The 72,089-nt window shown below is 35.5% G+C and overlaps 1 protein-coding gene across 1 annotated transcript; it reads right to left on the bottom strand.

Annotated features, from left to right (window-relative positions):
• Positions 1 to 14,879: 14,879 nt before the first annotated feature.
• Positions 14,880 to 61,520, bottom strand: LOC145668354 (prion-like-(Q/N-rich) domain-bearing protein 25). Its single transcript, XM_081736116.1, has 8 exons — positions 61,265 to 61,520; positions 46,812 to 46,934; positions 37,242 to 37,403; positions 29,748 to 29,888; positions 28,355 to 28,474; positions 22,264 to 22,401; positions 18,913 to 19,047; positions 14,880 to 17,094 (listed from the first exon to the last, which is right to left on the bottom strand). Exons 1-8 carry the CDS (start codon positions 61,362 to 61,364, stop codon positions 17,006 to 17,008), a joined length of 1,008 nt encoding a protein of 335 aa, XP_081592242.1. The 5' UTR covers positions 61,365 to 61,520; the 3' UTR covers positions 14,880 to 17,005.
• Between the last annotated feature and the right edge of the window lie 10,569 nt (positions 61,521 to 72,089).

Raw genomic sequence — 72,089 nt, 5'->3', positions numbered from 1 at the left:
GACAATTTACACCCTAGATTTAAGCCAATAAATGCAATATATTAGTCCACTTTCCAGATCCTTGATTCAACTAAAGTTATTCCCTCTGCAATCGTGCTGTGCTACTGCAAAAAATCCCTCTAAAACATTATTGCCAGTATACACAAAACCGAACATAATTTTGTTTTTTGCTTATATTTTTATTATTTTATTATATTTTTTGGAAATATCTCCTTAGATGGATTGCTTTCTATTATCTCCACATGCTAATAACTGAATTTTACCCATAAACATAAGGAAAATGGAATAATTGCGAAAAATCGTGAGTTACAGTATACGCGCAATATTTTTTGCGCATGGGAGTACGTATAGATATACATGAGGGCTTCGTCTGAAAAATGTAACAACTCACCCCCACCATTTCCCCCTTTCAAAACATTCAACTCAATATTTTAAAACATTCGACTCTTTACCTATGAAGTTCTTCGAGAAAAATTATTTTAAAAAATAGGTTTTAGATATCGCTTTAACATAGAATAACATATAATGTCCAAAATTGTACCGCTGGTGCGCCATGGTTAAAATTGCCTGCAAACCCGCACCGCACCTAAACGGGGACAATTGGTTATTATTTTGTATATTTATAGTGAATGAATGAGACATCACACTCAAGAGACCCCAAAATACAGAAAATCGTCACCGGTACGGCTAACAATTCTTAAAACATCATAATAATTGAACTTTCGTAAAATACCCATTTTTGGGTAGGTAAATTCAAAAGGGGTAAATACCCATTTTTTATTTACCTACCCACTGGGTATTTACCCGACCCACATCTCTAGGAATGACCCGTATGTTACATAAGTGTCGTGAAAAGGGTCATAGTCTTTCTTGTGTAACTTCTACTATAATAAAAAAAAAAGATCTTAAAAAGACTAAAGCCGATCAAGTCATCTCACTCACCTTTTCTGCTCTTAGGAGTAGACAAAATCTGTAAATAGGTTTAGACAAAAATTTTAATAGGACATTCTCTTATAAGGGTTGCGCTTTCTTCTAGTGTTGTAAATAGAAAAAAAACGTTCGTATTTTTTCAGAAATGTACGTTTTTTATGAAAAAAAACATTGCCTCTCGTTTTTTTTCTAAATTTCGTTTTTTTTTTTCAAATAGTCATTTCTAATGCATCTTACGTCTATTTAAGTATTAAATATTCTTATGTAGGTATAATCACCGTAAAATGCAACATAAATTAAACGCTAGATACTGATACGCTACAAATATTTTACAATTTACATAAATGCCATACCTATTAACAATTCGGGTTTCAGCAGTTTTCATCAATATCAACTAAGAAATAAAAGTAGAAATGAAATTTTGTTTTTTCGTGAAAGCAGGCCTTTAATAAGTACGAAAATAATGTCACGAACAGTATAAAATTCAAATAACTTGTCTAATACTAATTTGCCTAATAGTATTTTTCTAAATGTCATATATAAATAATTTGTCGACTAGATATATATGATATGCAGAGCCGGCTCTACCATATATACAACACGTGCATTTGCGTGGAGCGGCAAGTTTGGATGGTCCGATAAAATCTGTCATAAGTATATTATTTAAATTAAATATTTCTTGTTGGAAACAGACTTCATGATGATGGTAGTTACATTTACTAAGCTGACCTATTTGAATACTACATTCATAAATTATGTTTAGGTTGCATTATGTTTAAATTATGTTTAAGGCCACATGGACAATATTAAAGCAAATGGTCGAATAAATCCGAGCACAAATTGCTTGATTGTTGCCAAATGCAAGAATTCAGTTCTCGAATAGTAGTGGATATCTGTTCCATTTAGTAAGTTATCACAGTTTTGATATGACAACTAGTCTTGTTTTTGTCAGAAACAAGTTCCTTATCATTGGAGATAGAAACAAGTTTTTTTTTAAAAAAAAAAAAAAGTTAACAGATATTGAAGAGAAATCAAGAAATAAAGATAAAAGAACTAGTTGCACTGGAATTGCAAACTGATACATTGAGATTGAAGGTCGATAGTGAATTCTATAAAAAGGATTACCATTTTTCCTCTGCAAGTGTGTTTGCTTTATCTTTCATTAACGTAATAGATTAATATTAAAAAAAGACACAACGGGATTGCATTTTTAGTAAGTATTTAAGCCTTTCTGAGTGCAACTGCACTTACCCTCACCTTTGTTGTTCATGCTGGAGTAGCATACTTAAAATGATGACTTTTAAGATTTGTTCTTTCTGGAGAAAGGGGGAGGCGGCAAATTATGCCATTGCATGGGGAAACAAATTGACTAGGACCGGCCCGGATGACATGTATATAAAAGACATGAATATAGGATGACACAATGTGAAGTAATGCAGGGTGTTTCAAAATTAATATTAGGGTTTTGAAACTTTGTAGTATCTATTACAATTAACTTACAATTATAAATATTATATCAAATGAAAGAGCAACTCAAACAGTTTTGTACGCACGCATGTACATGCATTGTTTCTTCTGTCTGCCGTTAGAAAGAGCATGCAGCAAAGACGTAGACTACAAAGTTTTTTTGTGTTTTAATAAAGACTGAATCTGTACAGTGCAACGGTCTGTGTGAAGAATATTGAGGAGACGCTTGCAACTACGTCCTTATCCTTTGAAGTTGCTACAGGTCTAAAGCCTACAGACTACGGTTTACGTGCCAATTTCGCAAGTGAAATATTGCTGCATAACAATGAAGATTTTCTGGATCGTGTCGTCTTCAGTGATAAATTGACATTTCACCTAAGAGCTAATGTGAACACTCATAATGTTTGTATCTGGCCGTCAGCAAATCCTCAGGAGATGGTACACTTGAAACGAGACTCCCCTAAATTGAATGTGTTTTGTGCCATATGGCGGAAAATGTTTTGGGCCTTTCTCGCCTATCGACTAGATGTGTGCCGTGTGACAAATGAATCTCACATTGAACACTTGTAGCAAAGACTGTTTGAGGTGCTCTTTTACTTGATGTATTGCTTATAATTATACGTAAAATGTAATAAGTACTACGAAGACTTAAAACCCCAAAATTCATTTTGAAACACCCTGCATTTCTCACCAACAGTGTTGGAACTAAGATGTAAAAAGGAGAGAAAATTTTCCTTATAAAGTTATTGTTTACAACAATGATATTATTATTAGTCGAGACTATAACTACAACACGAGTTAGTTATCAAATGTATACTCGGTGGCCTAGGTAGCCAAAGTGGCACACACGGATGTGTCATACGTTTAATCCGCTCCTGTGTGGACACTAATTAATATATCGGTATATTATTCGTGCAAAATATAGTTGGACTATAGTTTATCATATTTTTTTTTCTTCTGGGGTCGAATTTCCTTCTCAAATTTCACCCCAGTCAAAAATTCGAGAATTTTCTAATTTCGAATTTCCTTTACTTCTTTTTTCCCTGTAGTTTCCTTCGTTGTAGAAAGACCTCCTTATACTTGCCAGGTAGATACCTCGGATGGATACCTAACTGTTGACATCAATTGGACGGGCCTGCGCGCAGTGTTGCCAATAAGGGAAATTAAAGTTTCCTAAATTTGGGGAAAAAATTAGAAATTTTTGTTTATAAATCCGTACCTATACGTCCGAGTGCAAGTCAACTTACGCCAATCGAACATTTGTCCTTACTTAACAAACGCAAGTACAGATCGTTACAATGGGGTAATTAGGGAACGCACGAAAAATTCATATTTAGGTTCTAACCCTTGGTTTTTCTAGTTTTTCCCTACTTTTCTGTTTACAGTAATATATTTTTGGTAATTATAAGTTTTGTTCCTTAAATATCGTCATAATACTTGTAGTATATATTAGTGGTGTACCATTATTTAATTTAAGATAGTTTGTGTCTGTCTGGTAGCAGTGTTACCAGCTACAGAAAATTTTAATTCCAGATTTTAGGGGGAAATTTTGGAAAAAATATCTGTTTTGTCTCTATTATTTCCCTCTTGTTGGCTATATTGGACCAAACGTACCAGTATCTGGAAGTCTCGTCTTTGCTCTACACAACGCACTATAGAAAGTTTCAATAGGATAATTAGGGGAAGTACAGTAGACCTTGTTCTCTAATTGGGAAGATAACTGTGATTTTTTTAAAGGTAGAATGAGATATTTTTTATTGACATGCTTACTTTATTAGATATCGTCACTATACTTGCAGGATATATTAGAGGGATACCAAAGCTTATTTTAAGATAGTTTGTGTGTAACTGATACTAGTGTTGCCAACTACAGAAAATTTTAATTCCAGATTTTAGGACAAATTTTGGAAAAAATCCCTTTTTTATTTCTATTATTTCCTTCTTGTTGGCTACATTCGAACACACATACCAGTGTCTCACAGCCTCATCCTTATCGTACACAGCGCACCATAAAAAGTTTCACTAGAATAATTAGGGAAAGTACAGTTGATGTTTATAATAAACCATGTTCTGTAAATGGTAAGAAAAGGGTGAATTTCTGAGGTAGAATGAGATTTTTTTTAAATTTCATGCTTACTTTGTTATATATCGCCATGATACTTGTAGGATATATTTTTGGAGTACTTAGGGCTATTTTCAGATAGTTTTCGTCTGTCTGGTGGCAGTGTTTCCAGCCAAAACAATTAATTCCCGCTTTTAGGTGAAATATTCGGAAAATTTCCATTTTCCCTTTCTATTATTACCCTCTTACTGGCTACATTGAAACAAACGTACCACTACCTGAAAGCTTCCTCTTTGCCCTACAGAACGCACCATAAAAAGTTTCAATAGGCTAATTAGAGAAGTGTAGCCCCGGCATATTTGATTTTTGCTTGTGAGGTGTAAAAAGTGTCAAAATTTCACGTGTACGACAGAATTTTTTCTTTTCCTCTTTGGATGGAAGCAAGCGACTTCAGGATTTCACTGTACACCAAAGATTTTTTTAGGCGACTTGAACCCATATAGCAGCAGTGGTACTAGATACAAAAAAATTTGAAATTCGGTTACGGAATTTTTTAAAAATTTTTACCCCTACATTTCCCTCAGTAATTTCCCATCCATTGGCAACACTGCAATGCAACTTACACCAAAAGATAGCCACATCAATTTTCTAAAAAACAAGGCCCTAACCATATCAATCAAATGGATGGTTTTTGAGCAATAAGTCACTAACTGGAAATGTAGGAAAATGCCAAAAATGACCTTGGGCCGAAAGGAATAATCACACAATTTTGCTAGTATATAGGTGCAAAGAAACAAAAGATTTGTAAGTTACGAGGGCTTCGACTCAAGTTCTGTTGATTATTTCAATAATCTGCGACGTAAATCAATAAATAATAGTTGCCAGAAAAAAAACAGACATTTGAAAAAAAACATGAAAAAGAACGATGTTTTTTATTGAAAAAAACTTCACAGAAAAAAAAACGTTTTTTTACAACACTACTTTCTTCGTATAAAATATTTGATATTCTTATACCAAAAACTGCAAACAGAATTCCAATATATTGTACCGTTTTACGAGTTACGTATGGTTAAATATCTGACCTTTGACCTCGAGGTGACCTCTTTTTTAATTCATAGTGTTCAATGCCCTATTGCTAAATGTGATAACACTGTTTTAATATCTTATTCCGTTCACGAGATATATACGGTTAAATATTTGATCTTTGACCTCGACATTAAAAGTTGTACTCAATAAAAGGGTGTACCCCACATAAACTGTAAGTCCTAGGTGAAAATGAATATCATATTCGTAATTAGCATGTTCGAAAACCCCTATGTACCGAGTTTCATCTAAATCGGCTAAAATTGACATAAAAGGGCGTATCCCACATAAAATATAAGATCTAGGTCAAAAAATATTATATTCGTAATCAGCATGTTCAAAAACCTCTAGATACCGATTTTTATGCAAATTGGTTAAAATTGTTATAAAATGTCGTATCCCACATAAACTAATATAATATTAATATTCAGCATGCTTGAAAACGTATGTAAAATGAGGATTGCAAAAATAAAAGAAGGTTTGTGCTTCTATGTTAAATAGGGGATGAAAACAGTAGTTGTAGGCTTTGGTAATAGTGGTTGAAAAAAGGCCATAGTCTTTTAAAATATCTGCTATGTTAATTAGGGGTTGGAATATGTGTTCATAATCCTATTTTCTTCTATGGGTTAAAAACAGTGCTTGTAGATTTTGATAATAGGGTTTGAAAAGAAGGTCATAGCTTTTCTCACATAGAGGTTGTAAAATAAGTCATAAAAGAGAACGAGTACACCCCTAAAAAATGTGTCATAAATAGTTTACTATACCTAGTAAAATCTCTGGTATGTTAAATAGAGGTTGGAAAATATGTTAATAGTCTTACGTATTTTGTGCCATGTTACATAGGGGTGGATGAAAGATGTCATAAAAGATAATGAGTACACCCCTGTTATTGGTTCATACTGTTATGTGTTCTCTGCTGTGCTAAATGTGGGTTGAGAAATAGGCCATACTCTTTTATCAGCTCTGTATGTTTAAAAAAATCTTGTAGCCTTTTTTGTATAATCTCTGTTGTTATATAAGGGTTGATAAATAAACCATACTCTTTTATGTTACATAGGAGTGTTGCGTTCGTAGTCTCTGTGTAATCTCTGATTGGAATATGTGTTCATAGTCTTATGTAATTTTGCTATGTTATATAGGGGTTGGAAAAGAGAACGAATACACTCTTATACGCTAAATAGAGGTTTACTGTGTTCGTATTCTTCAATCTCTGCTATGTTAAATAGGGGTTGGAAAATATGTTCATAATCGTAATTTCTGCTATATCAGTGATTGAAAAATAAGCCATACTCTTTTATTAGCTCTGCTATGTTAAAGAAGGGTTGAAAAAAGAGGTCAGAAAAAAGAACGAGTACACCCCTATTATTCTCTGTTATGTTAGTAGCCTTTCTGCTATGTTACATAAGGGCGAAAAAATGTGTCATACTCTTTTATCAACTCTGCTATGTTAAATACATTGCTTGTAGGGGCCTTTCTTGTGTAATCTCTGCTATGTTATATACGGGTTAAAAATGGTCATAAAAGGGAACAAGTATACCCTCATACTCTTTTTTTGGCATTGAAAAAGGGGTCAAAAAGACTACAAAAACTTTCCAGATCTGGTTACAAAAATCACTAAAAATTTGATAAAATGTGTCCCAGAACGTACATTTTTATACTACTTGCTGGGGTGGCACACTGCTGGTCCTATTCTATTTATTATTGTATTATTTTGGTCTCCTCCGGGTGCACTCTCAGAGCTCCGGGGGACAGTGCCCACAAAAGACATGTCTGAAAGAAACACTGGTAAGGGTAATGTTAGTAGTTAATAAGTTATACCTAAATGTTAGAAGTAGCAGTGGTAATATCATGCAGAAATATTCAGTTTCAAATTTGTCCCCAAGTAAACAAATTGAACCGTCTTTGTGCTCACATTTATTTTAATTGGCTAACCTAGTAATGGTGTAGGCCTACTGCTTTTTAATGAAATGATAGTAGTTGTAATGACCATGACATCTTGCTGAAATATATATTTAAAAAAAAAAAAAAATTTAAATCTTAAACTTGAGATAGCCTAAGTAGATGAATGAAAACGAAAGATCCTTTCAATGTGGATAAATCATTAGCATGTAAAGGTAATACTCATGAACTGTGAACATATTTTTTTCCTACAGTAAACGGGAACATCTAATACACTGTATTAGCAAAGCGAAACAGCGATTTCATAATTGGCTATATAGACTATCATAGATTCATAGTGAAGGATTGATTGGTACACCACATGTCTTCAACATAGCTTAACGTACGACATTAAAATAAAAGCTGCAACAGAGGATAGCAATTTAGTTTACTTTCTTATAAACCATTGTATTGATTGAATGTGTCAATGGCGGCTTCAGACTAACAATCTCATGTGAAGATCCAATGGTACCGATTTCTGTATAACTTTATTGGGATGAAGCAGCCAGGTTTGGCAGATATTGATTAACAAGACATCAATGACGGTTTTAATACAAATACGTAGGCTTAAGTAAACTTCAGGTGGAAGCGGATTACCAGCGCCCATGTAAAGATCTCTCATTATGTATATAGGTGTACACAGATTTGATACAGTAATTTATCTACTTTTTGTACTTAAGCATCCTTATGTAGGGTTCATGTCCGCAAAATAGAATTTTGATATTTGTAAGATATTTTTATTGGAAGATACGAGTTGAATAGGGTCTACATATAAGGGCTCAGTGTCAAAGCGCTCACCTCGGGTGTATGAAATCCTTTGTTCGACTTCAGGTCATGCTAAATGAACTTTTTGGTGAACTAACACCGTGTGTATGGGTTTTCTCGAATTTTCTCGTTTCTACTCACTTTATTCATTCCACCATTCCATTCGTTGTGATCATCACTATTTTCCTTAACTTTAGTATACACTTATGGGACGTTAAATTGGAAATTTCATTTCATTTCATTTCATAGAAAGCAAAACAAGTAACAGACAGGGAAAATACATATCTTTTCAACGAAATGTTTACACGAGTTTCTTGGTAATTCCTTAATGACATCATAGCTAACACGTAGTGAAGGGATTGACTGGCGTGAAACACAACTGGATTTCGAAAAGTCCAAGTCAGGAAGAATACAAAACAAATGCAAGGAACTCCCTCGTGTCTCTACGATTAGTCTAAACCTGTCCCTTTGATGTCGGAAACCCATTGGTTCGGATAACAAGTTAAGCTGCATGTCTATTGTACGTCTTACATAGCATCGGTATTGAACGGAACCGTTAAACTTTAATCAACCAACCAACCAACTAAAAACAAGTACCAAAACCCCCAAATTCCGACTGTCGCTGAAACATTATTTGTTTGTCTGGAAAGACGTCTAGGAACTAGAAAGAGAAAATTAGATTGATAGCTAAATGAGGAACAACAGAATTTGAGAAGGAAAGCCTGTAAAGGGGAGTGGAATACAATACTCATGACCCAGTTTCAACAAAGTCTCCTGCAATGGAAACTCCGATGCCCTGCAAAAATGAAAAATGAAATTAAATCTTTGAGTTTTACGTCCCACGGTTATGCCGGTTAGGCTAAAGGAGACGATGATGATGATGAGAAATGAATGAAATGGTGGAATGAAGAAAGTGGGAGGAAACGGGAGAACCCCGAGAAAACCCACGCACACGGTGTTTGTCCACCACAAAGTTCACTTGGCGGGGGCTGGGATCGAACCCGGAACCCCAAACACCAGAAGTGAACGCTCTACCACTGAGCCACCGCGGCCCCGATGCCCTGCAAGTCAGTAGAGGTGGCCTGCAGATCGAACACAACCGATGGTGGAAACATGGCATTTCCTCAGTAAGTGGCACATTCAAAGTCGGTTCAATATAAAACAAACCGCTGTACTGTAAAATGAACGTGTAATGTAAGGCAGTAAGTCAAAATGGCCACGCACGATTGACGTTTGAAGAGTGTAAAAGTTTTTTAAAGTGATATTTCAAATTTGAGGGTCTTGCTTACGTCACATGTTCATTTTTCAGTCATGTAAGTAACGACATTTGCTGAAATAAGACTATACTCTACACTGCTACATTAATTCGATCCAACTTCAGAAATTGTCCAAAGATATCACCTTGTGTAGTCATTTTTTTTCGAGGACTGTATATTAACTTATCAAATTAAACACTTTTATTGAATATAATATTCACTAAGAGAATTATGAGCACTGTAGCTTAGTAGCAGAAAGCCCACCTCCGCAAAGAAGAATCTCTGGTTCAGTCTAAAGCCAATTGTGTTTGTGATGGAAAACATTGTATAGGAGTACATGTTCTCTCCGGTACTACTGGTCTGGTCTCTTAACAACAAAAAAGGCTCGGATCGTGACAAATCGGACACAAGTATGAAACTTGGCAGATTCAAAGTACTTTGATATTCAATTCGTTTTAGGGTCGGATGCCAAAATTTTCTGGCCGTCATTTTGAAATATGCTGCCATATTGGAGTTTTTTAATGTTCTCTTAAAAGATCATTAACTCGGTAACCAATGATGCGATTTTGATTATCTTTTTTTAAATTGTAAGTTAATACCGAACGTAATCGATTATAACAGTAGTAAAGATAAGCAAATATAATAAAAACGAGAAATTAGAAATATTTAAGATTTTATAAAACATATGAATTTTCCTCCAAAATCGTCAATTTTATGAAAACATGAACCCCATAACGTTTGAAAGAGCATAAAAAGAGCTTTAATTTGATGTACCTAGGTATAATACGTTAAAATTCGATGAGAAATAGTGGAAATTAATTAATTTAAGAAATCTGTACAATAGAATACAAGGAGTATGCAGGGAGTCAACTTTACGAAACTTAGCGTTGTGTAATTACAAGCATGCTCGGAATCCGGCAAATTAATATTAATTTTTTCTCCACTTTTGTGAATTGTTATTCAAATCAATATTATTTACATTACATTGCAACTGTTAGTAAATGAATATTATATTGTTCACATAAATTATATTATATAAGGCAGTAAAAAGCCACATTATAAATACATCTTTGCATTTATAAACTTAACTTCTTCAACCATAATAAATAGCTACTGAGAAACTGAATATTCCAAAACAAAATGCTAACAAAGTGCCAAAAATTGATAACACAGACCTATTCCACAAAGTAAGAACACTTCTTAGCCACATTGCTGTTCATCACAGGAGTCTCGGCAGCAGCAAAGATGTGTAGGCTGAACACTGTTTGTTGAACATACAGACTGTTTTGAGCAAAGAGAAAAAGTTTTGCAGCCACACTTAAGGGTTTTCACTACAGTGGAATTAAACTACCGCATTAATTTTAGAGTTTTTCTGTAATATCCTCAAAAGAAATAAAAATACTCGAAAAGCAGAAACGTAGTGAACTAGATTTTGCATGTAATGCCGTTATCACAAATCATCTATCTGCTTTCGATTTGCAACTGTAGAAAGATTTAGCATTTTTTTGCGGGTTCCGTAAATAGCGGGACACCAAAAGCGGATAGGTGAATTGTGGTAAAAGTATCACATGCAAAATCGTATTGTCTAGTTCACTACGTTTCTGCTTTTCGAATATCTTTATTTGTTTTGAAGATATTACAGAAAAACTCTAAAACTAGCGGTAGTTTAATTTTGCTTTAGTGAAGACCCTTAAGCAATTCTCTTGAGCTTTTAGAAACTTCTGGTTGGGGTCATCCATAAAGGCTTCCAAGAGCCGCCTTCTTTCACCCAGCCGAAGTTTTGTGGACTTGGAGCCTTATCTTTGACCTGAGGGAATTAGCCCAAATATGATTTTCATGAGAAAAAAATGTCTTGCAGATCACCCTCACGGACTTGGCATGATATGTGCAGCCGACTGAACAAACTGTAATCATTATTCATCTATCTTTTGTTCATATGATCTCCTACCCTACCAAAAAACGAAAAATTATTACTCATTGTAGGAAAATAAACTGACTTGCTTCGTTTTACAAACACCAAGTAATGAAATATTCTTATAGGCTTTTATCAGTCACTTTTATTTCTCCAACAGATTTTGAAGGATCCTGTAAGGTATACACATATTTTGATAGCTTTATTACCTGTTGGACGTCTAAAAATGGATTTCCTTCAGCAGCAATTGTTTCATCAATGTTTGACAAAGATTGTTAAAACTTACATAACTTTCGTTGTTTTCTTTTTTTTTTTTCTCAATGTGTCCCGTATCTTCAAATTCTTTTGCATATCTGCGTAACTCAGCATAAGACAAAAATACACACTACGTAGGCCTATGAGACTTAACCTATAAAAGGCTAAAGAAGTTAGTTAGATCATATAGTTATAAGATTATGTTTCGATAATATTGAAATGATAGTTGAAAATCAGTCCTCAGGTTTCATTAGTTCATGCGTTTATTGTAATGTCTGTAAACAGGCTTGCTCGTTTACTGGCAATTGTGGCAGATGAAATGTGGATTAGAACCATCTCGTACACATCTCTCATGAAACCAGTAACAACATTTCGTGCACTACCCATTACCTTTCCCAAAAGCTGGAATAGTACAATTGATGACACACTCCACAATAATCCTTCGCATTCTCATTGGATCATTTGTTAGCAAAACTCTTAATATTAAATGTTCGTTTTTCTTTGCAGTTGACCGGAAGATTCAACTTTCTCCTACATCTCTTAACAACTGTTGTCCCAGATCCACGTGCTTTCTTGTGTATGTATGCTTTATCTTGTAGTTCACTGTAAAGATGTCAAAACTCTTGCTCCTCTCACAATACCACGATGCATCCTGGAAGTTTGAACACTTTTCTGTTGTGTTCGAGCTAATGCTTAAAATGATGTACCTGGTTCTTGATTTGGAGGACTTGAAAGAGATATTGTGTTTTAAGTGATGTTGTATTGTTCTGATTACTAATGGTATGTTATTATTTTCTGATGTTGAACTCGCGCTGGAGACCATAGTATTAGGTGAATCAAAGTTTACCCGAAGTGATGCAGACTGAGGTTCTTCCGCACTAGGTCTAACAGAACTGTTATTCATGGTGTCCTTGTAGTGAGGTAACGCAGGCAGAAACGCACTTTCTGGAATTTTGTGGGGATCTACGGGAAATATTCCACATGCTTCAAACTCATGAACGGCATTAGCAACTGTGGCAGCCCTTACTCATGATTTCCTAAGAAGAATTCCGAAAACACTTTTCATAATGGATACACCTGAGTTTGAACGCAACCACCGACGGTATTCGTAATTGAAGAAATGATTTAGTGGTTCGAAAAAGGATACATTTAAAGGTTGCACCTTGTGTGTTCCATGAGGATGTAAGCACAGTAGGTTGATATCCAGTGCACTGGTTCTTTCCAGCACATGAAAATCCTTACAATATAAAATATGTCCATCAAGATTCAAAACAATTTGACCTGCAGGTTTGTACCTTGCCAGATGCTCCAAAAATTGTGAAAAAACAGCAGTTGTCATATACCCGGATTCTGACATTTCGATAACTGCTCCTGAAGGAATACCATTCATGTATTCTTGTTTATTCCTTTGTCCCTTGTCACTACAAAAGGAGAAATAAAATTCCCAGAAGCACTGGCACAAGCCATTACAATAACTGTCTCTCCTCTCTTTGCATTAGGCTGACTGTCCACACCTTTCTTCCCTTTTTCGGATAAATTTTTTTCTGGTTTATCTACTACTTGTAACCCCGCTTCACCATAATTAAACCCTTGTCCAGGCTCATCCCACAAATCGTATGTACTATAGCAGTCTTCGAGAGTTTTGTAAAACGCTTCAAAGGATTCCTTTGTAAGACCCCTAGCCCGAGCGAATAAGTTTTCAGCTTTCCGTACACTAATGGAACGATGTCTTTTTAGAAGTCCATAAACCGAATCGTAACCAGCCAGCTATGTTTCGTTATTGAACCAGTATCTAATATTGTTTCTCTCACCGAATTAAAATGCTAATCGACGCAAGTCCGTGACTGTGAGACCAAATCCTACTGAATCTAAGTTACGGATCTTTTTCACCAGTTCATCTTCTTGGGTCATTAGAAAAAGTTACGCTGCTGTCATTGTTTCTCAATATTGGATCCTGTCAGTGTTTCCCTTAGAATATTTCAAGAAATTTCATACGCTCTGGCCACAGTTGCAAGCGGCATGCCTTCCTTTATAGCTTCAACCGCTGCTTTCATATTTTCCAGTGACCAACTACATTTGTTTGTGGTGCTACTGTAATTCCAAGCCATTTTTACCTGGAATGAAGGGAAATGTTCTTATTTAGTACTCACTTTCACGATTATACATTAATTTTAAATGCACTCACTGTAACACGTTAACTTAGCCGGATGTCGAAGTGCCCAAGTTCGAGTGTCCGGATCGCCCCAAATTGTGTTAATATAAATAAACATTTTCAAATATATTTGGAAACTCTAGTTCTCCAGATTGACTGTCGGGACATGTTCAACAACGAACCGTAGAAGCTTCCAGCCCATTGCTTTCTAATCTGCTCGTTTTCAGTTTTATGTTATAGCTTAGATCTGAAACCTAAATATTCATCAGGGTAAAATTCAACAAAATCACAGACAACTTACCTTCTTTTTGAATTTTTATATCCGCTACACAAGAACGTAAATTTCCGGAACCACGTAACACACATCCAGACACTTCTGGTCTCACACTGCACTATTGACAAGTGACGATCGTGAGGCGCCCGCAAGCCAGTAGGGTTGCAAGCTTAGAAATGTCGGCAGTCCCCCAAATTACCCTATCATGTTAGTTTACTTTGAAATATATTCTATACTGCAAAATGCGATATTTGATTAATTCATAGTTATACTACGAAATTTTTAATAAACTGTTATATGTCTTACAGTTAGATATATTTCAAGTGTACAATTTCCTGCGTCAACTTTAGTTAACATGTCTTTGGTGTTGAAAATACTTTTCGTGTGCGCTAGATGGTATGATTTTCCGTATATACGGTTTATTATGTTCTAATGACTTACCTTCTAATGTTTTTTTGTTAAATAGACACATCGCTCAATTGCGAGTCAAAGGTGAGAATCATAAACATATGGTCCAATTTTCGTTATAAATTCTAGAAGTACAAATTCCAATGCAACTGGATCCTTATCCATTTTGTGCTTCTGTTAAAAATGGCTTTTCTCTTAAAGCGACCAAGTTGAACAAGAATTAATATGGTCAAGAAATTCAGTAACAGAAAATGTGAATTTTATTCACAAATTTAAATATTCTATGTTGATTTGTATAATGTTTGTCTTATAATTATCAATAGTAAACTCTAAACATAGAGAGACATGATTTATCTTATATTAAGAAGTAAGTTGAAAACTTGTTAGGAAAACTTTATTGTTTAAACTCATTTCAACACATTTACAAAAATTATAACAAACAATTTATGTAACATCATCCAACAACGCTTATCGTTTACAAAATATACAATCCCAGTGCTATAATGATCATTCAAATGTGACTGATAAATATAAGTAACGAAAAGTTATTTTATCACAGGCAGTCAAAATTTTTATCCGTACCTAAAGACGATATTACTAAGTGATGGTTTATTTTTGAAACTCTACGAGTAGCATTACGTGTTTTGAATACTTCAACGGTAGCATTCCCATGACATTTAAACAAGGAAATGGACTAAGATTTTTTAAAAAATAATGTAGTAATGATATGAAGAAAAGACTAAGACTTCGTGATTACTAAATCAGTACGAAAGTTTGTGTTCTACCGTGACAGCAAGTAATATTTTGATACTAGTAGTGACTTCAGCATCTATAAGGCAAGCTTAAGCTTATCTTCATCATAATAACAAGGCGCCTTAATCTGTCATTCACATTAATAAGAAAACCTGCAACATTTAAGAGTTACAGATTGCATAAACATCTATACGAAAATATTTATTTGTTCTTAATCCTTATTATAAACGCAAGACGCTTTAGTTTCTATGCCACGCTAATTCCTAGTAGTTCACAGTCGCTAGTTGCTCTGCCTCCTACTCGACTCCAAGAGATGTCGCTAGATTGTAGACTATTTGCAGATGAACCGAAAGCTTGGGAAGAACAACCTATTATAACTTAAACTAAATGAAGTAAAAAAAAAAAAAAACTCCTGGAAACTTAATTTTTGAATAAGTTTCTGATGGCCTTTAGGGATCAAATAGACTGCAGCACTTTAAGTGTTCCGTTATCATATAGTATGTGTACCTGGATAATTACACGATAAAGATATTCGATTTTCTTTTTGAGGAACAATATTTAAGTATTAGAATACTAACAAATTCTAATATTTAATATGACGAAGGTGCTCATTATCCTAGTGGTGAAGAATTACGTATCTTCAGAAATATATATATATATATATATATATATATATATATATATATATATATATATATATATATATATATATATATATATATGAAAAATACTGGCATGTCTCCTTCAAACATGTGCATCGCTTTAAAAGTTGGTTTTGACCTCCAATAACTCTCCCTGTAGAACGGAGTTGCTTAGAAAAGTTTTTCTTACTTCTTTTACATAGTTTCTATATTTTTAATCTGCAACTAATTTAGAAGTTTCAACTACTCGTATTTCTTTCTTTCCTCGACATACCTAAAATTTCATTGTTGTACTTTACGACATTACCCACCCCTTGTGAACATCCCCGAGTGTGAAGATTTCACTCAACATACTGAATACGATTTTCGTTCGTCATTTTTCTTTACAAAATTAATCGGAAAAGATAATAGCCTATCTATCGTACACGATCAATGAATCTCATCAGATCTTGACCAAACCTTGGGACGGTCGTAAATCTTGAGGTTAGTATGTCTATGAAATACAGTATTAGGTTGTGCAGGACTTTGCTTCCCGACTTATGGGCCGTCAAAATTGGAATTTAAAATCAGTCAAATTTTTAACAAAAGAGAAAGAAATATCTAATTAGCACATGTTACACCACATGTCGAAGGAAACATGCCACGTCATTGCGCATAGTACAAAAATCCAAATGATGTACTTGCGATTGTAATTATTATAGTGCACTAAATATTTTCAAATAATATAAATATCCATCTGTTATTTCAATGCTTTCCTAAAAGTAATTACTGCTTTGTGTTGTTCAATGTATGTATTAGCATACATGCCAAAAGAGCGATGATGGTATTAATCTCCCACACATTAATACTCACAACTATGATACCACATAAACTTTACTTTCTCCTACAGAAGTATAAAATCATACTTGCCACATTTTCGTTTAAAATTAATTCTTAACCTACCAAAGATTTCTTCTTTTATATGTATTTCGTCTACAAATAACGTTATTTCTGTATCCACCCATTCGGTGGATAACCACACAAACACACTGACTTATCAATCATACCAAGAATATAAAACGTTACATTCACTTTTAACTTGTTTGTTTCTAAGAGATGTAACTGCTTATTTAAAGACTCCTCATCTTCCTAACGATGCAGGCAAGCACTAAACTTAAAACGCTGACATATTTACTTAAGTTTTGTTTTCCAGAACTATCTGCAAAGGAAAATAACAAATATATTTTGTTGGAAATCAATATTATTACTTACATTAATACTCTACGTTTTACACTATTTATTTATTATCAATTATATTACATATAGAGGTAAAATTATTATACGCTATGCTTAACACCTAAACATGCTATAAAATTACAATTTTTTGCAAAAAGATAGTTAATTTTAATCGAACAGACGGAACTCCAGTATGCATGTTTGTTACCTAATTCATGTTATTTACATAAACCATTATTTACTCATTCCACACTTAATTATACACATGCACCTATATGTGACTGCCACCAAAAATAAGAATTTCTTGTTTCATCCATTTTTTAAAAATAAACTTGGTATTTTATGATATTCAAAAATAATGTTAAAGGGTTCAGATGCTTTCTGTAAGGAGGTGGGTGAAGTTCAGTCTTTTCTCGCCTATGATAGTCATAAACAGTAAAAGTGTCTACAGAAGCCAGTATGTCGTATGAATATGAGGTAAAGTTTTGTAGCATTTAAATATTTTTTGTTTCAATTCCTAGATCCAGCATCAAATTATCTTCACACCGTATTTCCGAATCTCATATCGAAATACCATCTTCATTATGCAGGCTCTTCTTCACTGTCTCTTCTATTATATATAGATATGAAATAACGCCGGCTAGATACAACATCCATGTCGAACTTACTTTCCACTTGGACCCTTCTTTGTCATTTCCTCCCTATTCTAACATACTTCTTGGATCATATATAAGATAAGTTTCTTATGTCTTTGTTATTTCCATTCTAACGCAACTTTCTATAAAACTCCTATCAACAATTCCCAGTTTACCCGGTCGAAAGCTCTTCCTATAAATCAATATATACCTCTTTTCTTTCTCTATAAACCATTCATCGATCACATTTAATAGGCCAATTGCATTTCTTTCACCCTTACCTTTTCTAAATCCCAATTGCTGCTCTTCAACTTCTTTCTGTGTTCTTCAATACTACATTCTGTTCAATATGAAAGAAAACTTATCGATTGTCCCAATTGTTATGTACAAGATAGAGCTCCGCCATTTATTACACATGTACTCACAAACAGGCACATGATAATCCATGGGAGCCATATATGGGACATCACTTTGTTCGAAGTAGTTGCCATAACACTGACCATGGTATTGAGCATGCACTAAAGCCTGTGTATATTGGTGTAGTGCAATTTGATCGCCTAGATAACTGTGGCAACGTCATCTATCCAGTTAGTATGTTCCCTTTGTGCGTTGGCCTTCACCTTATATCACAAGATCATTCATCAATTCTCACGTATCACATTGTAATCAAGATGGCCACTGCGTATGTCCAATCGGTTCTTATGCACTAGTCAGGAAAGGAGTATGAAGATGATTAGTCACGCCTCAAAGAGTTGAACCATCTAGTTAATATATTATCCGACGCGGGATGTCAAAAGTGATGTTCTACAGTGCATATTGTAGTGCATGTAGCAGGATATTTCTTAGAAAACCAAAATGCTTTTCTTTTTCGGAAATCAAGCTCTTCGGGCATATGTTCATATGAATCGTTTTCATACACTGCTTACATCAACCTCGTACAGTATTCCCCTTTCCACCTGATACATCCTGTACATAATTTAAAATGTTGACAACATTATCAATTATTACGACTCAATATTTGCTGTGTACTATTATAACCTTCCTTTTCATTAAAGGTTCATAGGTACGCATCAATTAATTATCTAGTTATCAAAATATTCAACTAACTATTGATATAGTTTCATGAATTTAATTTAATTTTCTTTTACTCGTAAATGCCAACTTACTTCTGCAATCTAGTCCATCATCAGACGTATACCATCCATCTTTACATCGACAGTTACTGTTATCACAAATTGCAATGCTCGTGTCATTAGAAGGTATAAAACATTCTTCACTTCTTGTACAAAAGTCACCCAATTCTAAAAATAAAGAAAAAAACACATGTTTTTGTGTAAGTGGCCAAAGCAGAGAAAAATTTAAAGTATATGTAGCATAAAATTAGTTTTATTCAAGTTACATTTTATTTCATATAACAACATTTAAAACCCTTAATTATTATATTATAGTTAAGTATGGCATAGTGTTATCTTTCAATATGTTAAAATAAGATAAATACTGACAAATATACCTAATATTTTTTAAACATACGTAACATCCCTATTTTGTTTCAATTTAAGAATCTAAAGCGTATAACATGGATTTCTAAAAAATTCAATTCTTAAAGGAAATGCTGATATATCTCTTTGTGCCATACGATCACAATAGATGTTAATGTTAATAATTTCAGAGATCATTGAATTAGGATTAGGAATTAGATTTCTGGGCTTTCGAAATCTATTGCCACGTTAGCCCTTTATATATGAGGGATGATGTACCTCCCCTATCACACTATCCAGGGAATTGCAGGAGTAAGGAAGGAGTGGGGAAGGAAACAAAGGGCCTAGGATCATTATGTTAGGTATCATCCCGACATTTGCCTGGTGTGAATATCGAAAACCCAGGGAAACCTCACTCATGACGGCTGACATGAAAAAGCTTTTACACTTTGTCAATCGAATATCTCTCCGGCAATCGAACCCAGGAACACTTACAACCAAAGGCTACTACACTAGGCGGGGCCACTGAAGTCTAAAGCTGGCTTTTTGTTCATGTATTGACCGTTTACTTACAGAGCGTAGCATGTTTGTAATATTTGATTTGTCCGTTTGAATAGCTGCGTGCATTGGAAACGACGAACTATTGAAGTGGACTGTGGCTAAATATCAGTAGAAATACTGCAAAACTTAATTAATTTTCTATGAAAAAAAAAATCAGTCACAAAGACACTGACACTGCTTGTTTTATGAAATTCATCCGATTTTAAGGAAACTTGGCACGGTGGTAGACTTTGGTTACCTTAGTGTGTATATAAGATATTATGGTGTTCAGGCATTCGTTTCGGAGCTATCGGTAATTAAATTTAGGATTTGCACTTACTCAAATTTTTTAAGAAAAAAACAACTTTAATGACTACAATACATACCGAAAGTTTTCTAACAGCCTGGATTTGAGTGAGTATCTACTATGGATATTATTTTCGCACGAGAATTTTGTATGTCACAAAATATGCCAATGTCACAAACAGATTTTAGAAGTTTTTATCCGGAGGGTAATTTAAATCTCTACGGTGAGAAGTAGTATTATGAAAATGCTTGGAGTCTATATTGAACACGATAAGATATATAGTCCAGCGTGGGAAATTTCGTGACTGGGGGTGGAAAATTTTCCACCCCTTGAAATTATCACTGGTGACAGACACTCTTATCTAAAGCATATGACTTGGCGGCCGTTGGATCGGGATCTGAGAGATGCTGGAGATGATATATCTAATCATAATTCTTAAAATGGACAAGCAAAAAGACAATTTGTAATAGATGTTGCATAATATAAACAAAAAGGTGGAAGAGTTCTGGATTGCTATTGAAGTTTGTTTGAAAGATATAGACATGAACCAATTCTTTTATCAGTAGGACTTTAGACGAGTATATGACAACGTCTGTACTCCACTGCAGTAGCACGTCAGACTCAGTGACGAATGAAATAACATCGTGCAACGGTATAATATTCATTTTATGATAGTCCCTCACTCACAGACATACATTATTGCTGAAACAAAAACAACAGGCTGAAATAAAAAATTATCATTACACAAACAGATAAGTAATAAGAACTTATCGAAGCTGTGCCTTAAAAAACCTGAAAAATTTTGAACATTTTAAATTTAATTAAAAAGTTGAAGTACGTTCTTCCTTTTCCCATTATAACATGAAAAGACGTTTAATTACTATATTTTAATGAAAAGTAGATACACACATACACAAAATAATCAAGATTCAAAGAAAATCGATAAGTCCATAGGAAAGAAAACAAGAACATCAGTGGATGCAGTGGGACTCCTAGTTCCAACGAACTGTTTGCACGGCTATTAGAGTAATGTTCAACAAAAACGTTTAGTAAAAAGTTTAATAGTATTACACGTGGCAACAAGTATTTCAAAAATGTAGTAATATCCTGGAACAACATTATTATTTACAATCTATATATAAACTACAACTTCAATTAGTAATATTGTAGAAGCATAAGATATATCTCATGTAAGGAGAATATGCGGAACAAGTAGATCTATCTATGTACATACCATTTATCGTGGCCATTAACATCGAAGGATAGATAACTACAAATGCAAAACCCAAGTTTTCCGTTGCAAAACTATTGACACAATATAACAGTAAGAAAAGAAGTATTTCCCTCAATAATGTTACTACTATTAAACTAATATCATACCCAAAATTACAGTTAATATCTTTAGTTTTATAAAATTAACTGACACTGCGTTCTAATAGAATATCAGAAGCTCTCAATTTGTTTCCCAACGTAGAACGAAAGTAAGCTAAATTTCATACCAAAAAATTTTTTTGTATCTTTTTCATAGTTTATGATACATATTTTTGTCATCTGTAGTTTGACTTTAGGCTATCCATAAAACACATATGACAAAATGTATAATTTTCAGGTACTTTATAAGCTGATTAGGCAATCAATTTGACACTTGTGATATGTTGCGTTGCATAACTTATACTTCTGGCAACTGAAGAAATGCCAGTTTGAAAAATCAAGGTAGTCTGTTGCGGACTGAAAATAGGAATCATAAGTAGGGAAGAATTTTTCGAGGGCACCTAACTGTAGAATCCTCTAAAGGTATAGTACTTGAATAAGAAATTCCTAAGAGGTCAAAAAAAAGAAGAAAATTTCCGATCGTTTTCAAAAGAGCCGGTTTCTATAGGGGGAAACATCCATCTCAAAATGTCGGCTATTTTGTATCTCTAATTCCAATTATCTTGAATATCTTCGTCCTGTGACAACTTAAAATAGCTTACTAACATTATTCTAATTTTCACAGTATCTCTACACTGTTCAGGTAAAGTGAAATAAATTTCAAGTATAACACATACGTGATTGCGATAACTTCAATACGAATTTCATCATCTAGATTGTATAACTATGTCTGTCCGCGCAAGTAACGTAACAATTATTACTTATTTTATGAAGTAAAAGTTTCACTAAAACCTTTACAAACAAAATATTAATATACTTACTTGCTCTATAATAACATTTTCCGTTTGCAGGGTGATAATCATCAATGCACCCACATTGAGAATTCTTGCATTGTGAAAATTCAATCAGTTCTGTGCATTGAATAGTTTCATCGCATGGATCGCCTATTTGGAAAGCGACTTGTAAAGAAAGAAAAAAAATAACAAGAGTTGAAGATTATCAAATTAACACAATTTTACAAAAGAGCTAACAAATGTTTATAAAATAATAAGGGTGGATATACCAATATAAAACCTGCGAAGGTAATGCGTGAATATGACAAAAACACGTAAAAAAATGAAATCTTTCAGTTTTACATCCCACGGTTATGCCAGCTAGGCTAAAGGAGACGGACTCTTTCAAACAAAAAGAATCATCAAAATCGGTGGAACTATGTTGTGTATATATATATATATACACACAGAGAGAGAGAGAGAGAGAGAGAGAGAGAGATAGTGTGTGTGTTATGTCTAGTTTCACACATATCTTCAACTTAGTTCCACCTGTTTTGATTATTCTCTTTGTTCGAAAGAGCACACACTAGCATGCCCGATGGTCGTCCATAAATTTGATTAGAATAGTCTTTGAAGTTAGACCTTGAAACACCTCAAAAAGTGTAATGTGAAAAGCGTTAATAAACCGACTTTAATATTCGTATTGTCACACATAACTTCAACATAAATACACCGATTTAAAACAAAAATAATAATAATAATAACTGACTTCAAAAACGCATTAAAATAAAGCAGAAAATAAAACCTGAAAGACATAATTAACCGACTTCAAGAAAAGCGTAAAATGTGGAAAATAATAAAAGCAGCCAAAGTAGAAAATAATAATAATAAGCACTTAAAAACTGAAAATAATTTATTACCATAATCTATAAAAAAATTGATGTCTGTGCCGAGTCAAATATATTGATACCTAATATAAGCCTAAAATTAATTTGAATGGTAATCTTACGAACCATTAATTTATTTGGCTTGGCATAGATTTATTTATTTATTTAGTGTAGACAATGGTAATGAATTATTTTCAGCTTTTAAGGTTTTATTATTATTATTTATCTGTTTTTTAGAGCTTTTATTATTTTCTACATTTTAGAGCTTTTGTTGAAGTTAGTTAATATTTTTTGTTGTTGTTGTTTTAAATTTTTATTCTAGAAACTTTTGGTTCATGCTATGAATCGGCCTGCTATGTATGATATACTAATGTTAACTGAAAATAAGGGCTACTAATTTTGAAAGGAGCAAAAAGTGGTTAAAATTGAATGTTGGCAATTAGTTTAATTATACGTTTTATTTTATTTTTTTCAAAATTAGCTGTAAGTGGTTGCAGTGAAAATGTAAACCTAAATTTTCTTGGAAGTAATTGTGAAATAATGACTGTAAATTGAAAAACTCTTCTGTGACTGCGCTGAATGAAAATAATGTAATTCCCCTCAAAGAAATTGGGAACGCACAAGAGAACAAAAATAAATGCTTCATTTCTGATTTCCACTTCAAATCGTCTAACTCGACGCTGTTTTAGCACCCTTACTCTAATCGTGTTTGGCGGGAATTAATGAAAATTGGAACTGTAAAAAAAAAAAGCTAAATGAGATAAAGAGTTATGGAACTGACGAAATTGAAGTGAGCATTTGGGGTCCTGAAATTCTAATGAGAGACAGGTTCCTTACCTTCACTAATTTCGTTTGGCTCAATGGAAAGGTAGCGCAGTAAGCAACATGAAACGAAAATGGCGTGTGCCTACCAATCGTCAAATACTTAAGTACAGAAGCAACATGGAAGCAACATCCACGAACCCCGCTCTGCTTGGGGACCTGGAAAACCAATCTGCAATGGCTTCTGATCCAATCTTTGCAACATCGTACTGTATGAAAAGCACATGACGTCAAGACTGAATCTGGCACAACAGTATTTTAAATTTCAAAATATCAGTAGAAACACAGTTATAAAACAGAAAGAAACCGCCATCGCTTTTCACATGTTGGGCTTTTCGTTTTCAATTTGGTAAATGCCTAATGTGATTTCGCACTATTCGATTTCCGTTAGGCGAAAGGAATCATTGACATACTGAGCATCGCATGAAACTGAAATCTGTAAGGACCATTTATTAATGGCTAGAGAATCTGACAGACGTTTTCGCAAGTGATATATCAAATGTATACATGATAACATAATTTCGATTTTAGGAAAGATTTCATTGGGATCTTTTGTTATCGGCGCAGCAAACTGGTTCTCCAAGGCACAAGCAATTAAAAGATATTCACGCAGTTTTGAAAGCGCATCAATAGATATACTATTTCGAAACATCTTATACTTAGGTGTTATATATATTGAAATAACCAATTTTGGCTTCCATTGGACACCTACCCTATCTAACCACACGAGATCTATTTGCCTTAGGAGTGTCCAGATGTTTGGAGTCTTTGGCCAGGAGAGAAAGCATTTTGGCAAACAATTCGAGTTACTGCAAGATTGATACGAAGTTTCTAAACCCCTGATCGACCAACTTGGAGTCGCCACTCTGTGAAATACCTAAAATCATTTGGCACTTCTTGAAACTGCGAATTTGTAACCAATAAAAGGTCAAATGACATCAACAAAGAAAATAGCAAGTATGGTTTATTTCACAAATGGATGACCTTTCTGGACACTAAGTAATCATCGCTGAACAATGTATACACAGTATAGTTATTTGATTTTTCGGTATATATGTAGGTTGTGTGTATTATTCACACCAATTTTTATTGTGTAAATACGACGTGGACCTATCGTAAAAGATAGTTAGTAATTTTCAGAAAAGCTTGTATAAACGAATATGCGATGAAGTTAATGACACATAATAATACTAATTTTAGTATAAAATCAAAATGAACAGTCATTAAACATTTTAAACGAAAATTAATACCAGAATCCTTTTATTTTGGTGATAGGACCCATATGGATACTTGTGCTACATATACAGCTCTCAACAGAGATTTTCAAAATAAAGGGTAAAATCAGAATGTGAGAAAAATTGCAGAGAATAAAAGAAGGAAAGCATCTTAAATAGACAACATGATTGTTTTCACTTTGAAATAAATATGTAAAGTGAAGGGCAACGATGGATATGCAAGATTCAAATGGACTACGATTAGCCACATGTAGCATGTTGAACTGAGTGATGAATGGATTGCCTCAATGCCGTTATTTAACTTTTGATAACCGAAGTTTTGATAACTAACTGAATACACTTATCAGTTTTTTCAAAGTATCATTTCCTGTTATATTAGGGTTTAATTGAATTAATCAAATGTATGGTTTTAGTTTCTTTTTTTAAAAAATAATAAATATTTTCAGAAAGGAAGTAGATCGCAGTAAACAGAAAGGTTGGCTAAAACAAACAGAAAGGTTCACTTGTACTTGTACTTTGCATCCAATCTTTCATTTATCAAATTCTGATAACGTGGAAATTTTCAACATTACGCGTATTCGCTTTAAAGTTGAAACAGGACAATCAGATATCAAAGAAAGTTTATCAAGCTATGTAGACACATGATTCTTCATTTTAAAAAGGAAATGAATTTAAAAAAAAAAAAGTTTTCTTTCAACTTTATAATTTTAGTTATAAACTACTAGCCTATATGGAAGATTTTCAACTATCGTATATTCTTTGTTCACTTTTGTGAAGAAACCTTAAAATCTCGGTAAAATAGTTTAGCTACATGAATCCCTAATAGCATGTTGATTTGCAGCAAGTCTTTCACTATATTTGATTTTAGCTTGCTAGACTTTCCGTGCACTGTACACCTGCTGCAGGCGTTTTGAAAGAGTTACCCGCAAATGTCGTAATTTGATTTTCACTTGCTAGATTTTACTTCCCTCGGAGGCTTGCTGCAACTTTGTAGCAATTGTGTCAGTTCTAGTTTCTACCAACAGGTGGCACAAAAGTCTGATCTTAGAAATCTCCCCGCCAGGCCGCCATTTCTAGTAGGTGCGAAGTGTGTGAAGCATTAAAACAAATGGATAATTAAGATAATTACGTAAGTATCCAGTATGTAGATATATATATATATATATATATATATACATATTTTAAACGTGTATTGTTTGACAAAGTTGTTGAGAAAAATATACTGTGTGATTTTTTTTAGAAAGAGTAGTGTGTGATTGTTCGTATACAGTAAATGTTCGGTTTGTAAAAGGCATGCAATGCAATGCAAGTATATATCTGCAGAAGACTTACTACACTCACTTGCTGAAGAAATGCTGTAGACTTGCGGAAGACTTACTACAAACTTGCTGTAGACTTGCAGTGTAAGTGGTATCCTTGCAGAGACTTGCGTCAAACCTGCACTAACTTGCTGTCGACTTGCTGTGCACTTGAAATGCAAGTGGAAACTTGCAGTAGGCTTGCTGTGCAAGTAAACCCCTTGCAGAAACTTGCTTTGCAAACTTACCATACACTTGCACTGCAGGCGTGCTGCAAGTTCGAAGAGCGTCAACTAGGAAGTTTGCATTAAACTTGCATCAAACTTGCAGACTTGCATCACAAGTCTGCTGCAAGTTTGCCAGACTTGAATTGCAAATCTGCCGCAAGTTTGTTGCAAGTCATTTTTGCTATCTGGGAAATGATTAGATGTTTTCTTTTAATATATGGGAAATAGTCTAAATATTTTAATATATACATAGTTAACCTCTTATTTGGGAAACTTTTCTCATATTAATCTTTTTGTCTTGATCAGAAAAGGTTGAGAACTATAGCACAAAAGCATACAGAAATAGACGACTGAAAAAAAATAAAAATGTGTTGTAAGTTGTTGGTTTGGATTGCATTTGAATTTAGGATCACGTTCAGTGGCGAGGCTATATAAGACTTGGACCTACAGTTTAACGTGGGATCCGAAACATGAGCTTTCCCGGGGATCAAATCGAGGTTTCCCACGCAAGTTCCTAATTGTTAATTGATACTCAAGGACATTAATTAATGAAATACATATAGAACTCAAAAAGTCAATGGTAAGATATTTTGCATATTATGATGTATCCCTGGACATTAAGAATTTAACACCAAGAAGAAGCCATCGGCTTAACCACACATTTTCATAATATGTAGTGGATGGAAGGAAAGTACAATGTGAATGAGAGACATGAATGTTTCTGGATAGTTGAATAAATATTTCCCGTTGAATTACGCAACAATTCCAGCACTTATCCGTTTTAGATCGCAAAAGCTTGTGACACGTTGATCTTGCAAATTATCCTTCCGCAATAATGGTGCTCATATCCGGTGGAACGCAACTACAATGACACGAATATGGAATCAATATTTCCACAAAGGTAGTGCACACAATGACGTGCAGAATCCAAACGTCGATTGTGTTGTGCCAAAGAGACCGAGAGGACAAACATGGTCATAGCGGACCTGACAGTCACATCAAAGCACAAACTTGGGGTTGTTGGTCAGTAATCAGTGTATCTATGAATATTTTGACATCATCTGGCCTAACGGGGTGTATTTACAAGGCGCCCAAACCTCTCTCAGCCAAAGTTGATGAATTTGCAGACGTATAACTTGCCATAACTCAACAAGGCGTCGTCCAAACTTTCATCCAGAAAATTACGTCTCGGGTTTCAGAATTAAAATATGAGCGGATTTAATTGTTCTACACAAACGTGACATGTAATTCAATTTATCTAAACTCCTCAGGTGCGAAGACTCCTCGAAAGATGTGTGGAAAAACATTAGTCTCATTCTCTCTTTGCCTCTCCTTGTCGCAGCCGTCCTCTGGTTTTTCTGCTAGGCTCTCGCGGAGCTCTTATACTGTACATCGTAGAAAGGGATACGTGTAGATAATAACTTCACTGATGTACATCATCTTAAGCTATCTGTCTGCCACATTTGGGGCTCTTATCTCTCCTCCTTGGTATGTCCATTTTTAATGTCCATCAGGTACTTTTCTTAAAAAAAATAAATAAATAAATCTAGATGTATTCTAAATAAAACTAATATTTACTCTAAATTTAGAGAATTTCTTAAATCGCATAAAGTGAAACACATGAATATTTTACGTATATTCATATATCCATGAAGATAGAGAAACCAAACCTTTTAAACACTTATTCCTTTGGTAACTAGGAACGTGATTTTGTTTGCAGGTACAAACTCCTTTGCAATAAGAATTTTCAGCTACACAATCTTCATCTGAAGTACAAGTTTGGTTGAAAGCTGAAAAATAAATAAAAAGGAAAAATATGTATCATTGGCATATAGTATAACGCTTTTTTATTATCTGTAAAACTGTCAACACAAAATGATATCATATCTATACCTAGGTTAGATGACCAGACGCTTCGTTTAAGACGGGACAGTGCGACAGTCCCTTTTCTTCAACCGTTGTCCCGTTTTTCCCTTATTCTCAAACGGGACGTTCGTTTTTTTATGCAAAAATGAACAAAGTGTGCTGTAAGTGTTATTCAAAATATAAATGATCTGAGAAACTCTACACTTTCTCGTTAAAAAAATTGTGTATAGAGCTATTTTTTTGGTATCAACACTCACTAAGAACTTTTAGGTAATATCTGGAACTTCTGAGTGGTCTTCATTGCTTGCAACTTCTGAATGTTTTTATATGCATTATTTGTGTATTTTGTAACTTGAAAACACTATTGCTGAAAACAATGCAATTTGGGTAAATGGAGGATAACTCCTTCGATATACATATATGGGTCGCGTTTTTGCAAGTTAAAATTTTGGTTACCGTAAGCTAGGTATGCCTATTTTTCAAAATATTAATCTGCTAGTCACTTGCGCCAATTCGATATTGGTGGAGAAGGGAGTAATGGCGGGGAAGAGCAAGAAAATGCTAGCTGTAATGGAATATAGGTGAATAAACTTTTTTGAAAATGAATTCCATACAATGGGATTATTCCATGAAAGCGTTTTAACCAGGTCTTGCCTTTGGGAAAAGTTATTTGCACCAATATAATGCAGAAGACAAGGAAGGTGATAGCGAGAAAGTGCCACTTCTTTTTCTACCAAACGTCATAACTATACTCTAAATCATTCAATATATCGGTTCAAAAATTGATGTCTCAAGGTTTTTGTTTTATAAATTATGATTGAGTTTCGCAAATTTGGTATACATAACGGAGGAGGCTGGAAGCGGAACATGAAACATGAACTATTGTTTGGCCCATTATAGCCATAAATGTTGCTCATATGAACGTGACGGCACGGGCAGATATATTTAAGCCAAAGGGAAAATATATATTTTTTCGAGTGTACATATTCTATGCCACGGGAATAATCTTACTAGATTAAAAGACATAAACTCAACACCCAAAAAATATGTAGCTACAAGCTATATAGTTTACAAATTTGTTGCCACGGTAACACAAATGAAGTAACGTTTATTCTACAGTTTTGCCCTTGTTAAGTGTCTGTTTATTGGGTAAGAAACAAAACTGAGGAAGAAATGAGAGAAATTGAAATGACTTACCGATATCTCTAATGCAGTCTGTCTTGTCATACGTTGGATGGAACCCATGCCTGCATTGGCAAACGCTATGAACACAGTCTACCAAATAATTTTCTGATCTAATATAACATTCGACGGAGGCTTTGCATTCTGCGCCCACCTCTTACAGAAAAGAAAAAGAAAAACAAAATGATTAGATTATTAAAAGTCAAAAATTGTCGTCTGAAGACACTTTGTCATTCAAAATAAAATAAAATCTCAATTAGATACCTACCACTTACTAATTTGTAAAATTGCTTTTAATAAACAACAGAATCAGAGGATTATTAAAGAACTACAAAAGCTCTATCTCTAATTATTGGTGTTGATAAAGGAGCCGGAAACTCCATGATGTTCCATAGAATGACAGCATAAAATATACAACATAAATTAGTAATTTCACACTATCTTAATCCATCTTCGGTTCTTCTTGGGGGGGGGGGGAGTGGTAAAACCACATTGCTGCCGCTTTATCTGGCTATAATGCTTAGTTCTCTTTATATATATATATATATATATATATATATATATATATATATATATATATATATATACACTGCCGGTCAAAAGTTTCCGGACAGGCGCTTCAACTTACATTTTTATGACCTAATCAATTTATATTCGATAGGGAAAGCCACCAATTCGAAATATTTTGTTTGTTTAAGTCTCTATAATGTCTGTCTCAGAAGGATAATAGACGTTTCTCATTTTTCTAACATGTTTACATATAGTAAAAAAGAAAGATTATTGAATTATTGAAAAGTCGGCAATTATTTTAATTAAAAATAGCGTGATCAGGGTCATGCAATAACTTTGCCTGATCGAAGTACGGTTGAACGTTAGCAGTTAATTCCTTTTTATAGTTACCCCTGGAATATAATTCCTTGATATACAGTCCTTATCAGACATAAATAATGCCAGGAGTTTACACTATTAGTGAACAATATTATAAGATACAGTACAGTGACGTTTTGAACCGTGTTTATGTGGATGTTTTTGCCTCTTCTGAGGGTTTGTTGCCGTTATTGTTAGAAATCACGCACAGAAGTAAGATTTTAAGTGAATAGACACATGTTGGAATCATTGCGCGTCATAATGTGGGCTTTTCTATTCGTCAAATACCTTTCAAACTGAAATAGACTCCATCTACTTTTGGTGACTCCATCAAGCGTTTTCAGCGAAGACGAACGAACGTGGACAAAAATCAAACTGGAAGGTCTCGTATTACGTCACGTACGAAAGATCATATTATTGTATTGTGTAGCAAAAGAAATTTGAAGCTAACTGCAGCGAAACTCCAATTAGAATTTAATCATAGTCACCCTACAAACATTTCAGTTATAACTGTGAATCGACATTTGAGAGTAGCTGCACTCTGGGTAATAGTTGCTGTGCAGAAACAGTTAATAGTTCATTGAAAACAAGTAACAGAGACTCTAATCGACCCTGAAGAACAAAAATTGGACAACAAAGCAGTAGAAACGAGTACGATTATGGACTGATGAGAAAAGTTTCAAGTTTTTGGACAACGACACCAAGATTATGTTCGAAGATCTGTTACAGAAAATATGCGTCCTAACTATGTAATCCCGATTATTAAACATGGAGGAGGTTCTGTGATACTTTCGAGATGTTTCGCAAATTCTGGAGTTGGTTGTATTCACAGAATACAAGAAAATCTGGACAAAAATGGTTATTATTCCATTTTAAGCAGCCATAGTATTCCCTCAGGATTTGATTTGATTGGTCGCAGTATCACTTTTCTGCATGATACTGATCCGAAGGACACGTCAAAACTTTGTTCTAATTATTTTAAGAAGAAACAAGCCAATCGGGATATTTATAACATGGAATGGCCTCCCGAGTCTCGAGATCTTAACCCCATCAATATTCTCTGGGAAGAGCTTGGCAGAAGTGTACGAAAAGACTGTCCAACATCTGCTGCTGATGCTTTTGATATTCTGCAGAACGCCTGGAATAATAGTTCGGATGAAAATCTTCAAAAACTTGGAAGCCGTATGCCCCGATTGGTGAAACGAGTGATAACGGCGAAGGGAGTTTTTTTTTGACGAGAAGAACATTTAAAGAATTTGCCAATTTTCGTTGTTGGATGACGTTATTATATTATTCTGATGTTATAACTATCACTGTGTTTTTAAACTACCAAGTATCCTGTCCAAAATTGCATCGTGTTACAAGCCTAACTTAATATTTCCCAGTTTTTTGATCTGTCCGGAAACTTTTGACCGGCAGTATATATATATATATATGTGTGTGTGTGTGTGTGTGAGAGAGAGAGAGAGAGAGAGAGAGAGAGAGAGGAATGACAAATTGGTAAAATAAAGTAGGTTTTAAATCAATGAATTATTAAAGTGTGTCAGGCAGAGCTCCAAGGGATCTACAGCAGTATATGGAAAACTCCGCCATGTTTACTTCTTCTAAGCTTGTAGAAACAATCTGGCTTTCTTAGACTTTAGCCTACCAGTAACCTGCCTTACCCATAATACCTACGTATACATTTATTAATAGATTTTGCAAATATGTCACTCCTCTTACGTTTCTTCGACACCATTTGTTGCATAACTCTCTGTCATTACAACCCCAATATGTAAAGTATTGTGAGATACCTCCCTCTGAAGGGGTCTCTGATATACAACAGTTTAGGAACCATTGAACTATGATATCTAGAAATATTCGTACATCTCTCATTGTATGAACAGTAATTGATTACCGGTATGAAACTTTCTCACGAAATGACTTGTTGGCTCTAAAAATCCTTGCAACTTAGAAGCCAACAGGAGAGACTTGTACTGCAGTGCTCCTAGTTTTTACTATTATGTTAATCGTTATTTTCTTTTTCTTTAATAATAAGAAATTAGGCCTTCCTATTGATAAGAAATAGGATAGTAAAGAATCAAATATCATTTTTACAAAATATCAAATTCGTGTGATAACAGTGAGAAATATCAGATTCAAAATCATCTCCGGATTATTAATGTTGAGTTCCTCTGTAAAGATACAATCTGAAACATCATTCCTTCGTGGTCTAAACCCTCATTTCCTCTTTCTGAACATTATCCAGAATTACTCTCACACAATTACCACAGAATTACTCCCTTTGTCTTTCTTATATACTAAATAAAACGTGATAACTTCGTAATTTCTCATTACGTTCTATTGACAAGTTAAGCTTTCTTTATAATCCTTTCTTTGAGATTTTCTAATTTATTTCCTGAATTTTGTCTCCTGCAACAAAGTACGTAAATCTCATATACCTATTCTCTTTTAGTCTTTTTTCTCCTATTTTTCCCCACATAGTTACTCTCTCCTTAAAATCTCTCCAAGGACATCCTCTTCACGAAGATTCCAATAGGAGTATATTCTAATATCCACATATACCATGATATTTTCACGATTAAATCCACTTAACTAGGCCTAGAATTAATGTCGAGCTCTTGCATTGGCTTTTTTTCTGAACAAGAAATTTTTGACTCATACTGTATCATTTTTCTTAGGTCAATCCTCATTAGTACGATGGCCGTACAAAGTGTGTAAAACCAATGAGAACAAAGGATCATCTTAGGTTCCTACTACTTAGAAGTGAGAGAGATGAAGAAAATTATATGTTCCCTGGAACTAACGTGTTTGTAACATGAAAAAAACAATATAAATCAATATGTTTTCCGCCAACGTGACTATTGAAGAAACTGATGTTTTCTTTCAGGACATACTTCATCCACATAGCTACTCCATGTAAACCAGTTCGACATAAGTAAATCTTCAGTAGAATCTACCGATAAATAGTTATAAATTTTTTGTAGCATGAAATCCTCCAATGTAGTAAGACAATGGAAATAGTCACGTAAAAGTTATGTCTTTCGAGAAAGTGAATTGAAAAAAATGAAATGAAATGAAATCTTTGAGTTTTACGTCCCACGGTTATGCCGGTTAGGCTAAAGGAGACGGTGATAATGAGATATGAGTGAAATGGTGGAATGAAGAAAGTGGGAGGAAACGGGAGAACCCCGAGAAAACCCACGAGCACGGTGTTTGTCCACCACAAAGTTCACTTGGCAGGGGCTGGGATCGAACCCGGGACCCCAAGCACCAGAGGTGAACGCTCTACCACTGAGCCACCGCGCCCCCCTTGAATTGAAAAGGATCGCCACTAATTTCGGAAATATGGAATATTGTTTATAAATATTCATTAAAGGAAACTGACGTATCACAAGTTCCCTTTAAACAAAAGTCTTTCCCAATAACTAAAGCTCTAAAAAAACACTTCCTGAATACGGAAGTAATGCAGCAGTAGTATTATTAGATAATTGTAAAACTAACCAAGAAAGTTTTGTCGCTTTTTGTGGAGATGTGTGTTCAATTGACCCTCACACTGTGAGTTTAACACGAATGAAAGTAAGGCGAAGGTCAGTTGTTAGAGTTGGTATATCTAACATACTACGTGGTTGTGCCAGTTCAGTTACACTGTGAACTTGCGTAAGGACAGAGTGAACATAGAACTTCCACAGAGCGTCATAAGAGCATGTATGCTGCACGAGTTCAAACGCCGCTGGAGCGGGGCGGAAGACATGTCAGGCCTTTGGTGAGGGTGTCGTGAGTACGCGGAAATTGCAGCGGTGGTTTAACAAGTTTAAGGATGGCAACGAAACACTCGAAGACGCACCACGTGACGGAAGAGCAACACATGTACAAAATGAAGATCTTCAGGCAGCAATTGAGGCGAACAGTGGCCAGACATGTGAGGAACTGAGACTACAATTCAGTATGAGTGGAGAAACCATTTGGCAGCACCTCCATCAACTTGAGAAGCACTACAAGTTGAGTCGATGGGTCCCAAATGATTTGACTAAGGGCCATAAGGCAACGCGAGCAGACATCTGAGTTTCTTTGCTGTCTTGTCTGAGGAAGGAGCCATTTCGTTACAGGTTATTGACTTGTGATGAGAAGTGGGTCCTGTACGAAGCTCCACGGCGCCATCATCATTAGTTAGCATCCATCCCTTGAACCGGTTCCAAAACAGCCGAAACCAGCACTGCACCAGAAGAAGGTCTCCTGTGTGTTCGATGGACTGCTCGCGGCATCGTGCATCGAGAACTGCTACCAGCTGTTCAGAGCATCAATGTAACTATTTACTGTCAGAAGTTTGGCCATGTTCAAGAAAAACTCAAAACTCTGGAGCCAGCACTTCTGAATCGCAAAGAGGTATTCCTGTTACAGGACAACGCTAAGCCTCACGTGCCTAGGGTGACCCAGGGATACCATTCTACGCCTTGGATGGGAAAGACTATTGCATTCGCCATACTCCCCGGACATTTCATCGTCCGATTATCACCTGCTCCATCCCCTGGACAATCACCGTAGAGACCACCAGTTCAAATCCCTAGTAGACGTGCAAAATGCACTTGGTACTTTCTTCGCTTCACGGCCCACCAAGTTCTACCGCAATGGATACCATGGCCTCCCAGGACGTTAGCAGAAGGTCGTCAATGCTGATTGGGACTATTTTTGATCTTCCAGGTACGTCTTAGGTGACATATCGATGTTCGAAGGTAGTGAGTGAAAAAGCGACAGAACTTTCTTAGTTACTTTGATAATATAATGATGCATACGATCACAGCGGCTGCTAAACTTACATTGAGCTTGATCATTAGAATTTTGTATTTATATTTGGTCTAGGAATTAATTCGTGCGGTTTTTAATAAAAATTGAAGCTTTATTTCAAAAATAAAGTAAATGAATACGTTAACAAAAATATTGTCCATCGCTAGCCACTACTTTCTCCCATCTTTCAGGCAATTTACGGATTCCGTGTCGAAAGAATTCCTCATCTTTTGACGCAATCTAATCAAAGATCCATTTTTCGATATTTTCTGAAGAAGTGAACCGCTGTCCAATCAAATCGTTATTCATGCAATCGATCAAGTAGTAGTCAGACGGAGCAGTGTCTGGTGAATATCGCGGGTGGAGTAACACTTTCCATCCGACATTTTCGAAACAGGTTTTGACCGGTTTTGCGACATGTGGTCGAGCGTTATCATCTTGATAAATAAGTTTGTTATGCCTGTTATTCCATTCTGGTCGTTTTCAGGCCAGAGCTTGCTTCAAACGCATTAATTGTTGTCGATAGCGGTGTCCATTAATAGTTTCACCAAGTTTCAGAAGTTCATAGTACACCACACGTTTCAAATCCCACCATATATACAGCATAACCTTTGCACAATGAATATCTCGTTTCGGTTGTGAAGGACCTGGTTCACCTTGCTTCACCCAGGCCTTTTTTCGTTTAGGATTCTCGTAATGAATCCACTTCTCATCACCAGTTACAATTCGATGCAAAAATCCCTTCCTTTTCTGTCTTTGAAGCAGCAATTCGCAAACGGTTTTTCTTCTTTCAACGTCTTTCTTTTCAATTCATGTGAAACCCAATAAGACATCTTTTGAATCATTCCTATGGCTTTGAGACGTTTGGAAACTGTTGTTTTCTCAACTCCAAATGCTTCTGCAAGTTCGTCCTGCGTTTGACACGAATCCTGATCAAGCAATGCTCTCAATTCTTCATCTTCAAATTCTTTTGGCTGTCCAAATTGCTTTTGGTCTTCCAAGCTGAAATCACCACCTTTAAACCGTGCAAACCACTTCTGACACGTTCGCTCAGCTAGAGCATGGTCACCAAACACTTCCATTAAAATATGATGACTTGCGGTAGCACTTTTCTTCATGTTAAAGCAATGAAGAATAACTCCCCGCAGAAACACTTTATCAGGCACAAAATGCGCCATTTTCAGTTGAAGAAAAAATGTTGTTGTTTCCGCTTCAAGCAACTGACATATACTAAACAAGATGCTCAATGACAGTAGTTTTCAACGCATGTTTGGATCAACGAAACTATGGAACAATAAGCTAGTTACGCCATCTTTTGTAAAACCGCACGAATTAATTCCTAGACCAAATATATATCACGTAAATTAGCATGGTGGTTGTCCTAAACTACGAGACGCTACAGTTAAGTAGTTGTATACACAGACTGCCATGAATACTTAAAATAACAGCGAACGTGATTCAATAAACCCACAAAATCGATATTTCTCCCTGGTTTGTATGTTTCCAGTGTTCGATTTCGTTTTTAACGTGACCAAACCTGTTATTCAAGCCAGTAATGTTTAGCAATGAGTTTATATACTTGTAAAATGTATTCTACTTTGAACTTTGTTGAAGAGTTTCGCAATAGAATTCAGTCCTCCTCCATACACCACACCACACACTTGTGTACTATCCTGCTCATCCCACACCTGCAAAAGGTAATGCTGATTCCGTCTTATTAGGAACCAGAAAGTATGTTAAAATTTATTAGTAAACTTTTCTTCTTCTTCTTTTTTGTTATTAAAAAACACCTTGAAATAGTCTTAACATTTTACTATGGATGCATATATGAAATTGTTTTTTCTGTTCATCACTTACCTGCATTTGGAAAACACCAATTATCAGCAAAATGAGCGTTATCTTCACAAATACATTCTCCTAGAACTTGGTTTGCAGAGCTTTTCTCACATACTGCATGAAGACCAAATTCTACCTCACATTGCATAGCCTCTTTACAATCAGAGTGCAAGGATTTTGCCACTAAAGAAAGAACAAAAGTAGGTTTATTACTTCGACAAAAATAACCCAACGATAAAAAAAAATGTAAAAATTCATATTTATTTCTAACCGAAGATTATAACATAAATTTTGGACGAAAGGACCACGAGAACTAAGAAAATCGTAGCAAAACTTATTACTACATTCAATAAAGTAATATACGTATATACGAGGTATATATATTAGTTGAACACAGTTGCCGCGAAAATAGATTTTAAACTTGAAAGAAATGTGTTCTATTGCTGAAGAACTTGGAATGAAACAAAGATTTCGAACATAGGATATTAACCAGAATTGCTGGCAAATATATGCCTGTCAAAATTTATCCAAATCCCGTGTTTTTCAATTTAAGAACGCAAGATACCAATTTGTTTCTAAACAGTTCAACAGAAACTGACGTCGCTAGAAAGTGTCCTTTCCTTTGGCAGCAGGGCAGACAAGGGACGAATAAGGATAATTGAAAAATATTTCCCGAAAGATTATATAACCCAATATTAAGATATTCTTAATCCTATTTCGGGTTGCATAACCTCTTGGCCAGAAACAAACAAACAATATAAATAATTATGAATAAACGTATACAGATTCCACTACTCTTAAACTTCCTTTTTCACTACTTTCGGCTCAGGGTCAGGTACATTTCGGGAGTCCCGAACATTTTGAGAGTCTCGAATATTTCAAGAGTCCCGAATATTTCGAAAGTCTCGAACATTTCGAGAGTCTCAATCATTTCGGGAGTCTTGAAAGTTCGATAATTCGATAAAATTAAAATTCTTTATCGATGAAACGGTTCTGAAATTTTATCGAATTGTTATCGATTACTCGATTATCGGAAAAGCCCTAGTTCCGCCCACCCACCTTCCGTATACCCAGTAGGCATACGTTGACCTTTCATCTTAGATCACGTAGTTCTTTTTGGCCTCGAAGCGGGGCATTCTTGTTCTGGACTTCAGTTTGGCTCTAACGTAGATATCTCTTGCGTTTTGGCCGCACTTTTTCGACGCTGCCTCGGACACCAGCTTCACTGTGCGTTCCACAGCTTGACTATGGCAAGGGAATGTTGTTGTTAAAGTAGCCGAAGTTCGGATGTTTTCTTCAAGCTGCTGATCCGTTATGTTTCGTGTGATCGGCGGCTCTGTTAGACATTTTGGCCAATTAATCATGTCGTAGTAATTTTCAGCTGTAACGTTTAATTTCGGAACAACGAAGTCACGTGGGCGGCTTGATCTCTGAGTCTTCTGGCTGCGGCACTCTTTTATCCTTCTCCAGCCTAACGTTCGAATATGCGGATTTTCATCTGCTGTCATCGCTATCAGCAGGTTTTCAGGATGAGCGTAGTATCCGCTTGTTTGTAGAACATAATGAACTATGTGTTGTAGATTTTCTCGCACAAAACGTGATAGCTTAACTATGCTAAACAGATGCATGGCCCCCATTTCGATCGAAGGATTTTGCCGTATTGAAAACCAGACGGGAGCGTATACTTTAACAATGTACTGGCAAAGTAGACACAAACTTGAACTAGGTTTATCAGTACTGATGTAGTGGCGAAGTATCCTACAGACCAATGTAACCCATCGTGAATGTGATAATAGTCCTGGACAAATTTCAAAGATATAATTCTGGTCGCTGCTTAAATCATCTGTTTTTTCCATTTCAGACACCCATTCAACGAGAATGGGTGTAAAGGAGACGATCGGTGAAGGTTCACACTCCTTTAATTTCTTTCCGATGGGGCCGAAAAAAGAGTTGGTTCCGGTCGTTCCACCATCCAATTCGGTAACCAGGTGTCGAAATGGCAACTTGTTGGTATGAAGAAGACAAATGAGATGCTACAGTTCCTTTCGTAGAGATCTTTGTATCTGACTTATCACGCCGTTATCCCATCCTGTGTTCGTGGCTTCACCATCGCTGCCGACTGCCTCAAGACTTGACACGTCGTATTGGTTCTTCTCTAAAAGTTCCAATACAGAGTCGGCAATATCCTTGCCAGTGCCTGACTTAGGTGTGGCATGACCCAAGTATTCTGAACCGGGCTCCGATAGAACTGTGATATGCTTTTCTGTAACCTCTCGTCTTCGTAGTTTGCCGTTAATTTTTTTCTTGCACAAGAGTTGCATCATTTTTTCCGTCGAAGTAGATACTTGTAATCGCCCGGTCTAGGTGAGCATTTTCTTTCTGGATCTTCTCACCCAGTTTATCATTTCCTCTTCATATCTTAGATCTGCCAACAACAAGATTTTTGTCCTCTGGCGTTATGAGTCTGGCGTCCAGAAGTACGGCAGAAGTGATCAAAGCAACCTGTCTGTCTGAAGCTCCAGTTCTAAACGCTTCCTCCGCTGTATTTTGAAGACAGATGCGCTTTAGGCTATGTTTCCTTCTTGGTCACGCCTCGAAGTCAGATCCCGACGTGCTTCCAGATTCAACAGCTTCGTTGGATTCCCCTGATGACGCCAGTATCTTTGACCTATGCCTATGCCTAATCCCACTAGTTGATGGACTTGCTTCAACACTTCCAGCGTCTTTCTTGGTTGTCTGCCACTTAAATCTGCTCACTTTACGGGAAAACATCTTTGATAGAGATTTCCTTGTTCGGACGTCAATGTTATCAATGCTCATTTACTGTGATGTTTTCTGGTAAAAAAAAAAAAAAAAAAAAAAAAAAAAAAAAAAAACTTGAATTTTCGTTTTTGGTTCTTGTGTGTCCTCTCACAGTTGCAATCTTCGGCGGTTTTACATTTGCAAGACGCAATATCAAAAAGAGACTTTTCCTCGTGTACAACAAAACCTGCACGATATGTTGCTTCTTGTCCTTGTCGACTGAAATGTTTTTCCTTGGTGCGACACTTATTATAAAATGTTTTCAGCATGTCAAAAGCTCTCTTTTCTGAAACCACAGGAATGCTTGCTTTACGCCAAATATGTACAACTCTTTGTCCAACTAGTTTACAAATGTCAGTCACTGGTAATTTAGTTACACTTTCGTCACCACTTAAACCAATTCGAAACCAATGATAATGTCGCATAACGTCAGCGTACTTGGATAACTGCACTTCACTCATTTCACTTGGAGTGCCGAATAAGGCTCGTTTCACACTTTCCCACGTTGGTCTGCTATGAGGCTTTTTCTTCATCTTGCTTGCCATTGCTTCCGAACTTGGAAACCAAAGTATATGAAATGTCTCTGAATCGTATCGCACTAAGAAGACTGTAACTTTAGGTACAATGCACAAACTCTCTGTCTTAACAGAAACAGTAGCGAACTAAAACCGCTAACGCTTAAGCTGCAATAAACTGGCCTGTTGGATTGGTTGGCCGAAGTACGCAATATTTATACCATCACCGAACTTCGAGCCAGAATATTCTAGAAACGTCAGTGTAGTTTCAGGAGCCAACGAGGAGAGCGGGAGGTGCGTGAATCTTCTGGACGGAGCCGGACGTTGCGACGACGCTCGAAGAGCGTGGCCAAAGTAAGCAACCACGAAGTTGTGTAGCCTGCCTCTAGATGGCATTTGCTGTCGGTGTACATAACAAGAGAAGAGTTGCCAAAAACAAATCGTGTTATATCAAGAGCTATGCCTATAATCATCGTTAACATGGCATTCCAAAGAAAATCTTGACATTAATTCCAACAACTGAGCTAATATGGCTGTACATTGATTCATAAACATTTTAAAATTATTTACTGGCATTGTTACTGGTTTCTTTTAATAAAATAATTGTATTATAGCCATCAGGTAACTCTAAAAATGACAAGTAGCTTTTCTGTCATTGGTGTTGTGTGTGTTGCCTAACCAAACACTTAAAAACTTTAAGTCCTTTGGGGCAGGGTAAGGGGTTGTCCAAAAAAATAAAAAAGAAATTCAGTAAGGTCAGTCCCACTAATGGCACCTTTTCCGCACTAGCCGTCATCGAATTTCCAACAAAAGTGCAAAACGCTCCACCCTATTGGTTATAGCAACGTTGCTGATTGGTGTTCTAGAAAATTTCACTTCAAGATCTTGAGAAAATGCTATAATTTCTTACAATTTTAAGCGCTAATTTTCTCAAAAACCATGCTGAAGTAAGTTACCATTATTTTGTATCATTTAAGTAGTTTTATTTAGTTTTACAATGCAGTACATCGTTAGATTCTTGCGGACTTCCCTTATTAGTTTAAACACAATTTAAAGTGAACACATCATTGAAAAAAATACACTAATAATAATGGGTCTTCTATTATGGGGAAATGTGTGCTTGTTACTCAAATAATTGCCTAAAACAATAATTGTTCAAATAATACAGGGCTATTAATAATTTCCTCCACGGATTCGAACATTAATATTGAAACAATCATAACAGACACAACAAATTTATTCACTGTAGAATATCTCCAAGTTTTCATAAATGAAGAGCAACATGGATTAGTAGTATATTTAGCCATTAGAAGGCATCAACATCAGCAGCAAATAATGCGGCTTTCTGTATTTTGGGATTCGCTAAATTTGAGTTAATTATGACGGTATAGTATAAAGGAGATTTCGCGTGTCAAGTAGTACCCCCTATACTACGTGATTTACCAGAACTGCTACACAAAATCACGGAAATTATTTGTTGATAACGGCCCTTACTTACTGGAACTGTGTGGCAAGAACTCCAACACAAGGTTGACGTCTACCGAGTTATTGGAGGTTCTCATATCGACCATTTACAAGGATAAAATAATCTTGGAGAAAATTCTACAAGTTTCTATATGAATAAGTTTGTTGTGTCTGTTATGGTTCATTCACTAGTAATGTTCCAAATCCTGGAGGGGATATATTAAATCCTGGAACCCTGTATATTAAAGTGACTTTTCGCAGTCCAGTCAACTACGCTCGTGTCTTCTGTGAACCTTGTCCCAATTTGAATTCCCGGTGGAAATTTTTAATTCGCATACAAATATGAGAGACGTACGTAAAAGTTAGGTCCTGAGAGTCCGGACCCGCCGATTTTTCTACAAAGTTAGGTAATTTTAAGAGTGAGTTTACAAATTTTAATATAATTTATCCTCATATTGAATCTGAACCCTTCGGAAAGCTTTACCCCACGGTGGTTCAGTGGTAGAGAGCTTGCTGGTAGAGATAGCTGGTGCGTGGAGCCACTGATTAGATTCACTATGCAACAAAATTTAACTTTTGTTTTGTCCTTGGGATGATATTATTTTCTAATTTAGAATGTCCGAATACGATGGAAATTGGTTTTTATACAGTTCAAAGTTTGGTTTTGTAGTGAATACGTTGGATTATTGTCCTTTTAACCTGTTTAAATTCCTGCATTTCACACGAATTTTAGATAAGCAGCTACTACCTCAACACTATTCATCCGATAACCGTGGTTCATAAGTTTTTCTCTTTAAAATAAAAGTAATTATTCCGCCAACTTTTATTGCAAATACATTTAATAGTTATGAAGAAGTATTTTGTAATCTTTGTTCAAAATACACGAAACAAGTTTTAAATGAAGTTTAAAAAATGAAAATGAAGTTTACATATTACTTTACACATGTAATATTGTAAAGTGCTTTTCAAGAAGATTGAGCCATTTAAACTTCATTTTCAGTAAGAACTGCAGTTGTTGACAGTGGCTGGCAAGAAATCCATATTGTATTGCGTTCCAATAAATGCTATAACGCAGAACATTTTCATAGCTTGAACACAATCATTTGGAAAACTGTGTGCGTTTTCTACACTGACGTTTACATGGTACACCACTTTCGCGAATCAAGGACCAGATATAGTCCCCCATCATGTTTTCATTGTACTGTCCCTGATAACGGCGTTCAAAGTTTAAATGTCCTGATGGAAAAGCTCCCCATGCTCTTCGGAATACTTTCCCATGTTTTCCTTAAAGATTTCCAGATATGAGTGCAGAACATGAATTTTTAGTAATATCCTGCATCCCGTTCTACAATAGCTTTCTACCAAATTGTCTATCAGCTCCGTATAATTTTGTGCTTTATAGTTGCTAAGAAATGCTTGAATCACTGCCACATAACTCTTCCAAGCATCCCTTTCAATTTCGGTGAGTACCTGAGGAAATACTTCACACTGAACAATCTTTTTCATTTGTGGGCTTGTGAAAACTCCGGCTGTTATCTTTGCAATTTGATAGTTGGGGGAGCATGCCTTTTAAATATGTGAATGCTGCAGACTTCGTATTAAGAGTTATAAAAAACTTTCTAATTAACCTTAACTTGATATGCAGTAGGGGCATTAGTACCCATCGAGGGTCTACCAGTGGCTCTTTCACGTTTTCATCTCCCATCAAAAACTCTGTCCGCAGTGGCCAGTCAATGCGCACCAGTGTCTACTATCCCAAAGGCAAAGGTAGCATAGGAACTCTGTAAAACCACCTTGAAGACCCATTAGGATTGCGATAAAGTCTCCTATAACCTCCTATTGATATTTTTCATAACACAAGACCTGCAATAGAATATCTATACTATTGTATTCTTCCTTACAAGCCAAAAGAAGAGACGAGTACTTGTTTCCTTTGTGGAGAAGCACTGTTTTCAAACTGTTAGAGGAACTATCAATGATAAGCCGTCACTCATGATGGTTACAGGGGGCACAAATTGACTCGAACAAGTCGATGACATTGTTACAGAAGCACAGCCCATCCTTCATCGTGAAAAAACGCGAAAGAGGCTTGTTACGAGATGACCTCTGAAACGATACATTTACGGACTCGTCTACTAAATTCCACTATTTCAGTCTTGAAGTTTAAAGCTCACCATTGGTTTTAGTGAGACCAAGATCTCTGATCAAATCGTTAAGACCTTCCTGATTTCGATAGTACTTTTCTGCTGGCGAAAATCACACGCGTAGTTCACATCTCTCACATCTTTATCATCAGTGTCTGACGAGGCACGTTCTTGAGAGCTATTCGATTTCTCGGGGGAGGAAACAGAACAGAATACTGAAGGCTGTGAGGAACTCGTGCCTATACGTCACAAAAGTAAAGTTTATTCAAAATAATATAGCATTTCTGTCTTTTTCAACATACGCTAACAGAAAATAACAATTAGACTTCAAGGACAAAATCTGTATTACATAGTGTCGGCCAAGTAAGTTTGTGGTGGGCAAACTGAGTTTTTTCGGGGTACTCCCGTTTCCCCCACATTATTCTGAAACTAATTCTTTTTCCATCATCATTAACTTGCCTTAATCATCCGTCTCCCTTAACCTAAAGGACATAATCGTGGGAAGTTAAACTGAAATATTTAATTTTATTTCCTTTTCTAGGTGGCTGCCAAAAGAGGACTTACTTCTTATGTACGTACCGTTTCGTAATTTTATTACTTAGTGCCTATATCGAAAATTTCTTATGTAAGTATGAATTTGCGTATGTTGGATTTACGTAACTCTGGAACTGAATGTAATGGTTCCGATTCGCATTTAAGCAGTATGCAGCATTTCATATAGTCCGGTGATAAAGTGGATCGTAAAACTTCAATCAGTTTGTTGGGATATAAAAGAAAGAAAAAAAAGCGTTACTTCAAATAAGAAATTCTCGAATAATAGAAAGTAATTTTCGAAGAACTACTCAAACAATTTAGCGATTTTACCTTTGCAAGGATAGACACCAACGTCCCAAGTATCATTTAAATTGTCGCAGAATCAACTTTCTAACGAAACACAGTAATACAATACTCTAGACGGAAAATATGTAACTACACATTAAATCCTAACCAGAATGTATTTAGGAAAATGTATGTAAATTTCCTCTAATATTACGATTCTAGGCTAAAATTTTAATAAAACTGCACATATAAAAGAAGGAATCTTGACTGACTGATCAACGTCTAGATCCAACTGCTTAAGCTAAAAAGTTGAAATGGAGAGTACATGACGATTTGTGATGTGATTTGCGGTACCAGTAATAGTCCGGTAGTTAAGAGCCAAAAGTTTCGTGAACTCTGCATTTTGTCACTAAAAGGTCACACTTTGCAACAAATGTTCTTCAGACTATACCGAACCATTTGCGAAGAGGAGCCCAGCTGAAATTCTTGGCGAGTGGCTTTGCCAGGCATGGTTGCATACCCATAGGAGTGGATTAATATTTGCGGAATTTGATTCGATATTTGACATTTCCACGTATTCGCTACAACACAAAATGTTTAAAAATGGTACGAGTTGGTCATTAACTGAATCTACAAACAATATCGGCATTGTTCGGTTTTGAGAAGGAAGTCTATGTGGCGGATTGCCTACATTTGAGGATAGCTCTTCAAATTTCAGTCCTAAAAGTGTTTGATCCATCACACGTTTTGTCGAATTATAAGTAGGTAATCAGAAATCACTCCTCCTGTAGGTAGGCAACCATACATGGCAAATCCACCTGCCAAGAGTTTCAGCTTGGCTCCCCTTCTTAAATTGTTGACTAGAGCCCAAAGAGTATCTGTGTGAAGTGTGATCTTTTAGTCATAAAATGCAGAGTTGAACCCCTTAACCGCCGGACTATAAGAGATATTTTTTGGAAATTTGACATAAATGAGGAGGGAAGGATAAGGGATGCAATTATTATAATATGTCTATATCTCGGAATCCCTTAAGGTTAGAGACAGGAAATTTGATATTTGGACTTCTCTTTAAAATAATTAAATATGTCTTTTTAGCGGTTTTAGATGTTTGATTTAGAATGAAAGAAATGAAATGAAATATATCAGTTTAACGTCCCCCCATGATTATGTCCGTTAGTCTAAGGGAAACAGATGCTTAATGCAAGTGAATGATGGAATAATTGGTGGAATGAGAAAGTGGGAAGAAACAGGAGTACCCTGAGAAAACCCATGGTCACGATGTTGTCCACCACAAACTTACTTGGCCGGGAATAGAACCAGGAACCCCACGCACCAGAGGTAAGCTCTCTACCATAAGTCACCACGCCCCTCTCAGAATGGAAGAGAAAGGGCAGGAGTTGATTCATTAAGATGACCATACGAGGTCTTCAAGGTATATAATAACATAAACTGTCACTCAAAAAAATTCAACACTTTGATTTGACGTTCGATCGTTACATAATATTCTCCTTGACAGATTAACAGTAAGTACTGACTTTCTCAGTGTGAGATTTTATCTTCCTTAATCATAAGAAATTTATCTTGAAGCTATATTATTGGTGTCTAACTATAATTTTAAAATACAATGGTTCGCGACTTTATTACTAACAGATAACAAATCTACAAAGTTTTCCTTTTGTTCAGATATTTGAGAAGTAAGGAATTAGAAAACTACATAACAATACAATTACGTATCTGAGAAAATCCTCTGAACCACTTTCTTTGAATACGAGTTAATTTTACAAGACTCATGCTTTTAAAATTTAGTACACTAACATAATTTCTCATATATAATATACACAACGTACCTGGTAAACATTCCCTCTCATCAGAACTAATGACGTAATCGTTTGAACACATACATTGGTCTCTATAACAATTTGCGTTGTCGATGCATTCACTATCAGTCTTGCAAGTAGTGGAAGATATTACTGAAAAAAAAAATCAAATTGCAAAATAAATCAGAAAATCAAGATCGTAATGCATATAATGTAATCAGACACTACTTGTGAAGAACATGAAAAGCATTTGTGATCATTTCCAAAAATGTGATAGGGATTTGAGTTCCTATTATCATCCTTAGTTTTGAGCAAACTACATGCTTTTTAGAGTTCCATCTCTGGTTGATCTGATGTTAAATTTATAAGCTTATGTTTCGGAAAAAGTGCATGATTGCTTTTATCCTCGAAATCGTGAAAACTAATTATAATACAATATTTAAATTACGTAATGCTTGACATCAATAAAAATATATAGTGAAAAGTTGTTAGAATTATAGTTTCAAAGAATACGTTATAATTGTTCATTATTACGTAACATATTCTTACGTAACAATCAGAACGTATTCATTGAAACTATATTTCTAACGAATTAAGCAATACTTAGGATATAATGTACGCTATTGCAAATGATGCTTAATTTGAATTCTTCTTTGTTCTTGCACGGGTATTCGATTTGATTTTAATCAATTCATTTGCAGTGTATATCTCAAACAATTCATTTTTTAAGAAAAAAAAAAAGAATTTTAAAACTAGAATTAGATAAACTCTGATAAAGACAGTGTAGACAAGACGATGCAAAATATGTGTATAGGATATGGATAGCTATCGTTAAAGTCACCGTTGCCCATTAAGATGTTAATGGATTGACTCTGTTAACGAACTCGGCTGACATAATCGATCTAGCTATCTATCGCAAAAAATAGAATTCAAAAATTTGCATCTATGGGATATAGGCTGTAGATAGACCTGTTAGAGTCGCCGTAATTTGTTAACACTGCAATATTGTGGTTGGTAGAGTCTAATAAAAAGTCTTGGAAACCCTTCACCGTTTTATTATAAAAATAGTATCTTATAAAATTTACAAAGTTATTGTAAATAATACAAAGATAATAATATCTTTTCCAGTGTGGAGACAAAACTTCAGCACACGAAAACTAGCTTCAGATAAAAAGTCCTTGTCAATAGCGGCGTCGGACGATAATTCAAAGGATATCTCCCTTACTTATCGCAGTTTTAGTAGATAATCTAGTTAATGATTACCCCTTTGCTCATTGTAGCCGCCGGGGTAGATAATTATAGGAATACCACTTTTCCCATTGCGGCTTTAAGAGTTGAATTTAAGGATATCTCCGTAAGCCAAGGCGGTCTCAGGAGAGATAGTTTAGGAAGGTTAGCGATCAGCATTGGAACTGATGCCTGTTTCCACTTGAGGTCTTCTTTTATGGATATCCTCTGAAGGGGATGTCCCTTAGAAGAGGGTCGGTCATCTTCGTTTTCCTTCCGAACCAACTTCGTGTCTTCCTGGTTTCCACCTTCCATCGTCTGCTGGTGATTATGTTATGAAGACAATAACACGTGTTCGTGTTTGAAGCCTGTATTTATAGTAGTTGCTTACACATGACGGTATGGTACCTTATAATACCTATGTTAACATATTTAATCCTTTAATGAAATTCGTCGAGGTAATTACTCTGGCTTTTTATTGCGAGAAACAAAATGTAAAAACTTTGCTTACGTTGATGGGACAATAGACAATCATCGTTCAAGTCGCAATTATCCGTTAATATGTTAACGAATTAACTTCACTCACGAAGTTGGCCAAAATAATCGTTCTAGCTATTCGTTGCAAAAACACAATTAAACTTTCGTTTACATGCATGGGATATGGACTATAAGTAGTTACCGTTAAAGTGATCATTATTAGATTCCGTTAACAAACCGAGATAATTGCTCTAGCTATATATAGATCCGTTCAAGAGTTATTTTCATCCGTTCAAGAGTTTTCGTGCAGAGTAACGCAGGGACGTGCTATCAACTCAATCTTATAAAGTATCATTGCGTGATTCCAATAAAGCGGAATTATAGAAGGTTTCAAATTAAGTAGCATTAGTACATAGGTAAGAATCAAAGTCATAATGTATTTTCTGAAATTCTTATTCTAAGAACTTCATAGAACATGGCCTATTTGTTGCTAACAACTGCATGACTGAAATCTATACGAGGATGGCAATAAGTGATAAGGCACTTTTTTATGATTTTTCTCTCCAATTTTTGGTCACGCTGAGACCTTTATGCTCACAAAAGTTCATAACGGTTAAATTAAAAATTCTCTATTTAGCTGTATACATTTAAGTCTGTATTTCGTTTTTAACAGTGAGATGGAGTTATTTAAATTTAATTTAAAAGCTTCTAATTTGCTCTCCTGTAAAACTGTACATATCATCTTTAGCCATCCTTGTATACAAAGTACTACTTAGTTTTATGAAAACAATTTAAGGGTTTTCGAAACATAAGCATATACATTTAAAATAAAATAGTAGACGCAATGAACACCAAAACTCGCCTCAAATACTAATGCCTATCTTTGTGCGATTTTTTATAAAGTGGTATTCCAGGTAAACCACTCGTAAATAAATAGAAAAAAAAAAGTATTTTTTGGAAGAAATATATGAGAGGCTCAGAGAAACACTGTCACATTTTCTAGCTTTTGAATACATTACGAAAGAAGGTTCAACACTTCCATGCAATTCAATGCAATGACATATACTCCTGCCATCTGCAGGTACACTTCCGAAGTTAAATTATCTGCATACTGTTCTATGGTTCAATCTCAACTTATTCCACAAAATAACTCAATTTCACCGAAAGTAGCGCTTACCCTTACCTGGCGCCCGAACCATGTTATTAATGGAAGATACCATCTCAGCATTCGTCTGGAGAAGTTTGCAAATACCCCCGTCAGGATGCTGGCTGCTAGATTTGAACACAGAGTCTCCAGTTTATTAGGTGAAAATAATAACCGTTCATCTACGGCACTTCTATTATGAGTTATTAGTATATTTACACATTCCTTTCTCTACTAAACATCCTGATATTATTATAAATCTTCCGATGAAATAAGTTAGTATATTTTCTAAAATGGGGCATCAATATTATACACGAATTTAAAAAAAAAAAATAAGAAATTATGTTACAGCTAGTTCATTCGTTACGCATAGAACAATTATTGGAATATACAATAGAAGCAATAGTTATCCTAAACTAAGTTAGGGACAAAAGCGGACGTCTTTTAATAAGTATCTCCAGAAAAACTCTCGGAAGAAAATTCGCCGCCGAAAATATTCACACACCAGATATAAGCGCTCTACCACTCAGCCACCGTGCCCCCTTTCTATAAAATGTAATGCCTTTATGGAGTAACAAATATTCTGTGTAATAAACAGGAAAAAAGGAAAACAGTGTTCTTAAAGACGATATATATGTAGCTTTCTTTTATTTTGTTATAATATTAAAATAACTTTAAAAAGCCGTAAAAAAAATAAAATTTAACAGCGTTAACCTACAATACCTAATTAGAATTTTTTTTTAAAGAAATAGAAGTGTTTAAAATAAAAAGACAAAAAGAAAAGCAATGAATTTGATTCTAATGTATTTTACAAATACGTAATTTCACTACTCATAAACTATTACATCATAGAATTACGACGCCGTTTATATCACAGAACGTTGTAAAGTTAAACCACTTAGTTTATTTTTTTTCTTTCTTAATAAAAAGATTTTTGCTCTTCTGTCCTTGTTTTAATATAAAAGGTGATGAAACTTTCTGGAAATACAAAAGAGTAAAAAAATTCCATATCTGGCGGCAACGCTTCAAATGATAATTGTAAAACGATATTGTTAATATAAAACAATAATACTGTACGCTTAGCATATGATTATCCCAGCCACACAAAAGTCAAGAGATGTTGCATAAATGCCAAAAGTTACATGATAGGTTTCTTATTTTTACAATATATTTCGATATTTATAAAGTACTCCCCGATTTAACTTGATCAGATAACCATGAGAAATATTTCAGGAAACCATTCTCCAGATTGCATCACCTTTATACAATTATAGCATATAGCTTGTTAATTTCTAGTGACTTTTAACATGTGTGAAGTTCGTGCTTAAAACATCCATACCCTTGCTTTATATATATATAAAGGTAACCAAGAAAGTTCTGTCGCTTTTTCACCCATCACCTTCGAACATCGATATGTCATCTAGGAAGTACCTGGAAGATCAAAACTATCAGCATTGACGACCTTCTGCCAACGTTCTGGAAGGCCATGGATTCCATCACGGTAGTACTTGGTGGGCCGTGAAGCAAAGAAGGTATCAAGTGCAATTTGCACCTCTACTAGGGATTTCAACTAGTTTCCTCTAAGTGATTCTCCAAGGAATCGGACAGTGCAATGTCTGGTGAGTATGATGGATGCAATAGTGTTTCCCATCCAAGGCGTAGAATGGTGTCCCGGGTCATCCTAGCCACGTAGGGCTTAGCGTTGTTCTATGACAGGAGGATCCGTTTGGGTTCAGAAGTGCTGGCTCCAGAGTTTTGAGTTTTTATTGAACACGGCTCAACTGCTTCCAGTACACAGTTGCATTGATCCTCTGACCAGCTGGTAGCAGTTCCCGATACACGATGCCGCGTGCAGTCCACCAAACACACAGGAGGATCTTCTTCTGGTGCAGTGCTTGTTTCGGTTGTTTTAGAACCAGTTCACGGGATACGAACCAATGATGACAGCGCTGTGGAGCTTCGTATAGAACCCACTTCTCGTCACATGTCAACACCCTGTCCATAAATGTCTCCTTCCTCAAACGAGACAGCAAAGAAACACAGGATCTCCTCGCGTTGCCTTCTGGCCCGGAGTCAAATCATGTGGGACCCATCGACCCAACTTGTAGTGCTTCCTTGGGGGCCGCGGTGGCTCAGTGGTAGAGCGTTCACCTCTGGTGCTTGGGGTCCCGGGTTCGATCCCAGCCCCCGCCAAGTGAACTTTATGGTGGACAAACACCGTGTGCGTGGGTTTTATCGGGGTTCTCCCGTTTCCTCCCACTATCTTCATTCCACCATTTCATTCATTACTCATCATCACCGTCTCCTTTAGCCTAACCGGCATAATCGTGGGACGTAAAACTCAAAGATTTCATTTCAATTCAATTTTGTAGTGCTTCCCAAGTTGATGGAGGTGCTGCCGAATGGTTTCTCCACACACACTGAATTCTAGTACCAGTTCCTTACATGTCTGGCCACTGTTCGCCTCAAGTTCTGCCTGAAGATCATTTTGTACATGTGTTGGTATTCCGGAACGTGGTGCGTCTTTGAGTGTTCCGTCACCGTCATTAAACTTGTTAAACCACTGCTGCACTGTCCGCGTTGTCACGACACCCCCAGCAAAGGGCTGGCATATCTTCCGCCCCGTAACAGCGGCGTTTGACCCCAGTACAGCATACACGCCCTTATGACGCTCTGTGGAGGTTCCATGTTCACGATGCAACTAAACTGCCACAACCAGGTAGCATGTTTGATGTACCCACACCAACAACTGACCTTCTCCTTTTCTCCATTCGCATTCAACTCACGATGTGAGAGCCAGTTGAACACAGACCTCCACAAAAAGCGACAGAACTTTCTTTGGTTACCTTTATATATATATATATACAGAGAGAGAGACAGGGGGAGGAGCATTTATCTTGAAACGCCTTTGTAATTATTAAACTAATCGACAAAAACGCTGAAATTTTGTATCATGCAAATATCGGCAGAGAAACATTGTCTGACGCATGAGCGTCTCTGGCGGGGGGACGGGGGTACGCGTCCCCCCCAATATTTTGAAATACGAAATATTCAATATTTTATTTTAATTTAATTTATTTAGATACTCACTAGCAGTTAGATCATTTCCTTTGATGCCCCCCCCCCCAAATTTTACATGCCAGAGACGCCAATGGTCTGACGTACTTATAGTTCGTACGTACCGCTCCTAAATTTTACATATATCGGAAATTTGTTACGTAAATATGAATTTGCTTATGTCGATTGGTGTCCTCCACATACTACTTACATAAGTCCCATTTCGGTACATGTCAATATCTTTCCCAGTTCCGTACAAGTACCAGATGTAATGAAATGTCATGATTTGAAAGCCAGATAAGAATTCCCACTTCCGTACAGGTTCAATAGCTGGCACTGTTTTTGTGAATTTTTGTTAGTTTTTGAGCAGATGGGGGATATGGAATCTAAGGGTTTCGTTTCGAGTAGCACCCACACCCAATAAGAGATCTAGAGTAGTTTCATTATAATTCCGTCATGAAAATTATTATTATTATTATTATCTGTTATTTAATAAATGCGTGAATGTTTTGGATCTTCTCTCCCAAAAAGCCCTTCAAGCATGTACCTGGAAAGATTGTGGAATGGTCCCCTGAACCCGAAGAGCCTAACAGCTTTATCAGATTGCGAAAAGAGAGTTATCCCGTCATTATTATTATTATTATTATTATTATTATTATTATTATTATTATTATTATTATTATTATTATTATTATTATTATTATTACAATAAAATCTTATATATATAAAAGAGAACGTACAAATCCTTTGTTAGCTCATCACGCTAATACGGCTGAACCAATTTCTTTCATTTTTGGGGGGTTATTAAGATTTGGACCCTAGATGGTTTTTATCATATCACTTTAATTTTCAATTACCAGTGTCTTGAGATAATTGACCATTCAAGTGTCCATAACGTACAAATCCTTTGTTAGCTCATCATAGCTAAATCTAACCGTATTTATATGCAACCCACATGACCATGTCACTCGGCGGGTTAACATAAATGACAGGCGATATAATGTTAACATTTACTCCAATCTTCTATGGTTTTTATCATATCACTTGAAAGCGAAAAAGTAAAAATTATCTAAGTAACAAAGTTTATTGCGTTCCGGGGTGACCCCAGCGAAGCGGGGTGAACGCTGCTAGTGAATCTATATTTTTCTTTATTTACAGCGTGTTGTGGGTTCGTATAAACGGTGGATAGACGTTGTTCGTTCGAGATTATAGAGACAAGTAAAACAAAACCGTCGACTATATATGATCTATATCAATGTAGGGTACATACGATTATTAAGGAAAATGTAAGAAGTTGGTCATGCATTAATTAGAGAAAGAAATTGTGTCAGGGTTGAATGTAGACACAAGGCGAAAATGTTCTTGGTCTATCTAATCATGTTTGTACGGATGATAAAATTTTGACTGAAGCGAAGATATCACTATATATTGCCAAGAAACGTGTTCGTGAAGATGTACCTGTTTCGAAAATATATAGGGAAGAAACTGCTAATTTATAAGGGTAGGGTTTTGAACTCTTAATATAAGTGCCTTCTTTCACGTCTGTCGAAAGTTATCTATATCCAGAAAGACAAAGAGTCAGAGGATCAGCAACTAACTGGTCACACGGCAAAGGTATAGTTTTATCAGATAACCTTCTAAAGAAGGATAATTGTTCCAATTTCTTGCTATTTGATGATGAATAAGAGAAGAGGATAATATCGTTTGCTATGGAAAAAAAGGAAGAGACGTTCTACAAACTTGCACTATCTTCTTTATTGATAGCATGTTAGGGGGTGCAGCAAACTTTTCTTCCAAAGTTTTGTAATTCATACAGATATGGGAAGTTAAATGGAGGAAACTAGTGTGATTCCAGTGGTTTTTGGCCTTCTCCCGAACAAGAGAAAGCATATATACGAAAGTTTTTTTTTCTTCAAATAAAGAAAGAAGTTCCGAATTGGAATCCCGAAGTTGTTAAGGTAGACTTCGAGGAAGCAGTAATAAATTCTTTTAGATAATTTTCTTTTCAGTTTCCGTAAGTGGATGCAATTTTCACTTTAGCCAGTGTCTTTGGCGTAAGATACAGGATCTTAGCTTGGTTACAAACTACAAAAATAAGGTGGAACTGTCATTAAAAAAAAAAAAAAAAAAAAGCCATAGAACAAATAATCCCGAAGAGGATTGGAATAATGAATTAAATACTCTGCTAAATAAGCAACATCCTTATATAATCAAATTAGCCCGTTTCTTCAAGCTGGAGGCCAGGGCAAATGATCATGCTTATAACAGAAAATATCTCAGCTTGCAAGTTAAAAGAAGAAAGAAAATATATGTAGCTCGAATAATAATAATAATAATAATTTTATTTGGCTGCGGGTACTAATTCGAAGTACTCACCAACTACCTCTATAAAAATGGTTGCAGAAGTACCGCAGGATTCTGAAACATGAATATTTGGATAGGACACATACTAGTTCCTAAGTGAAGTCTTGACCCGACTACGCTAGGTCCCATAGTTCTGGAGCTACGGACCTTTAAAGTTCATTTTTCCTGTTTTCGGCAGCCTATAACTCCGAAAGGAGGCATTTGTGCACCCAGGTTGGTCCATACTTTTTGTCTTATCTTGGTGTTAGAAATCACCTCCCAAACCTTGTCGATGTTGTTTTGATATATTGATAAGAATTATACTATATATAGGTGGTAACAACAACGGTAACGGCCTGCTGTAAATGGACCAAGATCATAGAAGATCCAGATACTAGTTCGACGAAGGCTCTTCATAAAAGCCGACACGTATGTCTTTGATGTGATTTATGAATTCATGTCAAACACATTTCGGAGACACATTTGTCGAATCTGAATTCAACGCGAGGAGTTGACGTTTTACGTTAGTAGCAGTCCTCTTGTTACTACCTTTAAAAAAGCAACAGTATGGAAAGCATGTATGTATGTATTATTCATATTCATATTATTATTATCATATTTTTTATATTCATATTCACATTATTATTATTATTATTAGTAGTAGTAGTAGTAGTAGCAGTAGTAGTAGTAGTAGTAGTAGTAGTAGTAGTAGTAGTAGTAGTAGTAGTAGTAGTAGTAAAAATGAAATCTTTGAGTTTTACGTCCCACGGTTAGCCGGCTAGGCTAAAGAAGACGGTGATGAGAAATGAATGAAACAGTGGAATGAGGACAGTGGGAAGAAACGGGAGAACCCCGAGGAAATCCATGCAAACAATGTTTGTCCACCACAAAGTTCACTTGGCGCGAGCTGGGATCGAACCAGGACTCCAAGCACCAGAGGTGAACATTCTAACACTGAGCCACCGCAGCCCCTATTATTATTATTATTATTATTATTAGTAGTAGTAGTAGTAGTAGTAGTAGTAGTAGTAGTAGTAGTAGTAGTAGTAGTAGTAGTAGTAGTAGTAGTAGTAGTAGTAGTAGTAGTAGTAGTAGTAGTAATTGTAATAGTAAGCTCAAGTGTTTGCCAAAAGAACGAAGAATATCAATGATTATTAGTTTTTTTTTTTTAAAAAAAAAAGAAATTGAATGATGATTTTGTTTACAACAAATGCAATCGCTTAGTTTCATTGCCCATAAAGATTTCCTTGCGCCCTTTCCTCTTGAGCTCGTATTTTTGTGACGTAGCTCCATCAGACTATATCTAGTAAAGACTGTCTCTTTAGTTCTGGAGTTAAATTTTCATCCCTGATTCAAAGTATAAAAATACTTATTAGTACAGAAGCAGAAGATATTCTGTGGAGAGCACCTATTATATTTTGTTGTAAGAATATACATGTTAATGTATATACAGGGTTAACCAAAAGTAGGTCAGTAATAACAACGCGTGGAAGGAGGAAAAGCAAATGTGCTGGGAATTGGAACGTGCAAGAAGTGCTACTGAATAATTGTACTGAGCTCAAAGTGCCACAGAAGATTGCACATACTCTATTTTGATTGTTTGGTTGTCATGAATGAATCTGTGCAAACATGATAGATAGGCCTATATCATATATGATTTCTTAGGAATCTCATGAATGTTCTCTTGTCAATAGAATCTCTAATCATGTTAAGGTGTATTCAAGTAGCTAGGTTGTATCTCTTTTAATAATCGAAGTACTCAATCTGGAATATAGAAATATCGCATAACAAAGGATTGTAGTAAATAATAGATTTACAAACTTTCTCAGATTTTGAGTGTTAGATTATCAATATTGGTTCAGTTTACCCTCCCTCCATTCAGAGTAAGGGAGAGAGGGGGAATACCGAACACTTAAGAATTTCGACCTTTTTCTGGAAGGCCGTAAACCACGAACAAAAATTTTGTAGGGTAAATGAAAGAACGATGTCTTATGCTTTAAGCGGATATAATGTTTGATCATTATTCTAAATACTAGAGAGTACATGAGCAGTTATAGAAGACATACCAAAATTCGGATTTACCACACTAGTGGACAAGTCCGAACGACCTACTTACAGTAATGTAATTTATAGAAAATGACACTACACGCTGTACGATGACACTGTATAAAATATGACTCTGACAAAATATGAATATGAATATAAATATGACTGACAAGAACCTAGATGAACTTAGCATATGAATGAAAAACAGGTTACACCATAACGCTTGCCCTAAAGTTTTTAATATACGTCTTTACAGAAAAATTAGACATCTGCCTCTCGACATCCCTGCTTAAATTATTGCGTCATTTCATTTTCGAAATACGAACTCAATATCAATATTTTGTAGTGGAGGAAATCCGAATGGGTTGCAGGCCTTCTGTTCGCCTTTACCCTTGTACTTGAGTGGAATATTCTACTTCCCGCCTGAACAAAGCATAGCAATATGGATATGATGTTACACATTAGTAACTCTATCTTCATAAAATATTACTGTCAATCATAAAATATTATTTTATGAATGTCAATCATAAAATATTACTGTCAACACTATAATGCTGTTTGTGCTATGTGGTTACAACTACTCACTTACCTTTATAACACGAAGATGTCAAATTGTTTTTTGTGAATTTTTCCTAAACGTACAAAGCACCCTCACACTTAAACATTTCTCGTACAAATGCGTCACGTAAAGAAACAAATGAGCACTTCTGTCCACTTCGCAGCGTAGCCAATTCCTGGAAATTGCAGTGTTCGGAATTACCCGCAGTTTGGTTTTACCCCTCTCTCCCGTATCTAATATTGGTGCAGTCGCATTAAATAATATAGGGCAAATATTGTGAAAATGTCGTCCATTAAAAACTTTCCACCGCTTGACATTAAAAGTGATAGAATGCAACCATATAGTCCTATAGATCGATTGGAACACATGTGTTGTGCAGCTCAAATTCCTAAGGAAAGGAAATTGTCCACGTTATTTACTATTAAGGGAACATATACTTATAAATAATTGTGTAATATTTATTGATCTGAGTCATCAGCTAGTAAGTTTTATGAAGAAATTAAAACAGCGACGAAAGATCATTATACTACGAAGATAAATATCATTTCGGAACGATATCAATGTCATTCGATTGAACGAAAGCAATATCAATCTATGTCAACATTTGTTTTGAAAAATAGACATTTATGTGTGAAATATGAACAAAATCACATGAGTCATTTTTGAGAAATCATCCGAGAAAAACTCATCTCTAAGAATAAACCAACTCTCGTTGACTTTTTCAGAACAAATTAGTTATGTTATAGCCTATTGTCACGATATTAATGAAATAGTCTGAGATCAAAGCATAAAAATGCTTATTACATGAGAAACATTCTGTATACAGCACCTGTTTTATTTGTGTTGAAAGAACATACATAGCGGACAGGGCTAGTCAAAAGTACTGGGACAGACAAGTAATAGTCAGACATGTGTACAGAGGAAAACCAAACGTTCTTTTGATCCAGGCCCTCTTGACGCAGAGCCGTTTTGATTCGAGCCCTTATGACTGGTACCCTCATGTCGCGGGTCGTTTTGATTCGGGTCTTTCTGTCCGAGTCCTTTTGATGTGATTGACATCCCGCATAGCATGGTAAATGTGTAAGATTGAATATAACACATTTGTCTGTAATTACACCTCCCACAATATTAAAAGGGGCTCAACATTTCTCGTAAATATATCAGTCGCTTCGAACATAGTGAGAATATTTGTATGGAAGCGATATTTTGAAGTGTGTAGAGCTCTGGCAGTCATCCAGGGCTGGGTCTACCATATGTGTGCAACATGTGCGTTTGCATGGGGCTGTAAGTTTCTAGGGCGGCAAAATTTGTCATAACTATATATTTTAAAAATATTTTTTGTGTTGGAAACAGATTTCATGACGACGGTAATTAAATTTACTAAGCTGACCTTCTATTTCAGTACAACTTCATGCAATACGTTTATGTCGCATTAGTTTAATGGCACATGGACAGTGTTAAATCAAATAGTCAAACAAATCCCAGCATGAATTGCTTGATTATTGTCAAATACAAGAACTCAATTCTCGAACAGTAGCGAACACCTATTCCATTTAGTTAGTGATTACAATTATGATATGAAAACTAGTCTTGTCTGTCACAAACAAATTCCTTATCATTGAGGGTTGAAACAAGTTTTAAAAAAAATTAACAGATGTAGAAGAAAAATCAAGAAATAAAGATAAAAGAGCTAGTTACACTTGAATTGCAAACTAATATGATGAGATTGAAGCTCGATATTGAATTATATGTATATACCATTTTTTATCAATAGAAAACATTGTTTATTGTTATTAATTTATACATTGTTCAAAAGCTTACACTGTGGTGTCTATTTTTGAACATAGTCTCCACTTTCTCAGGTCGGTCAGTGTTCGCTTGGCAGCCGTCAGAGATGGAAGTGTTGATGCTGCTCCCGCCAAGTGCGAGATTCGAGCAGTAATCTGGTTTCTCCATGCAAGGAATTTACCGCCTGTGGAGATTCATCGGCAACTGACTGAGGCATATGGTGAAGAGTGCATGTCCGCAAATGGTGCAGGGCTTTTGCTGACGGTCGCACCGAAGTTCACGATGAAGAACGAAGTGGAAGACCGCCGGTGTCGGATGCGATTGCCCAAAAGATCAACAGTGAGCTGCTGAAAGATCGGAGGGTGCATGTCCGTCCCTCTTCCCCAAACTAAAGAAACACTTAGGTGGCAAACGCTTCGAGAGCGACGATGAAGTCCGAGCAGAGGTCACATGCTTCCTCGACGGATTGGCGGGAGACTTCTTCGACTTAGGAATATAAAAGCTGGAGCACCGTCTTCAAATGGAGACTATGTTGAAAAATAGACAACAGTGTAAGCTTTCGAACGATGTATAAATTAATAACAATAAACAATGTTTTTTATTTGTAAAAAATATGGGAACCTTACTTTTGGTACAACCCTTATATATATATATATATATATATATATATATATATATATATATATATATATATATATATATATATATATATATATATATATATATATATATATATATATATATATATAAAGATTGTGTCGCGTAGCGTAGTCGCTAATGCTCTCGCCTTCGGTGCGAGCGGTCCCGTCTTCGATTCCCGGTGGGGGCACTCGGTCGAAAAAGTGTAAAACGCTTTTTTAGGCCAGCCACCCTGAATGAGGTTTTCCTGAGGTTTCGTCATTCACACCAGGCAAATGCCGGGGTGGTACCTAACTTATAGGTCCCAGGTCCCTTTCCTCGGATAGTGTGCTCGCTGAAGGACGTCATCCCTCAAACGTGATAGGCTAAATGCCCTTAGATGTCGAAAGCCCAGAAATCTTAATCCTATAAAAAGGATTACCATATTTCCTTTGGAGGTGTGTTGCTTTATTTTTCACTAACAATAGATTATTATTTAAAGAAAAAAAAACAAACACAATGCGATTACATTTGTAATGTTTACACCTTTTACAGTACGAGTGCTCTTTCCTTCCCCTTCGTTGTTTATGATAGCATGGAAATCGTAGATGTTAAGATTTGTTCTTTCTGGAGAAAGAGGGCGGGAAATGATGTCATTGCACGGGGCGGCAAATTGCCTATGGTGGGCCCTGCAGTGATCTAAGTAAATGTTTTTTTTTTTTTTTTTTTTTAATTCTTAAATGTATTGAGAGAAATTCTAGCAATGTGAATTCTTTACAAATAAACAACTACCTATCAATAATATTCAAGAATTCTCAACAAATAGCTACTAACTATTTAAGTCCGTTATTCCGTTATTCTGAGGTAGAACACAAACACACAACACACATTGTAAAAATTCATTTGTCTATGTTTCTACATCGAAATTGAGCTTGAACCTTGTTCCACTTCCAAGTTAAGCTCAATTCTCATTTACGTTTCATACCAATAAACTTTTGGACTTCGATCTCAATGATCTCAATCTGTACTTTTTAGCCGCCATTTTAAATACAGTCATGTCATACGTTAGATTTTTGTTTAAATACTGAACACTTTTACCAAATGTATTTATCTTATAAAGCAAGTTTCGTGTACTCATACCACTGAATTTAAAATGTAAGCTTTATTGTAAAACTGTGCATATAAACATATCTCATTTTATGTGTTTAAATTATGATTACTTACGTCTATATTTCTCCGCCTGTCCTTTTACACTGTAAATAAGTAGAACACCATACACGATGAACACGTGGTAAAAGTGCATATTGGAACCTTTATTGAACATATAGTTTTGTCGCGAAGATAACCACCGAATAACAATCACTAGTACTGTAAGTGAAAACAAATCGCTTCTTTTCTGATTATGTGAGGTATTTTTATCCTTTAAGACACAAAATTTAAATCACACAGTCACAATAAGACGCCATCTGTGTATCGCAAACTAAAGGCTCAATGCTTTTTCTTTATTATCTAAACAGACGTTTTATCATATTTACTTATCGTATCTTTCTGTATAAACATGATAATGTCTTTATCAGCAATATTCAATGGACATTCGTAAAATATGTTGGAATTTACTCTAAGATTAACAAAATCTACAATTATCATGAAAACTTCGTGGCTCAGTGGTAGAGCGCTCACCTCTTGTACAAGAGATCCCTGGTTCGATTCCAGGCCGTGTTTGTGATCGACAATATCGTGTCCGATGGTTTTCTCGATGCATTTCCGTTTCCTCACCCATTCTCATTCTAACAATTCTTCCGTAATTGTTAAGTTTCATTTATTATACAAGGCTCAATAGTGAAACGTAAAATTTAAAGATTGTTTTTAAAATTTTATTTAAGATGAAAGCATAAATAGTAAAGTTTCAAAGTAAAACTGTTTTATATCTTCAAATAATTTTTGTGTACTTCGAAAATATCGTAACTGATTGGTCTTTAATTAAACAACGAGCTGGTTATTGTTTGTGTAAGAAGAAAATTTAGTTCTAAGCTGGTGTCCAGTGTGTCTTACAAATATGTTTACGTCAGGGGGCGACTTAATACCCCGGAATTCGTCAATCATTCTCGTGCCTCTAATATAAATTACATTGATAACATGTCAGCCTTGTGCATGGCATGCCTTTAGCAAATAATATAAACTTCCATGTTTAACCTCCTCATTTTTTGATTTCGCCTCCCAGGATTTTTTTTTTAAAGAAAGCGTACACTTGAACAGGTTTGAGGATGAACCGTAAGATGGGGTATAATTTTTTTTCTATACTTTTTATTATGAAATAGAATGTCTTCTTTCAGATTTTAAGTGAAGCCATTTTAGCATTCTTGGACAATTTGCAGTAAGACATCATGTATGGCGTCATTTTCACCTTTCTAATCTGCGTATTAAACTATGATGGATAGTTTAAAAACTCTATAACTCAACAAACATACATAGTATTAGGAAAATTTTTGTCAGGTACATATAGTCACCTTTCCAAAATATTGAACATTTTGCTGGTCATTGATACTAAGCACGTCAAAATTTTGGAAATTTTTCACTAAAACTTCACTTTAATAATTTGCTATGAACAACATAATCAAATTATTACTTTATATCAATTTGGAACAAACTGAAGAATTGGACAATATATATGAAGATAAGGTAATACATAAGTCCCAAAATGATATTACAAGAAAAATATGAAAAAGTTACCTGATGAAATATGGTTTATTCCTCCACGTAATCCCCATGTATATCTAGGCACTTGCCCTTGCGTTTCACGAGTATAGCCAGTTGGTAACCTTCGCAAAGGCATCTAGGAAGTTTTATATCCTGGAACTGGTAACCATCCAGGTGATTATTCAGTGGTCCAGAAGTTCAATGGTGGCAAATCCAGACTATATGTTGGATGTTCAAGTCATTCTCAAGCTAAGGATTATTGTGAGACACTATAGTGGACGAGTTTGTCATCAAACAGAACTCCAATTCTCGAAGTACCTGGACGTTTCTTGCGAATCGCTACTTGTAACTTCGTCAGGGTTCGGTGCTGCATGGCTGCAGAATGACAGAGTAATTTTGGTTTCTTTGTGTTGGTCAGTGAGCTTACGAGAGCCATCGTGTAAGCATTTTGTGAAAATTCAGTTTGTCATGCACAATGCTGCACACTGTTCTACGTGAGCAATTCAACTGTAAAGTTACTCGTCAATAGTGAGACACCGATTGGCTCGGATCATATCTTCCACTTTCCTCAGGGTAGCATTATTGTGAAACACTCTCAGACGACCGAGACGATCGCTATTACTGATGCCGGTTCGGCCATGCTTGAAATGTTCTACTCAGGTGTCAACGTCTTTCCTGGAGAAACATTTGTCACCATAATAAACGGGTACCATTTCCTTGTACACTTCCTCAGCTGATCTACCCTAGGCCCGAAATTATCGAATTTTGGCTCATTGCTCAACACACGTATCATAAACTAACACACCTGCTGTCTTACATATTTGACACTCGAATGACCCTCCGTAACACGAAACAGTAATCACTTGGACGGTGTACGATAAACGATGGTGGTACGAGTATCTACATCTATACTTGCGAAAACGATCATAACAACGAGGATCAATTTCACATAGAACCAATTAGAAAATATTTATTTCATTTTGCAATTTATATATTGACTCATCCTTAATTGATTTATATAGCCTATATACAACAATCCCGTTCAACCAAATCCTGATTAACCGAATTAACCGATAATACGTTTAAAAGTGTTGCGTAGCTTTTAACTCATTGTGGAGTTTCCCCATTGCGATTTTCGCCCTTAGTGACTTCCTACTTATGGCTATTCTCCCAAAGTGATGAGTCAGCATCTAAAAGGGAGCTTCTTGACTATCTGAAAAGACAACGATACCAAGCAAGAAGAAAACCCTAAATTATTTTAAAATAACTTGCTCTCCATCTTGAACTGAGAGGAAGCGATACTCTGTAATTGAAAAAAAAATAGCGTATACGTATTCAATTATACAGCGTGAGCACAGAACCTGATTTTAAAGTGCCATATAATTAACATTTAATTGAATATTTACATGAAATTTTGTACAGAGCTCAGTAAACTCAAAGTATTTTCCCATCTATCTTTTCAGAACCCTAGTTCTGACCAGGGCAGCTAGAGGGCAGTAACATCAAAAATGGCGTCACTCCACAGCAACGAAGCTGGTGCGTTTTACAATTTGCAAAAACAAGCAGTTTTGTGAGAGTGCAGCGTGATTTCAAACGATAATTTAATGCTGATCCACCCACACACAAATCCATTGTGAAGTGGCATAGAACGTTTATTGAGATGGGGTGCATTTGTTATCAAAGAAAAGGACATTCAGGGCGACGTCCAGTCTCCGAGGAAACTGTGGAGCGCGTAAGAGCATCCTTCGTACACAGCCCACAGAAGTCTACACGTAAAGCTAGCAGAGAGTTGCAGATGCCACAAACAACAGTAAGCAAGATCTTACGCAAGCGTTTGCGGTGTTACCCGTACCGACTGCAGTTGGTTCAGTAGCTATACCCACAAGACAAGGTAAAGCGCCGTGAGTTCTGTGAGACTATGCAAAATTTCATGGAGGACGACGAAAACTTTCTGACGAAGATCATTTTCAGCGATGAGGCGACATTTCACTTAAGTGGAAAGGTGAATAGACACAATGTAAGGATATGGGGAACCCAGCATCCTCATGCAACTGTAAATGTGAAACGTGACTCACCGAAAATCAATGTTTCTTGTGCAGTATCAGAGCGTCGGGTGCACGGTCCGTTCTTCTTTCAGGAACAAACAATTACAGGTGAAAGTTACTTAGCATTGCTACGTAACTGGTTGATTCCGCAACTTAGTAATGCAGAGATAGACGACTTCATTCTACAACAAGATGGAGCGCCGCCACACTGGCATCGTGCTGTACGCAGGTTTCTAAACAAGAACCTCCCAAACCGATGGATAGGGCGCTCTGTAGTCAATGATCAAGTTCTCTGCAAGTGGCCTCCAAGATCACCTGACCTCACTGATTGTGACTTCTTTCTGTGGGGATTTGTGAAGGACAAAGTGTATGCACCTCCACTACCCGCAACTCTGAACGATCTCCAAGAACGCATCAGTGATGCTGTCAACTCCATCACACCGGATATGCTTCACAACGTGTGGTTGAAGCTAGATTACCGCCTCGATATTTTCCGCGTTACAGGTGGCGCACACATCGAGTGTTTGTGATTTCAATTATTGCTACAAAAACTTTTTGAGTTTATGTATCACTGTTCAAAATTTCAGCAAAATATTCCTTCGCATATTAAATTTACACTAATTTGAAACCTGGGACTGTTTCTGTGCTCACCCTGTAATTTAAAGAGCTATATATTTTGGATAAATTTGAGGAGGAAAATAATGTTTATTGCTCCTGTTGTTTATATGTATATTGTTCCATCTTGCTTGTATGTTATCCTTGTGTGTTCTGTTCCTTTTAAAGGTGAGCATATTTTGCAATTTGTTTTCTATGTACTCGAATATTATCAAATGGTACTGCTCGTTGTAATGTTAAAATAAATACGTGTATTCGTAATTTATATGGGGTATGAATTGACATGTCATTTGCTTGCTACCGTTCTGTTCGTGCTTCGTTGTTCCGTGGATGTAGGTTCTTTTCTTTTTGTTTTGTTACTAAAGAGGGTTTAATTTTAGTTTCAATGATTGTTTTCTACGATTCATGCAAAACAAGACCTTCTCTCAAAGTTCTATATACAGTATTTTTAACTGCGTAGATGAAATATCAGTTCTCATGGGGAGAATAAGGTTTGTGAACCCTCTATTTGCCCCGTAGGATGTGCATTTCAATGGAAGTGTAATGATAAAAACTCTGTAATGTAACCCCTTCTTAACTTCTATACCGATGGGGACTGAACTTGGACCTAAACCAAGTTCAGCTGGTTTTCCTGGACTAGGGTATTGGGAGCAGGCATATATATACAGAAATTTATTTCAGGAGAGGTCAAAGGCATTTGTAGCGGGAGGGGTTCAAATTCAATTTAAGAATATATTATATTAAAAATTGTGAACTTGCCCCTAGAATTAGACTAAATTTGCAGAAAAATCGGGATTTCGGGGGAATGTCCGGACCCTTTCCCCCACGTACGTTCCTGATTCGGAGTGTCGCTATTGTCTCAGCAACTACGAAAACTATACTTTCGGCACCAATATTGGTCATTTTCTGTTATTTTTACATGTCACGCTCTTCCTGTTCCACTCTTCAACTCCATGCTGATGTGGGGATTAATTTGGACTTAAACGGCATCGGGAGTGTCATTGATCCTAGCGATCCCAAAAGCTATTGGACCGATTGGACATTAATATCGGTCGTTTTTTTTTTTTTTTTTTTTTTAATTTTACATGCCATCCGCTTCCCACCCCAACCCCTCATGCTATGTCGATAATGTAATAAGAACCTGCATTAATCCATGGTTCACTAATAAACCAAAAATCATCAAATCTGGTGCAGCGTTTCACGAGAAGCTGGCCGTCAAACACTAACATTTAATTTTTATTTATATAGAAAATAATTCCATTTCTTTCTTAAATGAGAATTTTCGAAAAACTGGAATGCATCCCCTTATTTTAAGTAAGGAGTTTATATACTGACTTTCATCTTTCTAACTTGACGGGGTTGTGAGATACTAATTTTTTCTCATAAATTATGACCCTACATTCCTCCCTTTAGAAGGTATAGAATTTAATCAAGGTAATATGATTTAAAAATCCCAATTCGAGGTAGTTGATACCTTTCCCGTGATTCGATCGCAAATAAGATTAGTTTACTCTTTTATATACTTGATTCATGCAAAATTTATGCATATTCCATGTCGTATTTGACAGAAAAATCCCCAAATTTGCTGATATTAATGCACAATTAAGACGAAAATGACTGATTTTGTGTCAAATTGTTCACACTGGCAAGGAGCTGCAGTGGTTGACTTTGTGCCCTTGAGCAAAGCTAGTTCTTTTCAGGGAAAAAATCAGGACACTCTTCTTTTGGGGAAAAACCACGAAGTTCATGAACAGCGAATCGCCACAACAGGAGAGCCTTTAAAAGCAATATTGAGTTATAGTATAATCTTTTTCGTTGTTTATTGACGATGAAAAAGATTGTTCTTTTGTTAACTTAAAACATCTTAACACTTTAATAAGAAATATTTGTTTCTCATACCTTTTTGTTGTAAAATTTTTAAAAAATTGGACTTTCCTAACCGGTAATTGAAGTCAGAAGCAAAATAAGCGTTCATCCTAAAATTCGAGGTCCAAACATATCCACCACTTTGCAACACTGTTGATCTTCTGTAAGACTCTTTAAATACAATATATCCTGTTGCATTGCATAGCCTTGAATAGCAAATTAGGACCAACATGTCTCACGCTTCTTTGGGGTAAAAAAGAAAGAAAAAGTCGTTAGTAAAATATGACGCGAAAACGTCCTTCAAATAGCGTTAGAATAAAATAATTACCCCGACCTGTTTTTTTTTTTTTTTTCTTTAACAGACGACAAATTCTAGTTGCCATCTGTTGATAAACATTGTAACTACTTAAGGCAATACCTAATCTCTTGAGCATTAGTGCCATCTTTTGACAGAGTTACACATTACTTGATGTCGCAGTTTTCACAAAATCAGATATTTTTGGTAATTTTCAGGCCTTAACATTTTTTTTTTTCGCTTTCCTGTATGTGTCGTAGTACCTTACAGAGCAGTACTAAACTTGTAATACAAAATTCGTATAATGCATTATAAAACTGGAGTTACATACACCAAATGTAATTGTAGCTTTATAATTACCGTACCTATGGCTGAAAAGACATTTTTAATTTTTTTCGGATATTTAAACGTAACTAATTACTAAAACAAAGAAATACCAGTTCTCATAAAGATATTTTCGTGGCCTTTCTTTCGCAAAAATAAGATTTGGCAACTTTTATATTATTATTATTATTATTATTATTATTATTATTATTATTATTATTATTATTATTATTATTATTATTATTATTATTATTATTATTATTATTATTGAAGCGAGTATGATGAGCTTCTACTATTCAACTCGACCTGCATTTGTGTGTCTCCAGTGTTTCTTCTACGGATAATTACCAGAGGCTTTGCCCTCCCCGGTTCCGAGTTGGTCCACCGCTAATAAAAAAATTACTATTGGCAATATGCCAAAATAGTATTCCAGTAGAGTCTCTCACATTTTGATTTGGCCCCTCCAGACATTTTTTTTTTTTTTTTTTTTAAGAAAGCCCCTGTCTGTCTATATTTCTGTCCGTCTGTTTGTTCCAAGGAAACTATAGTTTAAGGCCGTGAAACTTATTCTATTTTAGTGAAACTTGCTGTGTGCTTTACCACAACCACAAGGTTGTTTTTATATATAAATTTATATATAAAAACAACAATTAAAATGAATATGCTAACTAACGGCTGAGGAAGATTTAAGATTTGCTGTCATCTGTCTTTTCTAAATGTCTGATGAAGAGGACGTTACGTCCTTGAAACTGTAACAAAAAACAAAAAAACATATAGTTATTAATATAATTTATTTTGTTCTGGTCAGAACTGTCTTTTAAATGTTATTGTGATTATCCAGAACCATGAAAGTTTGTTTAACATAAAAAAAACTCATACAACCATTTATTCTGCTAATCGCAACAAAGTATTTTAAACTACCTGTGAGGCAATCAGAAGAGATAATACGATCCAGGTAGTAATTCAATTATATAATTCAAAAGTCGAAGCAACTTCACGTATTGTAAGTGTTCCAAATATATGTTTTAATTTGGATTTTGGGAAGATGTTGGCACTTAAGATGAAGGTTCACTAGAAGAGCAGGTTTGGAGGGTGGAAAATAGTTAACCCCCTCTCGTACTAGTTAGCCACTCAAAATGAAGATTAATGGTTAAAACAGTTAATTATCAACAAAATTCTCAGTATAAGTTCAATTTGGCATTAACTGTTACAATCAACGTTTTGGTAATTTGTTCATATACAAAGAAATTAGTATCATTACGGAACTGACGTAGTTTATGGCATACTTTATTAAAGTACGTGTTATGATCTATGTGGCATCATGCGTGTATATAATGGGTAAAATAGCAGCAATTGTAGTATGCAATATTTGTGATTTCATCTGTAGACGCACTACTTCTGTTTTGCCATCTTAGGGTCCCTGGCTAATTCTTTCTGGTAATCTGCGAAAGGTATATTCAGTATATAATTAGTAATCTCGTGTTACAACGATGTATGCATGGAGGTGTATATGTTGTATAAAATAGAGTGGAAAATATGAATATTACGGAATTCATAAAGTATACAATAAGTAATAATTATGACTATAGTAAATGAATGATGAATATAGTAAATGAATAATTAAATAAAATAATAAGAAAAGATAAAACTGCGTAAATAATGATAAAATGATAATAGTAATAGCAACGATTACGTCTAAATAATTGCACGATTGATCCAGTCTAATGCCAGGCACCTAAATGAAGAAACGAGTAATCGTCAATAATTTCGCTTATAGAGTAAAGAAGATTTAAGAATGTTAAAATATATGATTATGAAATATTACGAATTATTTAATATTCCTATTATAACCCATAAAGATTCAATAGTACAAATTATGAGCTCTAATGCCGTTGTTATTTATCGTGCCATATAACTTAACTATTTGCCTAGGGAATTGAAACATCTTAAGCATTATGAATAACTGGAGTCCAAAACTGAAGACATCACTATTATTATTCAGTTTTCCTATCAGGCTATTAAGGTGATTGTTCACTACTACGTATGCCGTTGTAACGTTATCATCAAATGTTGCAAGTAACACTAGTTAACAAATTTAAACTTTTTGTTTGTTACATGAGAAAAATCACCCGATCTTAAAGGAACTTTTTGCGCTGAATTCGAATATGCACTCGGTTTCTCTCCATCACGTACAGTTTTCCCGTAACAGAGGGATTTTCGGGAAATTCCCTCAAAAATTTCCCTTTTTCAGATATTTTATTCCCCTAGCTCCTGTCCCCTTACATATAGTAACATAGAAATTATACCTAAGTATACCTTGATTTATATTTAATAAACCCTAAAAGTTTCTAAAAATCGCTTTGTTCTTTCTAGAGAAATAAATATATTTGTATGTATACTATGTGCACTGTTTATTGCACCTGATAGTAATGCTTTCAGATCTCCTGAGTTGGGGTAAAAACGATTTGCTTTATTACTACAAACACAGACATAAAAATGAATATTTACAATAGTCAACAACACACTTGTATTGCTCTCTGTAAATTAGAAACGTGTATAAAAATAGAAAGTACTTCCAACGTATATTTTTTTTAAAACGTACAGTATATGTATATCTTAATACATATATATACAATTCTCCAAGTTTTTTCGTTTTGTTCATGAAATGGTTATCAATATTTGTTATCAAATGTAACAGAATGCAAAAGAAAGAAAGAAGCTGATGACAAACATTATGAAGTGAAGGAATGGGAACCTAGAGTGAATTACGTACCTGGAGAATGCAACGTCAAATACGCTCCTTTGGTAGATCCTAATAAGATATTACTACCGCCACTTCATATCAAGTTAGGACTTATGAAAAACTTTGTCAAAGCCATGGACACATCTGGTGAAGGTTTCAAGTATTTGCGAGATAAGTTCCCTAACCTGAGTGATGCTAAGATTTCAGCGGGAGTGTTTATTGGTCCCCAAATTAGGAAATTAATGCTTGATGATAGCTTTGACAGCAAGTGAAACAGTGCTGAGCTAGCTGCCTGGACAGCATTTAAGTGTGTTGTGCGCAACTTTCTGGGCAATAACAAAGCTGAGAGTTACACAGAAATCGTACAGGACATGATACAGAAATACAAAGAGTTGGGTTGTAGGATGTCTTTAAAAATCCAATTTTTGCACTCCCACCTCAGCTTCTTTCCTGCTAAGCTAGGTGCTCTCAGCGACGAACAGGGGGAAAGATTTCACCAAGATATAATGGCAATGGAGAAAAGGTACCAGGGACGATGGGATCCTTCAATGATGGGGGACTATTGTTGGGGTCTTGTTAGAGAATGCAACATTTCTTACAAAAGAAGGAAGTAGTGTACGTTTTTGTAACCCAATGGAAGTTTCATATATTGTGATAGTTTTGATTGTCTTTTCATGACCTTTTGGTACATTTGTATTATTGTTTATTGTAAATTGTCACACTTGTAAATTATATTGTATTATATTTTATATATGTGTTTGTGGTAATAAAGCAAAACATTTTACCTCAACTTAAGAGATCTGAAAGCATTACTATAAGGTACAATAAACAGTACACACAATATACATACAAACATATTTATTTCTCTAGAAAGAATAAAGCGATTATTACGAAACTTGGAGGGTTTGTTAAATATGAATCAAAGTATACTTAGGTATAATTTCTATGTTAGTATATGCAAGGGGACAAGATCTTGGGGTGTAAAATAAACGAAAAGGGAAATTTTTGAGGGATTTTCCCGAAAATCCCTCTGTTACGGGAAAATCGTACGTGATGGAGAAAAACCGAGTGCATATTCGAATTCAGTGCAAAAAGTTCCTTTAAGAACAGGTATTTCCTTTTATGTAACAAAACCTTTGTTAACTAGTGTAATAGGCCTACGAAAATTGATAAAGGTTGTGGTGCTATTGTCAAAATGCTATTAACTTACCAGATTTACCTTGAAGACATAATGTTATTTATCTTCTAACCTATTGATTTCCTTTTTTCGATATTAAATGTACAGTTCTGTTATATGATATTAATCCATTGACAATATAATCTCATAGTGAAGTTTGTTTTAAGGTCATTTCGAAATTATTAATTTTGTGTTTAGATTGTAATATTGCTTTCGTAGAATTTGTCAACGATAATAATAAACAAGTATGTATGTTCTAATCGGAAAATCAAATTCACGTGAGGTAT

The sequence above is a fragment of the Thermobia domestica genome, chromosome 13 (assembly GCF_964235325.1).
Source record: "Thermobia domestica chromosome 13, izTheDome1.hap1.1, whole genome shotgun sequence".
Lineage (NCBI taxonomy): Eukaryota > Metazoa > Arthropoda > Insecta > Zygentoma > Lepismatidae > Thermobia > Thermobia domestica.
This window is presented reverse-complemented; position numbering and strand designations above follow the sequence as displayed.

What these genes read in the sequence shown, in the direction of transcription:
- LOC145668354 (XM_081736116.1), bottom strand. Translation starts at nt 61,364, where the DNA reads ATGTTCAATAAAGGTTCCAATATGCACTTTTACCACGTGTTCATCGTG. An exon ending in TTGGTGTTTTCCAAATGCAG is followed by an intron (nt 29,889 to 37,241) that starts GTAAGTGATGAA and finishes CTTTTCTGTAAG; the next exon opens with AGGTGGGCGCAGAATGCAAA. An exon ending in AAGGAATAAGTGTTTAAAAG is followed by an intron (nt 22,402 to 28,354) that starts GTTTGGTTTCTC and finishes TTTCTTTACAAG; the next exon opens with TCGCTTTCCAAATAGGCGAT.